A 72,089-nucleotide genomic window follows, 5' to 3' on the forward strand; every position below is an offset into this window, starting at 1 on the left:
TGGATTGAGCTTGACATTTATTTAATATCATTGACACATGGTTGCAAGAAATGAAAGATGGTAATTTAAACCTAGCAATTTTATTAAGATTTAAAAAAAAGTTTTTGATTTGGTAGAATATGACTTTCTTTGTTTAAAGCTCGACATGTATGGATTTAGTGAGACTACTGTTAGTTTTTTTAAGTCGTACCTGAATAACAAAAGGTATACAATTGTAATGTTAACTCTGAACAACAATGTTGATAGACGGTATATAGGAGAACTATATTGTATGTTAACTACCGACGGTATTCTAAATTCTAGATGCAGATCCGTTATCCCTTTTGGTATATATATATATAGGTATATATATATATACCTATATATATATATACCTATATATATATAGGTATATATATATATAGGAGCACTATATTCTATGTTAACCTTCGACAGTAGGTATAAACAAATACTGTTGATAGACGGTATATAGGAGCACTATATTCCATGTTAACCACCGACGGTAGGTATAGACAAATACTGGTGATAGACAGTATATAGGAGCACTATATTCTATGGTAACCACTGACGGTAGGTATAGCCAAATACTGTTGATGGACGGTATATAGGAGCACTATATTGTATGTTAACCACCAACGGAAGGTATAGACAAATACTGTTGATAGACGGTATATAGGAGCACTATATTGTATGTTAACTACCGACGGTAGGTATAGACAAATAATGTTGATAGACGGTATATAGGAGAACTATATTGTATGTTAACTACCGACGGTAGGTATAGACAAATACTGTTGATAGACGGTATATGGGAGCATTATATTGTATGTTAACCACCGACGGTAGGTATAGACATATACTGTTGATAGATGAATATATAGGAGCACTATATTGTATGTTAACTACTGACGGTAGGTATAGACATATACTGTTGATAGACGGTATATAGGAGCACTATATTGTATACATGTTAACTACCGACAGTAGGTATAGACAAATACTGTTGATAGATGGTATATAGGAGCACTATATTGTATGTTAACTACCGACGGTAGGTATAGACAAATACTGTTGATAGATGGTATATAGGAGCACTATATTGTATGTTAACCACCGACGGTAGGTATAGACAAATACTGTTGATAGACTGTATATGGGAGCATTATATTGTATGTTAACCACCGACGGTAGGTATAGACATATACTGTTGATAGATGGTATATAGGAGCACTATATTGTATGTTAACTACCGACAGTAGGTATAGACAAATACTGTTGATAGACTGTATATGGGAGCATTATATTGTATGTTAACCACCGACGGTAGGTATAGACATATACTGTTGATAGATGGTATATAGGAGCACTATATTGTATGTTAACTACCGACAGTAGGTATAGACAAATACTGTTGATAGACGGTATATAGGAGCACTATATTCCATGTTAACCACCGACGGTAGGTATAGACAAATACTGGTGATAGACAGTATATAGGAGCACTATATTCTATGTTAACTACCGACAGTAGGTATAGACAAATACTGTTGATAGACGGTATATGACAGCACTATATTGTATGTTAACCACCGACGGTAGGTATAGACAAATACTGTTGATAGACGGTATATAGAAACACTATATTGTATGTTAACTACCGACAGTAGGTATAGACAAATACTGTTGAAAAACGGTATATGGGAGCATTATATTGTATGTTAACCACCGACGGTAGCTATAGACATATACTGTTGATAGATGGTATATAGGAGCACTATATTGTATGTTAACTACCGACAGTAGGTATAGACAAATACTATTGATAGACGGTATATGGGAGCACTATATTGTATGTTAACCACCGACGGTAGGTATAGACAAATACTGGTGATAGATGGTATATAGGAGCACTATATTGTATGTTAACTACCGACGGTAGGTATAGACAAATACTGTTGATAGATGGTATATAGGAGCACTATATTGTATGTTAACCACCGACGGTAGGTATAGACAAATACTGTTGATAGACTGTATATAGGAGCACTATATTGTATGTTAACTACCGACGGTAGGTATAGACAAATACTGTTGATAGACAGTATATAGGAGCACTATATTGTATGTTAACTACCGACAGTAGGTATAGACAAATACTGTTGATAGACGGTGTATAGGAGCACTATATTGTATGTTAACCACCGATGGTAGGTATAGACAAATACTGTTGATAGACAGTATATAGGAGGACTATATTGCATGTTAACCACCGACGGTAGGTATAGACAAATACTGTTGATAGACGGTATATAGGAGCACTATATTGTATGTTAACTACCAACAGTAGGTATAGACTAATACTGTTGATAGACGGTATATAGGAGCTCTACATTGTACGTAAACTACCAACAGTAGGTATAGACTAAAACTCTTGATAGACGGTATATAGGAGCACTATATTGTATGTTAACCACCGACGGTAGGTATAAACAAATACTGTTGATAGACGGTATATAGAAGCAAGCACTATATTGTATGTTAACTACCGACAGTAGGTATAGACACATACTGTTGATAGACGGTATATAGGAGCACTATATTGTATGTTAACTACCGACAGTAGGTATAGACAAATACTGTTGATAAACGTTATATAGGAGCACTATATTGTATGTTAATTACCGACAGTAGGTATAGACAAATACTGTTGATAGACGGTTTATAGGAGCACTATATTGTATGTTAACCACCGACGGTAGGTATAGACAAATACTGTTGATAGATGGTATATAGGAGCACTATATTGTATGTTAACTACCGACGGTAGGTATAGAGAAATACTGTTGATAGACAGTATATAGGAGCACTATATTGTATGTTAACTACAGACAGTAGGTATAGACACATACTGTTGATACACGGTATATAGGAGCACTATATTGTATGTTAACTACTGACGGTAGGTATAGACAAATACTGTTGATAGACGGTGTATAGGAGCACTATATTGTATGTTAACCACCGATGGTAGGTATAGACAAATACTGTTGATAGACAGTATATAGGAGGACTATATTGCATGTTAACCACCGACGGTAGGTATAGACAAATACTGTTGATAGACGGTATATAGGAGCACTATATTGTATGTTAACTACCAACAGTAGGTATAGACTAATACTGTTGATAGACGGTATATAGGAGCTCTACATTGTACGTAAACTACCAACAGTAGGTATAGACTAAAACTCTTGATAGACGGTATATAGGAGCACTATATTGTATGTTAACCACCGACGGTAGGTATAAACAAATACTGTTGATAGACGGTATATAGAAGCAAGCACTATATTGTATGTTAACTACCGACAGTAGGTATAGACACATACTGTTGATAGACGGTATATAGGAGCACTATATTGTATGTTAACTACCGACAGTAGGTATAGACAAATACTGTTGATAAACGTTATATAGGAGCACTATATTGTATGTTAATTACCGACAGTAGGTATAGACAAATACTGTTGATAGACGGTTTATAGGAGCACTATATTGTATGTTAACCACCGACGGTAGGTATAGACAAATACTGTTGATAGATGGTATATAGGAGCACTATATTGTATGTTAACTACCGACGGTAGGTATAGAGAAATACTGTTGATAGACAGTATATAGGAGCACTATATTGTATGTTAACTACAGACAGTAGGTATAGACACATACTGTTGATACACGGTATATAGGAGCACTATATTGTATGTTAACTACTGACGGTAGGTATAGACAAATACTGTTGATAGACGGTATATGGGAGCACTATATTGTATGTTAACCACCGACGGTAGGTATAGACATATACTGTTGATAGATGGTATATAGGAGCACTATATTGTATGTTAACTACCGACAGTAGGTATAGACAAATACTGTTGATAGACGGTTTATGGGAGCACTATATTGTATGTTAACCACCGACGGTAGGTATAGACAAATACTGTTGATAGACGGTATATAGGAGCACTTTATTGCATGTTAACCACCGACGGTAGGTATAGACAAATACTGTTGATGGACGGTGCAAAGGAGTACTATATCGTATGTTAACCACTGACGGTAGGTATAGACAAATACTGTTGATAGACGGTATATAGGAGGACTGTATTGTATGTTAACCACCGACGGTAGGTATAGACAAATACTGTTGATATACGGTATATAGGAGTATTGTATTTTATGTCAAACATCGACGATAGGTATGGACAAAATCCAACAAATACTGTATACAGACAGTGTATAGAAGTACTGTATTGTATGGTAAACACTGACGGTTGGTATGGACAATTTCTGTATCATGCATCAATTGTAAATAAAAGTATCATGTGAGTGACACAGGCTCATTGAAGCCTCTAGTTTTGATATTATTAATGTGGAGATCTGGTCTAATTTATCATTTTCTCTATTACATGCATGATAACTGCAACAATTGAATTGAAATAAAAGTGATAATATTTCTGTTGTAGGTTATCAAGATTTAGTGTTTCCATACAAGTGACAAAGATTGAACAACAAAAACATCTCAAACTTTACAGGACAGAGTAGACTTTTTTCACTGTGCTTAGTTTTGTCTTTATGTCTAAATTATGATACCTTTAAAAAAAACCAATAAAATATGGAATAATATTTATTTCTATCTTATAAAGTGGAGTGAAGAAATAAGGGGTCATTGAAAACATAAGAATATATTGCTATCAAATATGCAGATCAGCAGCCCATACATTTGCTATAGCACATAAATATGGGACCAATAATTTCAAGTTGCCTTTTAAAAAAGACCTTATTAATGTTATGCGAGATACCACCAAAGACCACTAGGTGTTGATGAAATGATATTGTAAATAAGAGGGTTGTCCAAAATATTTCCAACAGCTGTTTGATATACACTACCTTAATCAAACCACAATGGTAAAAGAACAGTTTTAGTCAGTCTTAAAAGAAGCAAATATAATTTAGAAAAAGTGCAAGCTGTTGATAAAAACTACAAATAACTGCCAGTCCTAAATGTGGGTGGAGATTACCATTTAGCACAAATGAGTTTCTGGACTAAAGAAAGTAATTTCGGCACAAACCGATTATACCCTTTCAAAAACTATGTGTAGTCCCTTTTATAAAAGTGGCAGATTATCTTTCTATCTAGAGTATCTATGACAACTAACTACTGCTCCTAGTGACGTTAGTCTTTGGTTTTTGAAAAGATTGGATATATTGTCACAATTCTTTTCTAAGGTACCGGTCTGATAAACAGGAAGTAGCTACATTAGCTACTAAATATATGCACACTGAAATATAGTCCCTTAAAATTCCCATGGCTGTGTACATGTTCAGATACGAACTATGAAAATTTTGTTTAAATCTTTAGAGAAGTAAAATCAAGTATGTATGTCTTTAGTTTTGTCAAATTGCTGTCTTGTTTTGTCCTGTTATTAGGTAACAGTACTGATACAATACTGTAAAAATACGGAGATGTGGTATGATTGCCAATGAGACGCCTACATGTATCCACTCAAGTTCAAATAAAGTGGATGTAAGCAGTTATATGCAACCATACAGCCTTCAACAATGAGAAAAATCATATCAAATAGACCCTTGTAAATAGGTGTTGATCAAATGATATTGTAAATAAGAGGTTTGTATATTTCATGACGGTATAATACTAAACCCCTAACAGGAGGGATTGTGCCTGATATTGATATGATGAAGACATAATCTTCCAATCAGTTTAATTAAGGTCTGGTTCTGGCATGTCAATAACTGCTAGTAGTCTGTTGTTATTTATGTATTATTGTCATTTTGTTTATTTTCTTTTGTTTCATATTCTGACATCGGACTCGGACTTCTCTTAAACTGAGTTTTACTGTGCGTATTGTTTCGCGTATGTTTTTTCTACATTGGCTACAGGTATAGGGGAGGGTTGAGATTTCAAAAAACATGTTTAATCCCGCCGCAATTTTGCGCCTGTCCCAAATTAGGAGCCTCTGACATTTGTTAGTCTTGTATGATTTATAATTTTAGTTCCTTGTGTATAATTCGGAGCTTAGTATGACGTCTATTATCACTGAACTAGTATACATATTTGTTTAGGGGCCAGCTGACGGACACCTCCGTGTGCGGGAGTTTCTCGCTACATTGAAGATCTATCGGTGGCCTTCGGCTGTTGTCTGCTCTATGGTCGGGTTGTTGTCTCCTTGACACATTCCCCATTTCCATACTCAATTTTATAGTATGATTTACATCTGCAATAATCACGAAACAATCAGAGACTAGTTTGGGTCTAAATCTGTATGTCCCACATAATCGAATTGACCGAAAAGAGAGGCGAAAGATACTAAAGGCTTATTCAAACACATAGGTCAATAATAAACTGACAAAACCACGGAAAAAAAGAGAAAGATTAAAAAACAAACAACAGAATGCAAAACACAACAAAGAACATCACAGACTGAACAAAACGAACCTAGCCAAAAACTGGTGTGACCAAGTGACTAATTTATCTCAGCCTTACATTATTTAGCAGACCCTTTATTATACCAAACCAAACAAAGTTCTTTATGGTACAATGTTTTTGATCCATCGGTCTGTCAGTCCTGTTCTCGTTATTGCAACTCCTCTGAAAGCACATAACAGAGTTTTATAAATCTTTGTAGATAATGAGGAAATTATGAAATTATCAATTCATTGATTTTCTATATACTCCTACAACAGTTTGTCATAAAATCTGTCTAAAGACCACAACAGAGTTTCATGAATTTTTTAGATAGTTAGGACATGCTATGTAAATGTGCATATTGGCAGAAAATCATGATTAATTTTTTTATGCCCCACCTACGATAGTAAATGGGCATTAGTTTTCCGGTCTATGCGTCTGCTCCTTCGTCCGTTTTCTCGCTTCAGGTTAAATGTTTTGGTCAAGGTAGTTTTTGTTGAAGGTCAGGTCCAATAAACTTGAAACTTACTACATATGTTTCCAATAATATGTTTTTTTCTAAGCTTAATGCCAAAGAAGGTTTTTTTCCCTTATTTCACGGTCCACTGAACAAAGAAAATGATAGGGCAAGTGGGGAACGGTTTACGATGGACACATTCTTGTTTTTGTCGAGCCTGCGACTTTTGTCGCAGAAAGCTCGACATAGGAATGGTGATCCGGCGCCGGCGGCGACAGCGTTAGTTCACTTCTTAAAAGCTTTATATTTTAGACGGCGAACGACCTGGATGCTCCATACTTTAAATACAGATGCCTTAAGTTTGGAAGTTTCCGTCTGTCACATGTCCATTGTCCTTGAACTCATTTTCATGGTTCAGTGACTACTTGAAAAAAAGTTAAGAGTTTTTGTAATTTCTCTCATATTATGGGTAACTATGTTTAGTATTTGCGTACCTTGGTCAGCATGCCCATCAGACAGTTTTCACTTGACCTCGCCATCATTTCATGGATCAGTGAAAAGGGTTAAGTTTTTGGTGGTCAAGTCTATATCTCAGATACTATATGAAATATGTCTTGTATATTTGGTGTATGGAAGGATTGTTAGGTGTACATGTCCAACTGGCAGGTGTCATCTGATCTTGACCTCATTTCCTTGGTTCAATGGTCAAAGTTAAGCTTTTGAGTTTTGTTCGTTTTTTCTAATACTATATGCAATAGGTCAACTTTATTTGGTGTCTGGAAATATCTTATGATGTCAGCCTCGCAAGATTGATTTGACCTTGACCTCATTTTCGAGGTTCATTGTTCAGTGTTTAGTTTTTGTGCCAAGTGTCATTTGACCTTGACCTGATTTGCATTGAATGATTGTAAGGTGTAAATGTATTCCTCATTTTGGTCATATGACCTTGATCTCATTTTCTTTAGTCATGTTATTAATAAGTTTATGTGATAATTGTAGTAAAACTTTATATTTAGGTCTATCAACATAGATAAGGAGAGAAATTTCAACGTGTGTACTCTTGTTAGGAATTAAGAACTATGCCTTCTGAACTTAGAATTTCGGCCTAAATATACTTCTGCATATCTTCTGAAATTACACAGCAGAATTTCATGCGTGTTTGAACTAAATAATCTGTTGAAATTTTGTTTGCTTAGTGACAATGTCGGGCTGTGAAGTATGTGAGCGTGCTCACAAAGGTTCTTTGATTACACACAGTCAATGCATTGTCTGTGCTTCCCAGATACAGTCTTTATGCATTTTCTTTGTTGTAAATTAAATTAAGTTGATGTATTGTACGTCGTTCTTAGTCTTTATACATTGTTTATATGCTTTGACTATGAGTCTAAGATACTTCTATTGTCGGTATATCTTAGATTTAGTCGGTTAACACTGTCTATGGATCAGAGACACAGTATGTATGCATTGTAAGTTGTTCCAAGTTGAAATAAAAGTCTGTATGTTTTGCCTGTTACTGCAAGATAAAGTGTTTCACTGCCTGTGGCTCTTATATACAGTCTGTATGCATTTTCTGTATGCTTTATCTATGGGTCTAATTTTTAGATACAGTCTGTATACAAACTGTATCTCTGACCCATATACAGTGTCCAAAAAAACTCTGTTTTAAGATCTCTAACCCATATACAGTGTGAAAATGATCTTTGGTTCTAAGATGCATTTTGTTTGATTGGCTGAATGCTTAGTATATATTGGTTTCGATATATGGTCTGTATGTATTGTATGGATCTTTTATATTTGTATTTTTTTCCATCTGATGAGTAAGCCTTTTTCAACTGATTTTTATAGTTCGTTCTTATGTTGTACCATTACACCATAGTCCCAGATTATTGGAGGTTTGGGATCCCGCTAACATGTTTAACCCCGCCACATTCTCTATGTATGTCCCAAGTTAGGAGACTGTAATTCAGTGGTTGTCGTTTGTTTATATGTTACATATTTGTTTTTTGTTCATTTTTTGTATATAAATTAGGTCGTTAGTTTTTTCGTTTAAATTGTTTCACATTGTCATTTCGGGACTTGTTATAGGTGACTATGCGGTATGGGCTGTGCTCATTGTTGAAGGCCGTACGGTGATCTATAGTTGTTAATTTCTGTGCCATTTTGGTCTCTTGTGGAGAGTTGTCAGTAGTGTTTGTGGGACAGAATGAACCCATAAAGGTGGACGTCGGACGCTAACGCTATATTTGGACCGGGGTGTGAACGCCGACGCCATGGTCAACTATGAAATCGGGACGCGAATTTGAGGTTGGACCGTATGATTCGGACATCGAGACACCGACGCCATATTTGGGCTTTAAACTTGGACGCTATACCTTAATGTTGCATCAGACTACCCTTTAAAGTGACGTCATATCCTTAAAAGTGGACGGTATATTCTCGAAAATGGACGAGAATTTGTCTTTGATAAACGCTTACCCAACCCCTAGGTAATAAGTCTGTGATAATTCTGAAAAGAATCTTCTACCTCTTAAATAATTAACTGCTTATACTATTTATATTAATCAGAAAAACTGTCACTTAATGCAGTATGCGGAACTATTCCCGTGTAAAAAGAATTGGATTAAAATGTTTGATATCAATACATAAAATATTTGTCTTTGTCTTTATCTTTTTAATTTTTGGATTTCTTATCTTATTAGCATGACAATCGTGAAACATTCAGTAGTATTGCTTTCTACGGAAGCCCATTTAGGACCTCCCAAAAGTATAAAATTATTTGAATTCGAAATCACGAATTTAAATTGTTATCTCGAATTTTATAATTCGTTTTAACAGATTAAATTTGTGATAATGAATTGGTGAAAATCGTTATAACAGATCTTGTAATTCGTTATTAAGAATTAAATTCCTTATCACAATTTTTTGTAATTTGTGATAACGATAAATTCGTTATAACGATTTTATCGTTATAACGAATTGTAGAATTTGTTTAAACTGATTAAATTTGTGATAATGAATTTGTTGAATTCGTTATCACAGTTTTTATTGTAATTGGTAATTTCAGATTAAAATTCATTATCACAGATTTTTAGCTCACATGGCACACAGAATTAAGAAAGCTTTCTTCCTCACTCTGCACCCATCGCTGTTTATTACTTTTACAAAAATCATTAAAACCTTTTTGACAAAGTGAAACAAACTTGACCGCAATCAATTTAGTTTTAACGCATTTTACACTATACCTAGAAATTTTTGTCGTGTAAACGGGTGGGTTTATTAGCCAGCAACCCAGTTTACACACCGAAACTCTCCGGGGGAAAACTTGTATAATTCTCATATTTCTTGACCGAAATATTTTTATTTTTTATTTTCTACCAAAGTTTTTTTAAGCGGTGAATATCATTAGTGTGTGTACCTGGATACATTTTACACAGATGCAACGGAAATAGTTTATCGAAATGTAAACCTAGGGATGAAAATCTTAGGTTTTACACTTCGATTAACCATGTTGCCGAAACTAATTCTTTTGCTTCTATGTAAAATATATTAATTGGCGATACACACGAAGGAAATCGCCTGTCTAAGAAGACTTTAAATTAAGAAAAAGGAATACAAATGTTACTGTCACGAATTATGGGTATCAAACACATTTTTTATGCCCCCGCCGCTAGGCGTTGGAGAAGTTTAGTCTAGCCCTTGTCCGTCAGTCCAGTCCGTTTGTCGGGTACGTTCCCAGAAATGGTTTCCGTTTGCCTCAACCAAATGTTATAAATTCAACTTATACACTATGCCAATTACTAAAACACACAGATAATATTTGAAATTGAAGGGCGTCTCTTTTATAGTTCGTGAGTTATGCCCCTTTACAAATGGTCAAAGACGTAGTGCTTATTCTGTAATTTCCGCTCTCTACATTTAGTTTGCCTCAACCAAATGTTATTGAATTAATACACAATGTTTATTAACACAAAACACTGAGTCTGATGATCAAGTTTGAAATTGGGTGACGTCACTTTTACCGTTCTGAACTTGTGCCCATTCAGCGCTAATTTACAAAAACAAAACAAAACCAACAAACATCCAAATTAAGTGTCCAATCAATTTTGCTAATTTTTAAAATAGAAATCGTTAAAACTAAATTGCTCGTGGTCAAGTTTGTTTAACTCTGACCAAAAGGTTTTAGTAAAGAGAAAAAAGCTCACTTAACCCTGTGTGCCAGGTGAGGTAGTTCAAATTTAGGTGAAAATGTTTTTAATCTGGAATCACAAATTACATTAAAAAAAAATGTGATAACAAATTCCACAAATTCGTTATCACGAATTTAATCCGTAATAACCATTTATACAATTCGTTATAACGATTTTAATTCGGTATCACACATTACAAAAAATTGTGATAACGAATTTAATTCGTAATAATTCGTAACGAATTACAAAATCTGATATAACGATTTCCAACAATTCGTTCTCACAAATTTAAGATGTTATAACGAATTATAAAATTCGTAATAACGATTTAAATTCGTGATTTCGAATTCAAATTATATTTGTGGGAGGTCCTATGGGCGTCCGTAGCTTTCCGACTTATTTGAACCACTTAATTAATATCCTATGGTCCTGTTTAACATGACATCTCAAATAATTAGATTAAGAGATAAAGCACATCTGGTGATTAAAAATAAGTATCTTTATACACTTTCTTTCAATAACATGTTTACAGGTGTACACTTTTTTATTTGGTTCTAATTAACGGACACCAATTATAAAAATATAGTCTGTGACATTAAATAATTATCTTTATCTTTTAGATAAGCATGAGAACCGTAAACATTGAGTAGTATTGCATTCCAACTCATTTCAACCACATATAATTACTATCATATGATTAGGATTTCAACCCAAATGATTAACTAAAACCACGTCTGGTCATTTAAAATTGTTTCTCATTTAATATAATCTTAACTATATATTTGAAAATTCCACGGTCGTAGTTGGTTTTTACCTTCAAAAATACACGGATAATATATTTAATCAATCAATATTTATATACAAGGAGTTTGGATTGGGTTTACAGAATAGAGAATAATGGACGAAAAAATAAATAAAGAATGATATGGGCGAGTTTTGTTTATTTATTAATAGCGAAAACTCGTTTTCATCCATCGTTTGAAAATAACGTACGTGGCAATTTCAAAGTGCGCATTGCAAAACGCTATACGTTGGATGGATCGTGGGAATGTGCATTGAAGGTGTCGTTCATACCGGAATTAGAAGCCTAAACGAGACGTATGTACTTCTGTTTCGATTTCGTGCACCAGTCGTACGTTAGGGAAAATCTCTCCATATTCTCCAGTCGATACGATTAAATGAAGATATCACGGACGTGACGTTTGGGAAACCAGTCTATTTCACGGTAACCAGGAATGAATTGTATCACATCGAATTTGTTTTGAGATACGATCATCTTCAAATATGTCGTCTAAAAGATGACCATGTATTTCTCTTGCTATATTTTCGAAGGAAGTGAAGTAAATCTATAAGAGGAAACTACTAACTGTCATTTAGGAAATTACGAGTATGTTTAATTGCAATATTTGCTGTAAAGTGGCTAGTCCAGACAGGATCGTTTGGTTGTATAAAAGGTGGCAACCTCATTACGAGGAAATACAACAAACATGCAGTGCTTCCACGCGTTGAATTCATTCGTGGAATGCCTTTTGATCTCGAAAGGGACGATTTTTTCGATCCCAACATTCGAAACATGATTCTATTAGATGACCTCGTGTCGACATCGGACAAAGACACCAGAATAAATGATTTGTTTACGGAAGGGTGTCACCATAGGAATTTATCGGTCGTCGTTTTTAATCAGAATTTATACTTTGGCAAAGACCCCACCCAGAGACGAAACTGTCATTATCTCATTCTCTTTAATAACCGCATTGATCGACAGCCCATCGTGACTCTTGGCCGACAGATGTATCCTTCTCGAGGAGACTTCTTTCTCCGGAAATTTGAAGAGGCAAAGAGGACACCTTTCGGGTACTTTCTTGTTGACCTAAAAGCTAGAACCCCAGAAGCCTCCAGATTGCACACAGAGGTCTTGCAGGTCGGTCAAGGAGAGACACCAGACGGACAGAGGGATGACGACCGTCTCTCGAATACTTTTGAAGACGATAGTTCGGTCTCATCAGACGAAGATATTGCCGACGAGACAACACATAGTTCGTCAGAGGATGGTGAAACACGGAAAGATCTCATCGCCTGTCAGGATTGCGGAGTACTTAGTGTTTGCTCACCTACGTGGATTAGAAGCCCAACGTCAGCAAGGTTGTGGGAATAAAAACGGCATTGCCCTTAACGATGACCGGGAAAGATGTAGAGGATACTTTGAGTGGATTGCCCGTGACCGTTTGCTGTGCAGAAGACTTGCCTAGATATGTGAGCGACAGGCTTAGAAGGTTTGTGGTCAATACGGACAACTGTGATCAAAAGGGGAGTCATTGGGTTGCATTTCATTTCCCCGCATCGGGTCCATCAGAATTTTTCGACTCCTTAGGACGATTACCGGAAAAGTACCAACGCTATTTCAGAAATGTACTCATCGTCAATGGACCGAAATACTGTGTGGTTTGCAATCAAATCCAACCCGATGATTCAGATACATGTGGCCTGTATTGCATTTATAACGTCAAATTGAGATGTCGGGACTCGAGATGAAGGGCATTATCAACAACTTTTCATCCACTGAGACGATTCAGAATGACAGTAAACTCGTAGCTCTATTTGGTTAAATGAAAAATAATGATACAAAAAAAAATAATGAAAAAAGAAAGAAAAAAAAACTGAAGAAAAGAAAAAAAAATCTTAAAACACCTACATGGATGTATAGCAGGTCTCAAGTCTTGAAAAACTCTTTCTAGGGTCACTAAAAGTATCCACCCTGGAGGGTAGCCTGGTCAAACATTAAGATATAGCGTCCAGGATTTAAGCCCACATATGGCGTCGGCGTCTCGATGTCCGAGTAACATGGTCCAACCCGAAGTTTGCGTCTTGATTTCAGGGTCGACTATGGCGTCCGCTTTAAGGCCCAAATATGGCGTCAGCGTCTGCGCCAACTTTCGAATATGGCGTCAGCGTCCGACGTCCACCTTAATTGGGGTCATTCTGTCCCACAAACACTACTGTTGTCTCATTGGCAATCATACAACATCTAATTTTTTATATTATATATATATTATCTATACGTGTATATTTTCTATATACGAATTTTACATGTTTAGATAATGCAATGAAAATTCAGAAGATATGTGGTAATATTGCCAATGGGAAACTTATCCACCAAAGACAAACGAATGTTAATCAGCCATGAGTTACACATATGTATTCATGTAAAATGCTATTAAAACCCATTCCTGACTAGATGTGACGAAAAACGAAAACTAACAGCCCGATTAATGTTGAAACGATAAACGTAAAATCAATATCAAAGACAGCAACCAATAACAATACAGTGCTCCTATATATCGTTTACCAACAGTATTTATCTATACCTACCGTCGGTGGTTAACATGCAATACAGTACTCCTATTTACCGTATATCAATAGTATTTGTCTATACCTACCGTCGGTGGTTAACATACAATATAGTGCTCTTATATACCGTCTGTCAACAGTATTTGTCTATACCTTCTGTCGGTAGTTAACATACAGTATAGTGCTCCTATACACCGTATATCAACAGTATTTGTCTGAACCTACCGTCGGTGGTTAACATACAATATAGTGCTCCTATATACCGTCTATCACCAGTATTTGTCTATACCTACCGTCGGTGATTAACATACGATATAGTGCTATTATATATACCGTCTATCAAGAGTTTAAGTCTATACCTACTGTTGGTAGTTAACATACAATATAGTGCTCCTATATACCGTCTATCAACATTATTTGTCTATACCTACTGTCGGTAGTTAACATGCAATATAATGCTCCTATATACCGTCTATTATCAGTATTTTTCTAAACCTACCGTCGGTAGTTAACATGCGATATAGTGCTCCTATATACCGTCTACCAACAGTATTTATAATGAAATTCAAAACAGTGTGGCTGTGGCCATTGATTGACACATTAAATTCATCCATTGACTGGGACAATTAAGGTGAACGTTTGTATGTGACTACCACTGCTCACTATGTACTTTTTAAAGACACTTAAACTATGGGGTCACCAAAGGTTCTCAACAACTTAATAAAGTAATTCGAAAAACTAATCAGAAATAACACGATGTTTTGATTTATATCAATTATATAAATCAAAACATAAAGGTTATTCCTGATTAATTTTTTGAATTATTTTATAATTAAAGGCGTTAAGAAACCTTTGGTGACCCTACAGTTTAAATGTCTATCGTAGGTACGTCGTGAACAGTGGTCGTTACAGACACACGTTCATGTAAATTGTCCCAGTCAATGGATGAATTTAATGTGTCAATCAATGGCCACAGCCAAACTGTTTTGAATTTCATTCTATCTATACCTACCGTCGGTGGTTAACATGCAATACAGTACTCCTATTCACCGTATATCAACAGTATTTGTCTATACCTACCGTCGATGGTTAACATACGAATTAGTACTCCTTTACACCGTCTATCAACAGTATTTGTCTATACCTACCGTTGGTGGTTAACATGCAATATAATGCTTCTATATACCGTCTATTATCAGTATTTTTCTAAACCTACCGTCGGTAGTTTACATGCGATATAGTGCTCCTATATACCGTCTACCAACAGTATTTATCTATACCTACCGTCGGTGGTTAACATGCAATACAGTACTCCTATTTACCGTATATCAACAGTATTTGTCTATACCTACCGTCGGTGGTTAACATACAATATAGTGCTCCTATATACCGTCTATCAAAAGTATTTGTCTATACCTACTGTCGGTAGTTAACATACAATATAGTGCTCCTATATACCGTCTATCAACAGTATTTGTCTAATACCTACTGTCGGTAGTTAACATACAATATAGTGCTCCTATATACCGTCTATCAACAGTATGTGTCTATACCTACCGTCGGTAGTTAACATACAATATAGAGCTCCTGTATACCGTCTATCAACAGTATTTGTCTATACCTACTGTCGGTAGTTAACATACAGTATAGTGCTCCTATACACCGTATATCAACAGTATTTGTCTGTACCTACCGTCGGTGGTTAACATACAATACAGTGCTCCATTACACAGTCTATTGACAGTTGTCTATACCTACCGTCGGTGATTAACATGCAATATAGTGCTCCTATATACCGTCTATTATTGTTTTTCTTTTCTAAACCTACCGTCGGTAGTTAACATGCGATATAGTGCTCCTATATACCGTCTACCAACAGTATTTATCTATACCTACCGTCGGTAGTTAACATACAATATAGTGCTCCTATATACCGTCTATCACCAGTATTTGTCTATACCTACCGTCGGTAGTTAACATACAATATAGTGCTCCTATATACAGTCTATCAACAGTATTTGTCTATACCTACTGTCGGTAGTTAATTTACAATATAGTGCTCCTATATACTGTCTATCACCAGTATTTGTCTATACCTACTGTCGGTAGTTAACATACAATATAGTGCTCCTATATGGGGCAATATGCGCAATTGTTTCTACATAGGCGGTAATGGTAACGTTTTCTTCTGTTGATCAGCCCATATCATAAACTTGTATATGTATGATGGCTTGTTTCGAAGCTGAGACATTTTTACATATGTGGTTAAATTTTCGGGGTACGAAGTGTGATTCATTTTTCCGTAAATTAGCAAACCCCGAGTATTCTTTTGCGATGTGGCTCCTCATGGTAAAAAATCCCATTTTTTGACACAATAAGTTCTTTAAAAATTTAATACTTTGAACACATTTAATGGCTCCATAGTTTTTACACATTTATTCTGTGTTCCCTTACTTTCTAAATTAACACAAATGGTTCAGCTTAGTCATTTGTTTATCATAGAAATGTGTCAAATATCACTACACAGAGATTTTTTTTTTACACGTCACTTTTGAGTTCCTCATTTCAAGGCGCATTAGGGATATTGTCCCATATACCGTCTATCAACAGTATTTGTCTATACCTACCGTCGATGATTAACATACGATATAGTGCTATTATTACCGTCTATCAAGAGTTTTAGTCTATACCTACTGTTGGTAGTTAACATACAATATAGTGCTCCTTTATACCGTCTATCAACAGTATGTGTCTATACCTACTGTCGGTAGTTAACATACAATATAGTGCTCCTATATACCGTCTATCAACAGTATTTGTTTATACCTACCGTCGGTGGTTAACATACAATATAGTGCTCCTATATACCGTTTATCAAGAGTTTTAGTCTATACCTACTGTTGGTAGTTAACGTACAATGTAGTGCTCCTATATACCGTCTATCACCAGTATTTGTCTATACCTAATGTCGGTAGTTAACATACAATATAGTGTTCCTATATACCGTCTATCAACAGTATTTGTCTATACCTACTGTCGGAAGGTAACATACAATATAGTGCTCCTATATACAGTCTATCAACAGTATTTTTCTATACCTACTGTCGGTAGTTAACATACAATATAGTGCTCCTATATACAGTCTATCACCAGTATTTGTCTATACCTACTGTCGGTAGTTAACATACAGTATAGTGCTCCTATGTATACACCGTATATCAACAGTATTTGTCTGTACCTACCGTCGGTGGTTAACATACAACACAGTGCTCCATTACACATTCTATTGACAGTTGTCTATACCTACCGTCGGTGATTAACATGTAATATAGTGCTCCTATATACCGTCGTCTATCAACAGAATTTATCTATACCTACCGTCGGTGATTAACATGCAATAAAATGCTCCTATATACCGTCTATTATTAATTTTTTTTCTAAACCTACCGTCGGTAGTTAACATGCGATATAGTGCTCCTATATACCGTCTATTAACAGTATTTGTCCTTACCTACTGTCGGAAGGTAACATACAATATAGTGCACCTATATACCGTCTATCAACAGTATTTGTCTATACCTACCGTCGGTGGTTAACATACAATATAGTGCTCCTATATACCGTCTATCACCAGTATTTGTCTATACCTACTGTCGGTAGTTAACATACAGTATAGTGCTCCTATGTATACACCGTATATCAACAGTATTTGTCTGTACCTACCGTCGGTGGTTAACATACAACACAGTGCTCCATTACACATTCTATTGACAGTTGTCTATACCTACCGTCGGTGATTAACATGCAATATAGTGCTCCTATATACCGTCGTCTATCAACAGAATTTATCTATACCTACCGTCGGTGATTAACATGCAATAAAATGCTCCTATATACCGTCTATTATTATTTTTTTTTCTAAACCTACCGTCGGTAGTTAACATGCGATATAGTGCTCCTATATACCGTCTATTAACAGTATTTGTCCTTACCTACTGTCGGAAGGTAACATACAATATAGTGCACCTATATACCGTCTATCAACAGTATTTGTCTATACCTACCGTCGGTGGTTAACATACAATATAGTGCTCCTATATACCGTCTATCAGCAGTATTTGTCTATACCTACCGTCGGTGGTTAACATACAATATAGTGCTCCTATATACCGTCTATCACCAGTATTTGTCTATACCTACCGTCGGTAGTTAACATGCAATACAGTACTCCTATTCACCGTATATCAACAGTATTTGTCTATACCTACCGTCGGTAGTTAACATACAATATAGTGCTCCTATATAACGTCTATCAACAGTATTTGTCTATACCTACTGTCCGTAGTTAACATACAATATAGTGCTTCTATATACCGTCTATCAACAGTATTTGTGTATACCTACCGTCGGTGGTTAACATACAATATAGTGCTCCTATATACCGTCTATCAAGAGTTTTAGTCTATACCTACTGTTGGTAGTTAACGTACAATGTAGTGCTCCTATATACCGTCTATCAACAGTATTAGTCTATACCTACTGTCGATAGTAAACATACAATATAGTGCTCCTATATACAGTCTATCAACAGTATTTGTCTATACCTACTGTCGGTAGTTAACATACAATATAGTGCTCCTATATACCGTCTATCACCAGTATTTGTCTATACCTACTGTCGCTAGTTAACATACAATATAGTGCTCCTATATACCGTGTATCACCTGTATTTGTCTATACCTACCGTCGGTGATTAACATACGATATAGTGCTATTACATATACCGTCTATCAAGAGTTTTAGTCTTTACCTACTGTTGGTAGTTAACATACAATATAGTGCTCCTATATACCGTCTATCAACAGTATTTGTCTATACCTACTGTCGGTAGTTAACATACAATATAGTGCTCCTACATGTGTATATACCGTCTATCAACAGTATTTGTCTAAACCTACCGTCGGTGGTTAACATACAATACAGTGCTCCTATATACCGTCTATCAAGAGTTTTAGTCTATACCTACTGTTGGTAGTTTACCGTCTATCAACAGTTTTTGTCTATACCTACCGTCGGTGGTCGACATGCAATATAGTCCTCCTATATACTGTCTATCAACAGTATTTGTCTATACCTACCGTTGGTGGTTAACATGCCATACAGTACTCATATATACCGTATATCAACAGTACCTGTCTATACCTACCATCGGTGGTTAACAAGCATTACAGTACTCCTATATACCGTCTATCAATACTATTTTTCTCTACCTACCGTCGGTGGTTAACATATAATACAGTGCACCTATATACCGTCTATTATCAGTATTTTTCTAAACCTACCATCGGTGGTTAACATGCAATATAGTGCTCCTATATACCGTCTATCAACACTATGTTTCTAACCTGTTTCTATACCCACCGTCGGTGGTTAACATGCAATACAGTGCACTTATATACCGTATATCAACAGTATTTGTCTATACCTATCGTCGATGGTTAACATGCAATATAGTCCTCCTATATACTGTCTATCAACAATATGTAGTCTATACCTACCGTTGGTGGTTAACATGACATATAGTACTCCTATATACCGTATATCAACAGTACCTGTTCATACCTACCGTCGGTGGTTAACGTAAAATATAGTGCTGTCTATTAAAATTATGTGTCTATACATACTGTCGGTGGTTAACATACAATAAAGTGCTCCTATAAACCGTCTATCAACAGTTTTCATTTATACCTACCGTCGATTGTCAATATTACGTATTATATGGTCCGTATATAGTGCTCATATATACCGTCTGTCAGAAGTATCTGAATTTACCTACCGTCGGTGGTTAACATACAATATAGTGCTCCTATATACCGTCTATTAACAGTATTTCTTTATACCTACCGTCGGTGGTTAACGTAAAATATAGTGCTCCTTTATATACCGTCTTTCAATAGTATTTCTTTATATCTACTGTCGGTGGTTAACATAGAATTTAGTGCTCCTATATACCGTCTATCAACCGTATTTGTCTATACCTACCGGCGCTTGTTATCAAAACAAACTATTTTCAATCGACAGTCCAAAGTTTCGTATCTATACTTCACTCTGAATGACATTTATTTGACCAGTAACATTCCCTATTGTATTCATTATTTAGTTTTCTCCCTGAACTTGTCTGAAATATTTGCGGCTGTACTGATGGCAAACAACAATCAATTAATTTCTTAAAGTACTTCTTAATCTAAATCATATATTATTTTTTAATCTAACCAGTAATATGTGATCGGTGAATGTACGTATGACAATTACGCCAATTTTGAAAAAGCATATTTTTTTTCATTTGCGCACATTGACATTTTTTAATTTGCGCCAAATTGATTCGAAAGGTTAGGTCTGATAAATTTAGATGATAAAATTAAACTTGTTTAACCAAACGCAGCAATTCAATGAACACAAGCTACAATATAGATAAATGTGTGTATAGACTCATGTTGAGCTCATGGGTATCATCATTTAATCACACTTCTGGTACCCGAACATTTACTTTCATATATGGAACCGATGCCATAAAGAAAAAAACAGGCTTTAACTTATAAAAATTTTGATAAAAAAGGGGATGCTTTAGTGTAGGGAAGATATCACAAGGTTGTAGTTCAACAGAAGTGTTGCATGACAATACTCAGTTAAAAAAGATTTGTGCATATGCAAATGTGCTTTTTATGTCAAACAGTTACAATCTTATTTTATAAAGTGCTACTTCAAGTGTGATGTACACTTGCAATAAACTTATCCTGCTTTCAATCCCCCTCCTCCTCCCCGTCACGTGTGAGCAAGTGGCAGGTGGCAAAAGGCCAGAAGGAATATTTTTGTTATTATATAAATAAATACTATACATCTTATATGCCTCATGACTTGTGTTTACCTGTTAATTTGTGCAAATGAAGAAAATAAATTTGGCGCAAAGAAATAAAAAAAATAGGCGCTAATTAAGTGCAGATTGGCGCAAATGGAAAAAGCCGAATCAAATATAATCTTTTCTCGGATCAAGATTTCAAGATTTTATTCATAACCTCAGACACATACTTGTGACTGAAGTTGTGAACAAGAGGACAATGATATATACAACCATATTAAAATAATATATAGCGAGACAGGACAAACGAAACACAAATACATAGTATATTTTAAAAGACAATTGGTATAATTAGATTAAGTATTTTATGATTTTCTTCACGAAAATTTATAATTTCCTTTGAACTTGTACGTTACATATAGACAACAAGCCAGTGAATTTCTTCTTGCTTGGATTCATTACATAGTAATTTGGTACAAACTTTGATCTAAGATCAATATATGAAACTCGTCCCCTATTCCCTCATTACATAATGTACATATTCTATTTTCCCTCGCGATCCCCGCCCATCTACCCGTCTCAATAGGTAACTTCAAATTCGAGCATCGAAGTTTAGATATGTAATATCTGTCCTTGGGTAATAATCGCAATAGATACGGTTCCAAACCAAACTCCAGTTTGAATAAAGAATAGAATTCACCCCTATCAGATCAAATTGGTGTTTTCTTTCTTTTTAGCTCACCTGGCCCGAAGGGCCAAGTGAGCTTTTCTCATCACTTGGCGTCCGTCGTCCGTCGTCGTCCGTCGTCGTCCGTCGTCGTCCGTCGTCGTCCGTCGTCCGTCGTCGTCCGTCGTCGTCGTCGTCCGTCGTCGTTAACTTTTACAAAAATCTTCTCCTCTGAAACTACTGGCCCAAATCAAACCAAACTTGGCCACAATCATCATTGGGGTATCTAGTTTAACAAATGTGTGGCGTGACCCGGTCAACCAACCAAGATGGCCGCCACGGCTAAAAATAGAACATAGGGGTAAAATGCGGTTTTTGGCTTATAACTCAAAAACCAAAGCATTTAGAGCAAATCTGACATGGGGGTAAAAATGTTTATCAGGTCAAGATCTATCTGCCCTGAAATTTTCAGATGAATCGGTCAATCGGTTGTTGGGTTGCTGCCCCTGAATTGGTAATTTTGAAGACATTTTGCTGTTTTTGGTTATTATCTTGAATATTATTATAGTTAGAGATAAACTGTAAACAGCAATAATGTTCTGCAAAGTAAGATATACAAATAAGTCAACATGACCAAAATGGTCAGTTGACCCGTTTAGGAGTTATTGCCCTTTATAGTCAATTTTTAACCATTTTTCGTTAATTAAAGTAATCTTTTACAAAAATCTTCTCCTCTGAAACTACTTGGCCAAATTAATCCAAACTTGGCCACAATCATCTTTGGGGTATCTAGTTTAAAAAATGTGTGGCATGACCTGGTCAACCATCCAAGATGGCCGCCACGGCTAAAAATAGAACAAAGGGGTAAAATGCAGTTTTTGGCTTATAACTCACAAACCAAAGCATTTTGAGGAAATCTGACATGGGGATAAAAATGTTTATCAGGTCAAGATCTATCTGCCCTAAAATTTTCAGATGAATCGGTCAATCGGTTGTTGGGTTGCTGCCCCTGAATTGGTAATTTTGTGGAAATTTTGCTGTTTTTGGTTATTATCTTGAATATTATTATAGATAGAGATAAACTGTAAACAGCAATAATGTTCAGCAAAGTAAGATCTACAAATAAGTCAACATGACCAAAATGGTCAGTTGACCCGTTTAGGAGTTATTGCCCTTTATAGTCAATTTTTAACCATTTTTCGTAAATTTAAGTAATCATTTACAAAAATCTTCTCTTCTGAAACTACTTGGCCAAATTAATCCAATCTTGGCCACAATCATCTTTGGGGTATCTAGTTTAAAAAATGTGTGGCGTGACCTGGTCAACCAACCAAGATGGCCGCCACCGCTAAAAATAGAACATAGGGGTAAAATGCAGTTTTTGGCTTATAACTCAAAAACCAAAGCATTTTGAGGAAATCTGACATGGGATAAAAATGTTTATCAGGTCAAGAACTATCTGCCCTGAAATTTTCAGATGAATCGGTCAATCGGTTGTTGGGTTGCTGCCCCTGAATTGGTAATTTTGAGGAAATTTTGCTGTTTTTGGTTATTATCTTGAATATTATTATAGATAGAGATAAATTGTAAACAGCAATAATGTTCAGCAAAGTAAGATCTACAAATAAGTCAACATGACCAAAATGGTCAATTGACCCCTTCAGGAGTTATTGCCCTTTATAGTCAATCTTTAACCATTTTTCATAAATCTAAGTAATCTTTTACAAAATCTCCACTGAAACTACTAGGCCACAATCATCTTTGGGGTATCTAGTTTGAAAAATGTGTCCGATGACCTGGCCATTCAACCAAGATGGCCGCCACGGCTAAAAATAGAACATAGGGGTAAAATGCAGTTTTTTGCTTATAACTATGAAACCAAAGCATCTAGAGCAAATCTGACAAGAAGTTAAATTGTTAATCAAGTCAATATCTATCTGCCCTGAATTTTTCAGATGAATTGGACAACTGGTTGTTGGGTTGCTGCCCTCCAATTGGTAATTTTTAAAGAAATTTTGCCGTTTTTGGTTATCTTGAATACTATTATAGATAGCGATAAACTGTAAACAGCAATAATGTTCAGCAAAGTAAGATCTACAAATAAGTCAACATGACCTAAATGGTCAATTGACCCCTTAAGGAGTTATTGCCCTTTATAGTAAATTTTTAACAATTTTCATTAATTTGGTAAATTTATGTAAATTTTTACCAAATATAGTTCTCTGTTACTAATGGGCAAAGTTCATGATAGATATAATTGTAAGAAGCAAAATCGTTCAGTAAAGTAAGAACTTCAAACACATCACCATCACCAAAATACAATTTTGTCATGAATCCATTTGTGTCCTTTGTTTAATATGCACATAGACCAAGGTGAGCGACACAGGCTCTTTAGGGCCTCTAGTTTTCGTTCAGTTTCATCTAGTCCATTTGTTCATTTGACTCTGTCTCCATCACGACTAGGATGCATTTTAATTTATAATGTAAAGTCGTTCAGGTTTTTGTTTTATTATATAAAAAAAGAAGATATGACATGATTGCCAATGAGACAACTCTCTAAAAGAGACAAAGTGACACCGGAATTAACTATTAAAAAAACCTTTAACAGATCACGGTACGCTGACGGTACAGATGTCTGTAAATTCAGAAATTAATGCGAGGTTTTTATTATTGCGACAATAATTAAGACTCGCATTTTGAAGTATTGCGTTTGAATTAAACAAAAACCCTCAGGGGTTTACGCAATCAAAATCTCATTTCAGGCTATAATGACACTCATCGCATTAAATATTTAACAATTGCACGCAACAAATTAACATTCAAAAATTAACAATTGCACGCAACAAATTAACATTCAAAAATTAACAATTGCACGCAACAAATTAACATTCAAAAATTAACAATTGCACGCAACAAATTAACATTCAAAAATTTGATGTATATTTGACAATATTAGTTCGTTTAAATTGCCAAAAATTCTATAATTAGTGTATTATTCTCCCAAGTTTATTTGAAAAGGTATAATTCCTCTACACAAATGGCAAAATCTTTCATAAAATATCCAGTAAGTTGGATAAACGTTTACCAAATCATCCCAATACAGTTTGATTTATATATTCACTTTGCTATTCCGTTCTTGCACAGTGATATAGTTCATTTTGCGTCATCCCATATTCTAGCAAAGGGAGATTATCTAAGCATCACCGTTACATCAGTAATAGCTCTCGTACATAAAATAGTTAGCTCGAACTGTATGATCCTGTGTGAATCTGATCTTTATATTAAAAGTGCATAAATGGTTCACATATGGGTCTTATTTAAAAATTAAACAATATCAAAACAATTAGTGCATTATAATATAACCAAATAGGCATGCAAAAAAGAATCAATTATAGGCAAAATATGCTTGTTTACCGTCTAATTCTATCATCGTGTAATGTGTTTTCGTACTAATAACGATTTTCACTGCTTACGGTTTTTACTGTTGAGTTTTTATTTAGGTGTTTACTCAGATTTAAAAAGCATGTCCTGTAGATTGATTTTAGGTATCTAGTTTTTTTGTCAATGATTTCTACGATTTTTTACTGTTTCCGATTACTTTGCGATTTTTGTATGTCAAAAAAACGGCGTCATATGTTTTCGTATGAAATAAAAATTGGATCAGTACACGGACAGGAAATGACTACAAAATCCGGAAATAAATTTTTTCTAAAGTCGTGGTTCTGGTGATCGCTTGAATCATAAAAAAAGTTATTAAATACTTTTCAGTACTAAAAATTACTAGTAAATAGTGTAAGGTTGGTGTTTCATGTGATGAAATTTTTAGATTTTGATTAATTTTCAGATTGGCACCTGGTTTGTACAAAATACATTATTTTTTCTAAAATAAAATGCAGTTTTCAAAATTTATGATTAAATATAAAAAGTTAAGACTGTTTTCATCTTCATGTATCAAGGATGTATAAAAAAAAATTGTCAATGAAATATTGAATAGTTGGATTTTGAACAACCATTTTATATAAGAACCCTGCTAATTTTAACTCGATGGTTTGTAATTAAAACGGCCAAAAAAACACATGACAGTAATATGTCTTGAAGATCCGGTGTCTGACTTGCAAAAAACATATCTGGACTTTATTTTAACCCTTCAGAATTTTTTTCCACAACTATTCTAGTGAGGCGTATTTTTGACATTAAATAAAAATGGCTAAATAGGTCAGTTTTATTTAATTTGTTCTAACGTCTTTAAAAAGCGACGTTGAATATGTTTTAAATATATCAAGTTGTAGTGGTGTTGTTGTTCTAAATATAGAATATATTAGATTTAGTTGAGGACTAACTTTTTTGATTCTACTCGAATTTTCTATAAAAAACATATTATTCTTTTACTAAATCGTAAAATATTGCTGGCAAATTTAACCTTATTTTATACAGTCTATTTATTAGCTAAGTACACTATTTATGATGATTATCTTATATATTTTTGATTTTACTTTCTGAAGTGATAAAAGATTAATTGCGATTTACTCATTAAACACAATGTTATACTGACTATTCATCATAGTTCTTGAAAACATTTAAGAAGAATATCTTCTAATAGGAAAGATCTTTGTATATATTGTAAATATTTTAAAGCTAGTACAAATATCTTTGTGAATTTATTCATATTATAACAAACCGTTTCATTAAAAGCATTTTACCAAAATTATTTGCTCGAGGATGTTTCATTAATAAATATTTTTACTGATTCAGTATTCTTTATGCAAAAGACTTAACATATCAGATATTATCACAGTTCAACCATCTGTAAAAATGCAATCCCATGAAATGTTCGTCCAATTTTCCTCAGGAACTACAGATCTTGGCTGGCTCAATTTAGAATCAAGCTTAATATTATCACATTTTACAGTGTGATTTTATTTCAGATTAATGGTTCAGCAACTACCTGTTTACTAAATTCTTAAAATTACAACTTTTAATAACCATACAATAATGTTACTTAAATTTTTTAAGAGCTGCTAATCCAGACTTACTGAAATTTGGAATCAGTCTTCATTATACCACCAAAAAACAAAGTTTTTGGGGGTATATAGGAATCACCCGGTCTGTCTGTCCACCTCCGTCCATCTGTCTGTCTGTCTGTCTGTCAATCATAATTTTGTAAGCTCACCTCATCTTTAATGGATGGACCAATATTGATGAAACTTTACGCAGTTGTAGTAAAGTAGTACACAACCTGAAGATGTGGATGAAGAAAATATTTCTAGTCGGAATTATTTCAAGGGAGATAATTGAATTTACCTAGTTAATATAGCAATAAATGGCAACAAGTCTTGTAAAACCAACTACTCCTTACAAGTTAATCAATATTGATACAACTTTACACAGTTGGTGTACACAACCTGCAGATGTGCATGTGCAATTTATTCTGAATAACAAAATCATTATACCCAATGCAACCAAAATATCATATTAAGTTTTCTTCGCTTAATAATTAAGTATAATCTTACAAAAAAAAATCTGATATTGGGATTCATTTTGTGTGTCACTTCCTGCTAAGCAAAGTAAACATATTGGGATTACTATCTCTCTACGTAACACATTCATCATTTTCTTTCTGGAAAATTAGTTTACTTAGAGTCTATAAGTAAGCACTCATTTATATTTGCGTAACAGAGGCTAATGGAAAATAAAAATACTTACAATGTTCGACAAAGTGCAAATGTGCTCTAATACTGATGTAAAATATGCATGTCTCCCAGTAAATAACATTTTGTACAAAATGATAAAAAGTTAATATCTTGTAATCTAATTTTTACAGACTCTTCATGTCCAGTGTATAGAAGAACAAAAAAGGGTCTTACAGTTGAAGAAATTCTATCTTTGTGTGTGAATGATAATAACCAGCATGTATGCTGGAAGGTTCCATCACCAGTAGAAAATGCAATTTTTCTGGTTGATTTGAATAAAGTAAATCCTAAAGATTTAACATGCGATGATAGTGGGATATACGACAGGCATTCCTCTCCTTCAGTATTGGTTAAAGCGGCATATTCAAATGATAAAATTGTAGGGGCAAAAACAATTGCTCGCAAGACTAAAGATATGCAAGACCACATTATAAATGAAGACGGTAACTTCCTTGTGAAAAAATACTACAGCGATAAATTGGAGTCCGGACGGACCATAGGTACACGCATTATTTCCAAAGTTTACCAGTCAAATAAAATTTGTCATTACGCAGTCATTCAGTACATTGGTGACTGTAGGAATAGTTTGAGACCACACGGAAATAATTTGCGACACGAACTCTACATGAGAACAAAGCAGAGTATCTTGGATAGAGAGAAATCTTTGGTTACAAATTTACCACCAAAACAGGTTATTAATTCCATCGAAACAGAAAATGTTAGATTTTTAGACGACAGCTCTCCCAGTGATTCACCACGTGACAGACAGCAGATATATAATGTCAAGAAAAAAGAACAAAATACACAGAAATCAAGAAACACTGGTAAACTTAAAAATGCTGACTTTGAAAAATTAATATTATCAATGGACACGAGCGATTTTGTTAAAGGTGTAGACTTCTCAAGTAGCAAGAGCAAAGATAGAATTCATCCAAACACTTTTGCAGCAACGACTGGTCATTTAAATTGGATAAAAAAGTACTGTTCCGTCTCCTCAAGATATAAAGCGCAGCTTGCAATAGATATGACCTATAACGTTGGACCGTTCTACACTACCTGCCTAAGTCTAGCACATCCAGTATTTGTACACAAGGATGACCACCTCAAGCATCCTTCTCTTTTTGTAGGAATGATGACAACAACCAGTAGAACATCATCAGACTATCAGTATCTGTCTAATCAACTGAGGAAACATGGGGTTAATAGTCTTATATATGGAACAGATGGAGAGTATGCTTTAGAAATGGGATTTGAGGCTACATTCCCTATTGAAAAGGGTAAAAATATACACCTCAGATGTTTTAATCATCTGAAGGAAGATTTGGAGGTTGAATTGAAGAATGCGAAGGTAAGCAACTCAAAACAAATTGTTAAAGACATTTTAGGTTATGAAATTGGTAGTATAAGGTTTAATGGGCTTGTTGACTCACCTGAGAAGGACTATTATAAACAATATAATGAAATATCACATTCATGGACACCAGATTTTAAAGATTACTTACAATCAAAAGGATTTAGAGTTCGCCCTTTGATGGAAACCTTTATTAAATGCATGGGGAGAGAAGTTAGAGTTAATGCTGGTTTAGGTAATCCACCAAATAAATATGAAAACCAAAGAGCGGAGTCCATGAACTCCGTTTTAAAAGAATCTATTGGTGGAAAATTCACGGACCAGGCTTCCGTTCATGACCTTGTGTATAGAAAGGTGGTTTTACCACAAGAGAGAGAACTAATCAAGGCTATTTATAGCCATGGAGAGTATAGAATTGCCAAATCTTTCAAAAATTATGAGATTCATCCAAGTGTTTGGAAATCAATGACGCCTGAACAGAGACAAATTCATGTTAATAAGATAATAATGCCAAGTAATATTAGCGATGAAGAAGCTATATTTGTAAAGCTATCAAAGGAACCAGAAGAGCTGGCTGATCTTTTGACAAACATCCCAGTTTACTTAACCATGGAAATATGGGAGTCTGCAGAAAAAATCTTATCACACGGTAAAATAACAGATGTTGATAAAGAAAGTTAGTGTGTTGTGTACACAAAGGAAGCATTTATGGTAACAATCAAAGCTGATCAGTTTGCCTGTTCTTGTAAATTGTTTGACAAGATGAAACTGTGTGGCCATGTTCTGGCTGCAGCAGATGGTAAATCTTTACTTGAAGAATTGTTAAAGAAAAGAAAATACAGCCCAGTGTTGGCTATAAATAGAAACACAAGCCCATCTGCGGGAGAGAAGAGAGTAAAAAAACCACGAAAAGGTTCACAGAATGTGGTTAAACAACCTATTCAACATGAAGTTCATTTACCGACGGAAATAAATCTAAACATAAGAAGACCTTTCCAGATGAATGAAATTTTTCACAATGATGAACCATTTTGCATTGAATATCTGAACAATATAACAAAGGAAGTTAACTGTGCTTCATGTTCATGTCTTTTATCAAAAAAGGCTCTTTCCCCATACAATATTGCATTCAGTCATAATGAAAGATATGTTTATCCAAGTGTCGAGAAGAATGGCAAAACAGTTTGGAAACCAACTTTAAAAAAAATGGGAAAAAGATACTGCTGTGTTAAAAGAGAATGTATAATAAAACGATATCCATATTTTTGGAATGAATTGATCAGGACTGGTGATATTCAGCTACAGGAATGTCACAGGCAGTTACTGAAAGATATGTTTGATTTCGTGGTTTTATAATGGTATAACATTGTGGTGTCCTTCAACCTAATGTGTGTAGACACTAAAAGAGTCTGATATTAAAAATTGAATTATGCTGCTAACAATTCTAAATAGGAGAGACAACAGTGTATTAGTATTTACTTAAAATGTGTTTGAATGTTTTTATTCTTTAGTTGTAGTTTTTATATGGTATACAGGTAATGATTGAACCTCTTTAGTTGTAGTTTTTATATGGTATACAAGTAATGATTGATATTTTGAGCATGCAAACATCTAGGTTCAATTTATGATATTTACCTAAGGTATTTTAGACCAGACTGTCTGTTCCTATACAATTTTGCCGTTCAAATGTGTTTACAAGTGTATTATATTTGAGCATATTTGCTTAACTTTTTTTTGAGTATGTATGTATGCATGACATTCAGCCTTTTATGTGAAAAATGTTTTGATTACAACTCCGACAGAATAACTGTTTTTCAGTTTAGACCGACTTTCACTTAAACAAACCTTGTCCTCTATGTTAAATTGACTTAGACGATGAAATATCTTCTATATAAAAACGTTATTCGAGGAAAATGCATAATATATATCTTACATTGGGTACCAACCAGTCTTGTAAATCATTTTCAATTTCCGGTGCATGTGTCAAAACATGGATGGCAAAAAATAATCCAGTTTTTCCTGATTTGTATTCCGAAAATGCTATCTAAAACACATACCACTCATGCAAAAAGAGGTGTCAGACAATTTTTTTTTTATCATACTGCTTTAATTACATTAAAGATGTCTGTTTCCGTTTTTTCCGTTAAATACCAATTCCTCAGAGCAATTGGTACTTTGCGGAACGGAACGGAACGGAAAAATAAATTAAAAAGTTTACATCAGATTCAACTGGATCACTGTCTCTAATCAAGGACGACGTGAGGTCAGTCTAGATATCATAATGCATGACTTGCAAATGCGTTAATTTCATGATAATTTATCAGTACAATCCGACATATTCATCTACAGAATATTTCCCGATGTTATACATTATTACACATTTCACCTGTGAAGATGAGATTAAGTATACATTTGTGTTATTTGTATATGGAAAACCGTAAAACACAAAAATTTTAAAGTTTGTTTTGTTTTAAAGATTTTTCGAAATTTTGATAAATGCCCCCTTTGGATACCTTAAATGAAATTCCGTTCCGTTCCGTTCCGTTCCGTAAAGTACCAATAGCCTAATTTTGGACCCTTTGGAACTTAATGTAGACCAATTCAAAATTGGGACCCAAAATCAAAAATCTAAATACTCAGTTTGATTGAGCGTATCAAAGAACCCCAGGAATTCAATTTTTGATGAAATCAAACAAAGTTTAATTATGGAACCTTTAGACCTCAATATGGACAAATTTGATAACAGGGCCCAAAAATCACAATACATGCTTAGATTCAGCATGTAAAAGAACCCCTTAAATTATTTTTTTGTAAAATTCAAACTAAGTTTAATTTTGGAAATACACAGTTAAATTGGGCTTATTGATGAACCTCAAGAATTACATTTTTGATAAAATCAAACTAAGTTTAATTTTGGACCCTTGGGACCTTATTAATGTAGATCAATTTGAAAACGGGATCCATAATTAAAAATCTTAATAGACAGTTATCTTTGACATATCAAAGAACCCCAATAATTCTATTTTTGATAAAATCAAACAAAGCTTAATTTTGGACCCTCAATGGACCAATTTAAAAATGGGACCCAAAATTCCAAAACTTAATTCATGTTTAGATTCAGCACATTAAAAAAAAAAAAAATTCAAGAATAAAATCGCATTGAAAAGGGTCAAGAAATAAGCAATTCATACAAAGTAATTGAAAAGTATTTTTTCTGAGTCATGTTTCTCCCTATTGCATAGATATTTCTGATTAAAAGAAATATTTTGCTCTAATTTTGGCCAATTAATGCTATAATCACTTGTAACCATTAAAATTGGTATTAAGTATAGATTCCCAAATGATTTTGACTGGAACTGAACAAAAGATTGTTTATTAGATAAATACCCCCTCCCCACCCCCCTTTTGCCAAAAGAAGGGCAATCCTATATATAGCTAGTTTGTGGGGGTTGAGTAAAATGTTTAAACACATTTTTAAAATATTGATTTAAAAAACTGTTGTTGTTGATTTAAAAGGCAAAACACTTTTCAATCTGTCTGTCTAAATAATACCTGTGATAAAAATTCCATGCTACTTTTAGAAGTGATGCTGTTTCATTCACTTAAATTCTTGCCTGTGTTACATCTGACACTCTGAAAATAAAAGGTTCCTGCATGATGACTTCATGCTAAATTGCTATTTCCCCTGTTTATTCTGAGGAATATGTCAAATAAATCTGGTTTTGAAAAGTTTAAAAAAAAAACAGAGGAACATTTGTAGCTACAATAAAACTCAGTTATGGGCACATACAATATTGACTCTAAGTGATCATAGCTGACCTACATGTATACTGTTTACTTCTATGTTCTTTGATCTCTAGTAGAGATATTTTTCATTGGCAATTATACAGCAAAAAAATATTTTATTTTTGCAAGTAATAGTTTCTGGGGGTTCAATTCTATGCAATCACTTTATGATATAACATTTGCTTTCTGAACACCTTTCCATTAAAAGTTTGCATTGATAAAATTTCTTTAAAGGAATAAAATTGAGAGTGGAAGATTTATTACAATGATTTCACAACCTTAGGAATAATGGATGTCAGCACTTCTGATTGTGACAAATTTTACCTTTGAACTGATGAGTTATGGAACTTTGTTAAATGGAAAATATCCCTTATGTTAGATGTCTTGGTACTTGTATTTTATATTTGTATATTGGCTGTCTTATATTGTGTATATACTTTGTATGTACTGTATATTTATGTATTTCAAGTAGTGAGACTATAATAAAATAGTGAATCTGAATCTGTCCTGATGTTAGATAACATTGCTCAGCAATTGCATAAAATATAAAGTTAATTATAGTTCATAGTACATGTATAAATAGAATTTTCTTAAATGGATTGTTTTTGGGAAATACAGGGATAAATTATTTTGGAAGAATAAAAAAAATACTAAAGTGGGTTGATGTGGTCTGATAACATACATCTTCTGTTGTTTCCATCTTTTCTTGATATGTTGGCAGATTCCCTTTTCTTCTTGTTGATTTAACCTTTAAAATAAAATTTTAATTAATACTAACAGGATCTAAATACTAACAGATGATCTATAATAAGCTGAAATATTTGCTTGTAATAAAAATTAAATAGCAAAATATAAATTTAAACAGCAATTAATTCCCTTCATATTCAATCACTGTATCTTACTAAATATATAAGGCATAAGCAGTTTAACAAAATATTTTCTATAGTGGAAGTAAATTTATATTTTTGATTATGTGAGAATAATAATTATTTACACAACAATTAAATTGATTCAGCTTATTTAAATGGATATAAAAATAAAAATCAGCAATATAAACAGCAAATAAGTTTTGTAATTTTTGTTAAAATGCTTATTTTTTCATAGACAAAAAATATACAGTTTTAGTATCATTTGTTAAATAAATTAGGTGCAATTTGTGAAAAGGATAGGACTCTCCAATATAAATTTTTTTCTAGCCTTCCTGCGCGACTCAGCGAATGTAGCAATGAGTCTCTATCCTGGTATGTGAAGACTTTGTATGACATATATCATAATATTATTACTAAACACATGCTGAACCTTTTGTGAAGATACAAGGATTACTTTTAAACAATATATTATTATTACCTCATTTCCCCTTCAAGTACTGCATCATTGACATCTATTCTTATTTTCTTTAGAAACAAAGCACAACATGCTGGAAAAAATGATAGCAATTATTTATAAAACTACAGTAAAACATTGAAACAAGTTCTGTGTTAATCTATACATGTATTGCTGTTCAAGATTTATTAATATTGCATACCAATTATACATTTGTTTAAGTGAAAGGTACTTAACCATACATAGATGTTCAACAGAGTACTCATCTATTTTCTATCATTATACAATTTTTTCTAGAATATTTTTTTTTCAATTTAACATTTTTGGGGAAGCTGGTTATTTACAGCTTCAAAACATTGTTAAAAGATACTCCTTATCTAGGATGTTTTAAAAACCCTATCAAATCTCAGGGTGGGGAGGAGGGATATTGAATACACATCTAATCTTGGGTCTGGGGGTGGGAAGGGTGATATTGAATGGAAATCAAATATTTATATTCACAACCATGGTGTTATGTAAATAGGAGTTTTAAAGTTTTGACAATTTTACAGCTAAAGTACTGTTTTGAAATAAATATCAAATAATTCATAAATTGTAAAAATAATAGATTAAACCATGCACTCATCCTTAAATTCAGGCTACTGAGTGGGGAATGTTAATACGGTAGTCAATTTTAAAAATAGTATCAATGATTGTTTCACAGGTGACATAAAATATAGGGGCTTAATAGGGTTTACCAAACAAAGAATAATTAATATAATGCCCAATTATTGAATTAAAAAATAATTATGAACATTATGATTGGAGATAAATAAGCACACATAATTAAAATAGTTAATAATGGGATGCAAAAGTAAGAAGAGTAACTGTGGAAAACAAAATAATAAGGTAATACAATATAGACAAGAAGTAATTGTAACAGGATGCTGTTACGAAGTCTCCCAAACAAAGCTCCCATGGTCCCATTTTCATTTGATTTGATTTTTTTGTCCCATACAAGAATATATATGGCTTACGAGTAGGGATCTCCACCATTTACAAGTATTCAAACAAGAGGGGGTGGTGGTGACCCCCAGGGAATTTACCTACATTTCATTTGTTTTATTGTCCCCTACAAGAATGTATATGGTTTAAGGGTGGAATCTGTACCGTTTACAAGATTATAGCACATTCTCAAATTGAACGGGGTAGGGCAACCCCCAGGAACTTCCCTTTAATTTCATTTGATTAGCTTTATTGTCCCATACAAGAATATATATGGTTTAGGGGTGGGGATGTTGACCGTTTACAAGTTTTCAAACCAGAGGGGGTGGGGTGACCCCCTAGGGACTTCCCTCTTATTTCATTTCATTTGTTTTATTGTCCCCTACAAAAATATATATGGTTTAAGGGTGGGGATGTTGACCGTTTACAAGTTTTCAAACAAGAGGGGGTGGGGTGACCCCCTACGGAATTCCCTTTTATTTCATTTTATTTGTTTTATTGTCCCCTACAAGAATATATATGGTTTAGGGGTGGGGATGTTGACCGTTTACAAGTTTTCAAATAAGAGGGGGTGGGGTGACCCCCTAGGAACTTCCCTTCAATTTCATTTCATTTGTTTTATTGTCCCCTACAAGAATATATATGGTTTAGGGGTGGGGATGTTGACCGTTTACAAGTTTTCAAACAAGAGGGGGTAGGGATGACCCCCTAGGGACTTCCCTTTAATTTAATTTAATTTCATTTGTTTTATTGTCTCCTACAAGAATATATGTAGTTTAGGGGTGGGAATCTGGACCGTTTTCAAGATAATATCACATTCTCAAATTGACTGGGGTGGGGATGACCCCCTGGGACCTCCCATTAATTTCATTTGATTTGTTTTATCGTCCCATTCAAGAATATATATGGTTTAGGGGTGGGGATCTGGACAGTTTACAAAATATAAGCTTATTCTAAAATTGAAGGGGGTGGGGATGAACTCCCAGGGACTCCCCCTATATTTCATGTGATTTGTTTTATTGTCCTTTAATCAATTCTGAAGACTGCATGTATCTATTACTTACAGTTTTCAAGTTATATTCATTTGAAAATTTTAGAAAATAAAATCCCATAGGGTTCTATAGTAAACCCCTTCCTCCTTTCTACCCCCCAAAATACCCCTTAATTGACCCCAATGCACAAACGAAAGATTGATGGCTCACCTAGACATGTTAGTCTACCATTTTATGAAATTCTAAGTCAATCTGACAAGCGGTTTTGGAGAAACGCTGCGGACAAGTTCATTTTTTAAAGTGGCGGAAGAGGAAGAAGAAGAAGAATAATAAAAATAATAAGAACTGAGCAAAAACAATAAGTCTCCAAACTTTGTTTGGGAGACTTAATTATTAATCACAGAATGAAGGACAAACATTAAAAAGAAATCAAATTATTACAGAAATCTAAATTTTAATATAAAATCATTTTCCTTAGAATTGTACAGAATAAGTATTTGTTTTAAAAATATAGAAAATGTGTAAAAAGTAGATGATACATAACAAATTAGCGGACCCCAAGTCTTACACTTATAAAACTGAAAGGAGGTAAATTAAATATCTGTTTTGAAACTAATTTAATACATTGTACATAGAAAGTGCTCCATTTTTTCATTAAAAGACATGTTTACATTGTCTTAGTAATTGAGAATATGTTTAACAAATAATCAATGATGAATGATGATAATGAAAATTTAAATATTACATAAACTAATCAAAACTATAAAAGGGGGAAAAGGGGGAGGTCATGTCAAGTTCTTTTTATTTCCCACATTCTGTCTAGTTAATAAGATGAATAAATCCTTTTCCTTTGGTCCACTACTTGCTAGTTTAAGGCTAGTTCTGTAAGGTAACGACTTGAGTCCAGAATCCTTGATGTGGTCAATATCTGGATGAAAACTTTTTGTTCAAATGTTGGCATAACATGCGACGTGCACATTTTGAATTGGTTTTTTTCTTCATTTAATTGAAAGGGCTGGTAAAATATACAATATTGATGTGAAGATCTGGAGCTACTGGTGGTTTAGACCATTCTCAGACAAAATAGCAAATATTTGGAATGTACTGCCTGTGTTTCACTGTTTCAGTGTTTGGCAAGAGGTTTATAAATGAGTTCATCACAATCCACAAACTTTGGAGAGAAACTGCACTCCATAGTATCTACCTTGATATATCTTGTTTTTACCAACATTATGATGGTTTTATCAGTGTCTGCATTTCGTCTGCACTTTATTGTGGGCATTAAACCTTGTACTTCCTGTTGTTCCTTTATGTTTTCAATGAAGAAGAACCATAAGGGGAGATAATTCATAGAAACATAGTTGATTTTTTTCAATTTTTAATCCACATTTTTTTTCTTAAATAAAAAAAAACACATACCTGAATTCTTTTTTATTTTTAAATGGGGGGTTTATCTTCATGATTTCGGCAATATTTTCTATAAACTATCTCGGAAATTTTGTCAAAGCTTCAATGAATTTTGCAAACTCCATACAGCGTTATCGTTCGGGTCATACTTCCCTTTCTCTGTGTAAAGAAGCGTAGCCAGATGTCACCAGATGTCACCACTGTTTCGGAGTTTGTGAATTTTGGTGAAATTTGGTTTTCATTTAGATGTCAGAATCACCCCCTTCTCCAATAGAAAAAAAGCACATGTACACAATTGTCAGCCAAATGTATGATATATTTTTAGAAAGGCAAAGATAACCGGTACCTCGAATGACCGAATAACAGCTTTTAGATGTGATACTGATTGTTTGCATCATTTATTGTCAGGATTAAGGGGAAATAAGCATTGATTTTAAGGAAATTTTTTAGAATTTCCATTGAAAAAAAAGCCCGAAATCAAAATGGCCACCATTTCCATAGTAACAAAGCCCAAAATCAATTTCTAAAGTGTTATTTGTTAAGTATATTAGTTATGTAGTATGTGTACAAAGAATGGTAAAAATCTGTGACATAGGTGTGAACACTAATTTTGGTCCTTACAGAGAATGGCTCTTAATACTTTACCACGCATATACGCTTTTTACGCTTACCCCCAATCCTTACACCGCGTATACGCTTTTTACGCTTATCCCCTTCCCCCGCAACTACGCTTTCCTACGCTTTTCATGTATCTTGTCTTCAAAACGTTAATGTAAAAATTTAACGTACAAATAAATGTTGTGACATTTAAAAATCAATAAATGAGACAAGTGCCAGTGCTTATCGTAGGAAATGGGCGGTCATTATACACTTAATCGATGAATATTCATGAGATTCTCACATGCACACAAATGTATTAATAACAGACAACAATAACAAATATGGCGGCCTCCGGCAGGCCGAGTGTATGGGATGTTTAGGAACAAATTGCGTCTGGACCAGCCCTTCAAAATATATCAGACGACGAAAGTATTGAAGGTGAGGATAACGGGAATGTATCTGATATAGATGAACCGTTGGTTAGCGAGGAGGAAGATGATATTGATGATGAAATCTTGTAGGATCAGGAGGATGGAAATGATGATACTGACATGCTGACATGAATGAGATGCTTTCGGGTCGATCCGGCCCCACGTCGATCCGGCCCATATGTAAAGTCGATCCGGCCCCAATAAATAATACATTTATAAGGAATAGAGATAAAGATATATATTAATTGTAATTCATAAATGTTTATGATTTTTATTATAATAATGTAAAAGGTGTACGTTAAAAAAAATGAAAAAAGGCCTTTGAAAAATATTTTTTAGATGAGTATAAAACAACTAGGTTGATTATGTTTTTATTACAAGTTTTCAAGATTATTGTATAATTATATTAAAACGTATATAACAAATAGTTACATATACACAACGGAACAAGCCGATCCCCAAGCTGATACATACAAACTTGTTTTTCTTTTAATTTCTGTTGTTTGATTTGCCGAATCCTTGTGCATTCAATGTCATGTTATTTTCTTGCAAAAGCATAATGGACACTCCTATAACTTGTTTTTATTTATCTACACACAAATATTCAAAATATTGTCAACTTTAAGAAAAATATATCGACTATATTCGATATTACAAAAAAAAACAAGTGTTATAGAAGCATCTGATGTTACCTGAAAAAAAAAATATACAATTAATACTTATGATTTATACCAAACAAAAGATCAAACTATAAAGACCTTGTTGATTACGTTCCTTTAATTAATCAGGCTTTGATTGAATAAGTGATTACCAGTGGCATTACCTTAGTTCACAATCATCAGACAATTGTTGAATAAACAAACCAATTATAGACTAATGATTTGGTTAAACAACGTCAAGACATTATGATGAGTTAAATTTTAACGGTTCCATTGGACTGTAAATATTTATTTAGCTACTCTGTGTGAGAAGTAAATAAAATAAAAATCGCCATGACATTCAAAGTCAACATGGAAAATATCTTCACATTTTAGAATATGTTGGAGCTGCTATACACACAGACACAATACCACTCAGTTTCGTACCGATTTAAAATAGTTCTTTAACTGGTACTCCAATACTTCACTTTACCTGTTGTCATCCATCATCGACACCTTTTGCAAATTCCGTTTATATTGTTCAAATTTGTGACAAATTCGTCCACATAGTGAATATAGTTTATTCATATTTTATTATGGGGCCGGATCGACTTGGGGCCGGATCGACGTGGGCCGGATCGACTTGGGCCGGATCGACTTTGGGCCGGATTGAATGACTTGGGGCCGGATCGGTTTCGGGCCGGAACGACCGGATACCGAATGAGATAATATGGAGCGAGGCCAATCAAGATATAAATGTTCGACAGTTTAACGAACGTACCGGACCTCAAGTATTATTGAATGCTGATGTTAGTGAACTGGCACAGACATGATTAGTAAACATGCCCAAGAGACCAACCTTGCAACACGCAAACAGCAGCTAGCCGGACGAAATGATACAAACTGGACGGAGACAGATTTTGCTGAAATGTCTGCATATTTAGGTAAGTGAAAACAATATCTGTACAAACTAACAATGGTTAAACGTGTACGATTTATTGTAAGCTTGGTTGATAGTAAGAAAATTAAATTGAAATGCATAGTAAATTTCCTTTATTAAACTGATATACATTTGTATATACATGTACATGCGATGTATGCATTTTTATGCACTGTTTATGTACAGGCCTGTTATTCAGTGGTTGTCGTTTGTTGATGTGGTTCATAGGTGTTTCTCCTTTCTCATGTTGTAGATGAGACTTTTGTTTTTTACATTTTTGGTTCCTTTAAATAGCTTGCTGTTTGGTGTACAAAATGTAAGCCTTGGCTCTATGTTGAAGGCTGTATGTTGACCTATATTTGTTTATTTTTTTTTATTCATTGTGACTTGGATTGAGAGTTGTTTCATTGGCGATCAAACCACATGCATTTATTTAAAATATTTATTGGTTTGTACATGCCTTTATACATGTCTGATATTTTAAAATTGTGTTTGCTCGTTACATGGGTCATTTTCAAAAAATGTGGATATTTCAGTTGTGAAATAACAATACAAAAAAATATTCAATTTTCAACTTTAATATATGAAATTGAATAGTTTAACAACAATACAACCTGAAATAAAAATATGCAATCTTAAAGGAGAAGGAAACCCAAATTTTTTTTTTAGCTCAGTTGAAAGAATTATTGTTAATAATAAGGTTTACTGTTTAAAGTTATTCAAAATTATGCTCAGAAATGTCAAACCCGTTAGTTTAAATATAAAATTTTTAAATTTCCCGCCAATTACTGGATATCGACATTTTGAGGAGCTCAGTACAGAAGTTAAAATTTGCCACGTCATCCCTACTGTTCCGGTCTAACCAGAACCAACCATATTCATCAAATTTTTCTTTCAACAATACGATATTATGCCGTCTTGTCAAGCTATCAATTGTGTAAATGAAAGAGGAAAGTGTGGGAAGAGCTTTTTTGAAATACCAGATCCGTTAAAATCTAGCGAGAAACGTAAACTCTGCAAACTTTGGATAGATCATTTGCGCAATGATAAACTGAAAATCGAAACTTTTGTGTGGAGTAAAGGCAGAGTTGTTTGTGAAGAACATTTTGAACAAGATTGTTTTGAAAGGAATCTGATGGCTGAATCCCTGGGGTTTAAATCTGGAAGACCCACACTGAAGCCTGGAGCAGTTCCAACCTTAATATTAGTAAAACCTGGCCCTGGTGTAGCTGATCGTCAAAAGGAAAGGACTTCTACCAAAATATTTCAGGAGAAGAGACGGAAGGCACAGGCAATTATGAGAATTTACTTGTTTTTCTGTCAGTCTTGTTTCTTCACATGCTTATGGTCCTACAGATAAAATATAGCATTATATATAGGAGAAGGACTATAGTGCACACAGGACACATGAACACATATGTGGAGGATACAAAAAAGGGGGAGGCTGAGTACTGAATTTCTACACTCGGGATGTTGTACTTTAGGGGATATTTGTAAGCATATCACATAACTTTGTAACTGTACATGATATATACACCAATTATGAATTATTTTTTATCACCCAATGATGTCACCTGAAAGTTAAAGAGGGGCGAAAGATACCAAAGGGACATTCAAACTCATAAGTAAAAATAAGGCAGTGGCTATTTGAATGGCACCGGCTAAATAGCAAATTTGCTATTTGACCGGCACCGGCAAAATAGCAAATTTGCTATTTAGCCGGCACTGAATAAAACTGTTGATTGGTGTGATTAATGGAGAATAAAAAAGCTTAATAATAATTTAAAATCAGATTAAATTATATCTCACTGGAATTAAAATGTAAAAATAATAATTAAATATCAAAATGTTATATTTAAAAACTTTTGTTACTGTTACTCATATAAAAAACACTTAAACTTCTAACTATCAAATTAGATATATTTTAACCAGATGCTCCGCAGGGCGTAGCTTTATACGACCGCAGAGGTTGAACCCTGAACGGTTGGGGCAAGTATGGACACAACATTCAAGCTGGATTCAGCTCTAAACATGGATTGTGATTAAATAGTTGACACAGCATAGGTTTCTGACACAGAATGAATGTGTTCTAATGAACTTAAAATTTTTGTTTTCTCTTAGAGCAATTCACTATGCTGTTGAATATTAATCCTCTCAAAAAAATGTTTGAAGAAATTTTCTTTTTTATTTATGAAATTTCAAATGAGAAAAATTGAACCCAATTTTTTTAATCACATCCCCCTTTCCCTTATTCCAAAACTAATCTCAATTAAAATTTCTAATGGAGTTTGCAACAATAACTACTCATTTAAATACATCATAAAATATTAAGATGTAAAAAAACTGCTTGTTATCACTGAATGGTAAAGATTATTTTAATTTATCAGTTGGTAGTAAAAAGTGAATATACATTGTATATTGTATATAACAAAGATTTAAGTTGATTCTGGACAAAGAAAGATAACTCAAATTAAAAAAAAATCTTGCTATTGCACAATATTTTGCAATTAGATATTTCTTGCTTACTATTCTGGACAAAGAAAGATAACTCTAATTAAAAAAAACATTGCTATTTCACAATATTGTGCAATTATATATTTCTTGCCATTGAGCAATACTGTGCAATTGAAAAGACTTGCTATTGCACAATACTTAATATAATAATTTTAGATCCTGATTTGGACCAACTTGAAAACTGGGCCCATAATAAAAAATCTAAGTACATTTTTGGATTCAGCATATCAAAGAACCCCAAGATATCAATTTTTTTTAAATCAGACTAAGTTTAATTTTGGACCCTTTGGACTTTAGTGTAGACCAATTTGAAAACAGGACCAAAAATGAAGAATCTACATACACAGTTAGATTTGGTATATCAAAGAACCCCATTTATTCAATTTTTGATGAAATCAAACAAAGTTTAATTTTGGACCCCGATTTGGACCAACTTGAAAACTGGGCCAATAATCAAGAATCTAAGTACATTTTTAGATTCAGCATATCAAAGAACCTAACTGATTCATTTTTTGTCAAAATCAAACTAAATTTAATTTTGGACCCTTTGGACCTTAATGTAGACCAATTTGAAAACGGGACCAAAAGTTAAGAATCTACATACACAGTCATGACAGTTAGATTCGGCATATCAAAGAACCCCAATTATTCAATTTTGATGAAATCAAACAAAGTTTAATTTTGGACCCTTTGGGCCCCTTATTCTGTTGGGACCAAAACTCCCAAAATCAATACCAACCTTCCTTTTATGGTCATAAACCTTGTGTTTAAATTTCATAGATTTCTATTTACTTATACTAACGTTATGGTGCGAAAACCAAGAAAAATGCTTATTTGGGTCCCTTTTTGGCCCCTAATTCCTAAACTGTTGGGACCTAAACTCCCAAAATCAATACCACCTTCCTTTTGTAGTCATGAACATTGTGTTTAAATTTCATTGATTTCTATTTACTTATACTAAAGTTATTGTGCGAAAACCGAGAATAATGCTTATTTGGGCCCTTTTTTGGCCCCTAATTCCTAAACTGTTGAAACCAAAACTCCCAAAATCAATCCCAACCGTTCTTTTGTGGTCATAAACCTTGTGTCAAAATTTCATAGATTTCTATTAACTTAAACTAAAGTTATAGTGCGAAAACCAAGAAAATGCTTATTTGGGCCCTTTTTGGCCCCTAATTCCTAAAATGTTGGGACCAAAACTCCCAAAATTAATACCAACCTTCCTTTTGTGGTCATAAACCTTGTGTTAAAATTTCATAGATTTCCATTCACTTTTACTAAAGTTAGAGTGCGAAAACTAAAAGTATTCGGACGACGACGACGACGCCAACGTGATAGCAATATACGACGAAAATTTTTTCAAATTTTGCGGTCGTATAAAAATCAAAATACATCAATGATGATATAAATGAAACAGACAATAAAGAAAATAATACTGATAATGTTCATATATATTCGAAAATTCACGAAAACTAGTTTCCCATATAACGAGATACCGCTCAACATAAAGAACACCTACTGGATTCCATCTGTTGTGGATCGCGTGTTTCGGATATGTTACTTCAACCAAATATGAAGAAACGTGGAAGGTTAAAAGGTTTGACCAAAACTGTCATCGGTCTTCCAAAAAAGAGTACCCGAAAAAGCAATTGTGTACCTTTTCATAAGAAAAGTTCCAAAGAAATCGGATTCCTTTTATTAGACTGGTTTGTTGGAAGCGATTTGGCAACAGATGCTGTTAATAACAACATTTTAATAACCGAGTAACAAGTTGAAGCAAGACTTGAACTTTTAACTGCCTCTTGCTTGGACTCAATTGTACACATTGATTTAATCAAAAAGTATTGCCAAAAAGATGCATGGGAAGCTATTAAGAGCGTCAAACTATATAAAGAGAAGAAAAAGAACCCTATTTACATATATGCATCATATGCACACATGATGCAGATTCAAATGAAGCCAGTGAAATGTGCAGTTCCTGTTTGAAGTGGCAACATTAACTTGTGCTAGGTTAAAATGACTTCCAAAGGCAAAGAATTGGTTTTGTAACACTTGCAAATGTTAAATCATCTGTCCTATTTAAATTCGTATCAAACAACTTTTAATATTGTCTTTTTTTATGATGTAAATGTACTTACTTTTACATAATACTATTTTTATTGCATGGCAGGATATTTAAACCATAGATTTTACACAGATTTAAACATCAACTTTTTTTATAAATATTTTAGAAAAAAATATATTTAGTGATGTATATATACAAATGTGTTTTCATGCTTTTAATTACTACAAAAATATTTTAAAAAATAACATAGAAACAAGTATGGGACATATGTCAACTACATAACGAATTTAGTTTCGGTCCCTAATTTCTTTTTAATAATATTTACATTTTGCTTGATATATTTTTCCATAAAAATCATCACACTTTTTTCAAAACAGTTAACATGGTTAAAATAACACTTTTTAGAAACATATTTTAAAGTGAATTTAATTCAGCATTTTCAACTACATAACGCTTTTTGTCAACTACATAACGTTTCACTGCGTTATGTAGTTGACCGTTATGTAGTGGACCTATTTGTGGTTTTTGGATGTTTTTCTATACCCTAATACTACCAGATAAATGGTTTTTATTGAATTAGAGTCAGTATTATAGACTTTGAATGATTAATTTATATAAAAAAAAATATTTATGCCAAAATTTATCAATGTTTTTGCCGTTACAAAGTTGACATAGAATAAAATTACGGAGTAATTTGTACTCACCAAAACTAATCTATAATGAAATGAATCAATGATGTCATCCTGTAACTTTAAACACGTCATCAGAGGATGAAGAGTAAGTAGAGAGCACTTCCTTAGTTACAAGGGATATAATCAGTTGTGTATTGGCAACATTATTTCATTTGTGTTATGTAGTTGACATTTTTTTAAGTACGAAATGAAAAGTTAAAAAAAAATGTTGATAAAATCTAATAATTCCCTGTATTTATGTATATTATTAATTCATATATTTCAACAAATTTGATTCGTTTAGGGATAGTCACATGTTAAACTATATATTCTAAGGTAGAGAGAAAACGGCGGATAGCAAAAAGCATATTGACCGGCAAAAAGCATATCGCACGGTTATTTTTAGAATATCTAAAAACCGATATAGTTTGTGACGTCATGTAATGAATTTCAGGATATTGTTTAACGTTTTGAAACACATGATATCTGTAATCGATTATTTGACGAGAAAAAATCATCATAAGATATAAAAAAAAAGTAAATGAAATAACAACTAATATGTTATTATTGTCAAGGAGACAATGTAATATCTATAAAATTCCAACAAAACCTAAATGACGATTTTAATACAAATATGGTCAGAAATTAAAAATATAACAAATATAGCCTTTGTATGAGGTCAATACAGGATATATCGACCCAAAGAAGTATATCGACCTCGGACTTCGTCCTCAGTCAATATACTTCTTTCAGGTCAATATATCCTTGTATCGACCTCATACAAAGGCTATATTTGTATAATACATACCTCCAGTGATACCTATATATTTATAATAACAAAAGAAAAATAATAATTTCCGCTGGGTATTAAAACCAGCATTTAAAAAAGACTAGTTTTTATACGACCGCAAAATTTGAAAATTTTCGTCGTATATTGCTATCACGTTGGCGTCGTCGTCGTCGTCGTCGTCGTCGTCGTCCGAATACTTTTAGTTTTCGCACTCTAACTTTAGTAAAAGTGAATGGAAATCTATGAAATTTTAACACAAGGTTTATGACCACAAAAGGAAGGTTGGTATTGATTTTGGGAGTTTTGGTCCTAACATTTTAGGAATTAGGGGCCAAAAAGGGCCCAAATAAGCATTTTCTTGGTTTTCGCACTATAACTTTAGTTTAAGTTAATAGAAATCTATGAAATTTTGACACAAGGTTTATGACCACAAAAGAACGGTTGGGATTGATTTTGGGAGTTTTGTTTCAACAGTTTAGGAATGAGGGGCCAAAAAAGGACCCAAATAAGCATTATCCTTGGTTTTCGCACAATAACTTTAGTTTAAGTAAATAGAAATCAATGAAATTTAAACACAATGTTAATGACTACAAAAGGAAGGTTGGGATTGATTTTGGGAGTTTAGGTCCCAACAGTTTAGGAATTAGGGGCCAAAAAGGGACCCAAATAAGCATTTTTCTTGGTTTTCGCACCATAACGTTAGTATAAGTAAATAGAAATCTATGAAATTTAAACACAAGGTTTATGACCATAAAAGGAAGGTTGGTATTGATTTTGGGAGTTTTGGTCCCAACAGAATAAGGGGCCCAAAGGGTCCAAAATTAAACTTTGTTTGATTTCATCAAAATTGAATAATTGGGGTTCTTTGATATGCCGAATCTAACTGTCATGACTGTGTATGTAGATTCTTAACTTTTGGTCCCGTTTTCAAATTGGTCTACATTAAGGTCCAAAGGGTCCAAAATTAAACTTAGTTTGATTTTGACAAAAAATGAATCAGTTAGGTTCTTTGATATGCTGAATCTAAAAATGTACTTAGATTCTTGATTATTGGTCCAGTTTTCAAGTTGGTCCAAATCGGGGTCCTAAATTAAACTTTGTTTGATTTCATCAAAAATTGAATAAATGGGGTTCTTTGATATACCAAATCTAACTGTGTATGAAGATTCTTCATTTTTGGTCCTGTTTTCAAATTGGTCTACACTAAAGTCCAAAGGGTCCAAAATTAAACTTAGTCTGATTTTAACAAAAATTGAAATCTTGGGGTTCTTTGATATGCTGAATCCAAAAATGTACTTAGATTTTTTATTATGGGCCCAGTTTTCAAGTTGGTCCAAATCAGGATCTAAAATTATTATATTAAGTATTGTGCAATAGCAAGTCTTTTCAATTGCACAGTATTGCGCAATGGCAAGAAATATCTAATTGCACAATATTGTGAAATAGCAAATATTTTTTTTAATTAGAGTTATCTTTCTTTGTCCAGAATAGTAAGCAAGAAATATCTAATTGCAAAATATTGTGCAATAGCAAGATTTTTTTTTAATTGGAGTTATCTTTCTTTGTCCAGAATCAACTTAAATCTTTGTTATATACAATATACAATGTATATTTACTTTTTACTACCAACTGATAAATTAAAATAATCTTTACCATTCAGTGATAACAAGCAGTTTTTTTTACATCTTAATATTTTATGATGTATTTAAATGAGTAGTTATTGTTGCAAACTCCATTAGAAATTTTAATTGAGATTACTTTTGGAATAAGGGAAAGGGGGATGTGATTAAAAAAATTGGGTTCAATTTTTCTCAATTGAAATTTCATAAATAAAAAAGAAAATTTCTTCAAACATTTTTTTGAGAGGATTAATATTCAACAGCATAGTGAATTGCTCTAAGAGAAAACAAAAATTTTAAGTTCATTAGAACACATTCATTCTGTGTCAGAAACCTATGCTGTGTCAACTATTTAATCACAATTCAAATTTAGAGCTGAATCCAGCTTTAATGTTGTGTCCATACTTGCCCCAACCGTTCAGGGTTCAACCTCTGCGGTCGTATAAAGCTGTGCCCTGCGGAGCATCTTTTTGAGGTTGTTATACCACATTCATTCTGTGTCAGAAACCTATGCTGTGTCAAATATTTAATTACAATCTAATTCAGAGCTGTATCAAGCTAGATTGTTGTGTTTATACAGGCCTCAATTGTTCACGGTGCAATTTATTTTAATGATAGATCAAAAACAATGTACACAACAAAAATGTTATTCAATACATAAAAAACAGGAGAACAAAGTATGAACATCTTTATAGAAGATGTTTCATATGCAAAACTATAATTATGACAATTGATTACTTAAAATAGACAATGATGACATCATTCAACATGTTCAACTTAAATATATATAATGAATTAACAACCATTCAACTATGAAGGGGTATTTTCAATGTTTTGAAAGCATCAACTTATGGGTGTTTCTTTTTTTTTTGCTGTGTGAATCAAATTATTTTTCTCAGCACTCACTTACATGTAACACTTTAATCAAAAATATTTTTTCAATCTGCTGCATCAAAAGATTTCTTTCTTCAAAGGCAAAGGTTAGGAATAACAGAATAACAATATATTTTTAGAGAAAAAAACGGAACCTACTTACAGTCGAATGGTTGTTCTTATAAACAAAGTACAGTTTATGAAATAAAAAAGATTTTAATTTAAGTTAAATATCGGTAATCATAAAATTAACTCCAGAACCCCCCCCCCCCCAATATTAATAATACCGCAAGTATACATATACATGTATGGGCGTGTCACTGTGCTTAGTATTTTTTTTAATCAAAATCAATTTATAAATTTCAGTTGGAAGATGTATAAAATATGTATTTACGAATGATTTATTTGATCAAATTTCAGAAGAACAAGACAAGAATATTCATCTTGAGGGCACCAATGATGATGATGGAGATAATAATGATGTTAATAATGATGCTGCCTATGATGTTAATGATGTTGATAATGATGCTGCCGATGATGTTAATGACCAAAATTTGGCTGGTAAAGAATGTCAGGGATTAAAAGATTGTCAGAGTAAAAAAAGTGATTCGAGTCAGAACTGGAACTTAGGCTGTGCTTCTTACTGTAGAGACCACAAGGCACCTATATATTCCACAATTAAAGGAGAACTTATTGCATGTGACGCAAATATAGCATGTTCCTCCAATACATGGTACCATTTTTTCTGTGAAGGTTTTCGGAGGTTAAATATTGAACTTCACAGGGGCAAGAAGTATGTTTGTCAAAAATGTAGACCTTTGCATGATCAGAGAGAGAATTTGAAAATGACAAATGGGTTTTTTTAATTGATAATTGTGACAATTTAAATTCACTTTTCATACCATTTTAGAGTATGAAAGATATGAATACATGTATTTGGTGCTTTTCAAAATCTGTTTACTTTTTGAATCTTCATGTAACTTAAAACACTATTTCAGGACACAAGCTCTAACAACTGATAGAATCTGAAATTCAAAATCTTTAAAAATTGCCTGATGTTCATTAAAAATTAGAACCTGTTTATCATGTTTATTGAATTATGGTTTTCAAGAGAGAGCATCATCTTGTTTCTTAATTTTATATAATAAATAAAAAAAAAAGACAAAAATTTCAAGACAATACAAACAATAACAAAACATGTAGATCTATCTGCAACTTAATTGAAATAAATAAATATTGAATGAATACAAAACATCTACATGTACAGGTATGAAATGGTCTTGAAATACACACACGACCAAGAAATCCAACTACTTCTTCAAAATTGGGGTTTGAAAATTCACCAAGAAAGCACATACGTTAAATATTTGTTCTGCCAAATCTTTCATTGATAGTTTTACCTCGCCATCTAGAATGTGGAAAGTTTTCACTCTCTGAATGGCACGTTCGACATGAATTCTAACCTTTGAGATATCTTCAGACGTTCTGGCTTCTGAGCTTTTCAGTTGTGCTCTTTCTGTTCCCTTGAAAGACGGCATGTGCAGCTTAACACCCATGTCATTTAATATACCACTTATCAAAAATCCCCTATCAGCCATTACAGAACCTTTATTGACTTCTAAATTATGAAGGAGATCAACTGAGTCGCATGTTATAAATTTATCTGATGCTCGACCACCATACATCCTGCTTACATAAGTTATCCCCATCTGTGGGCTAACACCAATCAATCAAAGAGCTGAATAGCTCTGAAGGGAAAGACGGCCCTTGTTTCTATTTAATTAATTTTTTTTGGAAGAAGGGGGTATCTTTTGATAGTCTTCATATAAAGAATGAAAAAGAGAACAGCTAGAACATGTAAAAAGGTTGACAATATTGAAATCAATTGTTGTTAATGTAATTTTGTTTCCTTAGTTTAGGATTCAATTTTGACCAATGAAAGAGATCTGCATCTTCTAAATCTAAACATTTGATTAAAGTTGATAGTTAATTATCTCTAAAATTCAACTGAATTCTGTCATTTCACAACAACAACAATATTTTTGCAATCGTGTAATTGTGTACCACTGAACTGCAGGCTAGGGCCATTTTCCATTTTTTGTGATAGTATTCTCGGATTTTAAAGTTTTTTTCTTAAGAAAGTGTGGACTGAAAAATTTCTTCAGTTTTAAATTTCCATTGATAAAGTTCCCAGTTACAACTCTCAACACAGGGAAACAGGTACTAATAAAAAACAACATGATTGATGTAAACTGTGTGAAGCTTGTTTCCAAATCCTAAACTTGAAATATTTGTAAATTTCATGAATAAATAGGTTTGAACTACAAAATACAACATTCTTATTTTTTTTTTTTTACCATTACAATGATTATGTTGGTACACAAAAATTTAGTTTTAATGGAAGACTACTAATCCAATGAAATGTCTAATTTTAAGTGTTTAAATACATTAACTTTTATTTTAGTGGATAATATTCATCAATTGAGGTACTCCTGAATTGGAGGAAGATTCTCAAAACAGAATTTTTACAGAAAAAATGAATAAAATCGTTTCTCTCCCCTATCACATTTAACCCCACGATCTTTGTTTACTTTGAAAGTTGATGACCTAAAAATTAAAGTATTACATGTTGATGTTTCAATCATCTACAGCAAACATTATTATATTTAAATTTTATAACAAATACCAATTTGTAATTAGTGCACGATCTCTGAGAATGATTTAAATAACCAGTGAAGGATATCCCTGCTTTAGTGTGGCATTCCAAGAATGACGTCACTATTTAAATACAATGTAGGTTGGATATATTTAGATTATCTCGTCATACTGATTTTTCCGGCTTGTAAAAGAAACGTAAATAGTGTAAAGTAGAGCTCAAGATACGATCATTTCATGAGAAACAGAAGGGAAATGTGTAAAAAAGTGTTTAAAGTCAAACTATTCATTTCTGGGTCTCCTTCTCTTCAATCTAAGTAAGATTTGTTGGGGGGTTTTCCACACTATAAAAACAAAATGAATGATGTGAGGGAATGTCACTCTGGTCAACCCCATAGGGGATTGACGGCTTGAAGCCGTCTTTCCCCAAAAACTTGAATGTGTTGTGGTGCTTATAATTTGAGAAAACCTGTTTTCTTGCATCAAGTTTGCTTGGATTTTGAACAAATATTTCAGTGCAATCAATAATAACCCTTACATCTTCAAAATCCTTCATAGCGTGTGATTGATTTTCATTCAATACCTCTTTTGAAGGTAGTTCACATAACTCCTTGAGATCAACATACATTAGATTTATCCAAGAGCTGAAAATTTGTGAAACCAAACCAACACTGATTGAAAACCTGATTGCTAAATCTTCAACCAATAAGCCAACTTTCAGACGCACCATAGTTAAAAAGAATTCATCAATTAACGAAAGCTTCCTCTCTGGACCTCTTTTCCTATCAGAAAATGTATCAGGCATGCCTGCATCACCTTTCCAATATCTCATGTTTGTAGCCCTTGGTTCAAAATATTGAAATAAAGCATAGAAATTCTCATAATTTGAAAAGCCTGTCCAAAAAACCATGCGTTTAGGATTGTCAATCATGTTTTGTAAGCTTAAAATCTGCTTAGCTTGGCTTTCATTAATTTGTTTCAGACGTTCAAGTTCATTCATTTTTTCTTTAATTTCAGGTAGATATTCTTTGATTAACCAATAATTTCCTTTTTCTGTTTCTGTATTTATGTAATCATGATTATTAATCTGAGGTATTATTGGTTCATATGGCTTCTTATCTAATGGACGCCCTACTTGATTATTGGCGACAGTGATATCTTGAAATAATCTTTTTTTTCTCTGTCTGGTCTTGTTTTCTAACTGCCCTGTAGGACGAGATGTATGTGTATTTGTTAAAGGTATATTATAGTATAGAATAGATATATGTAGATTATCAGGTTTTCTGCACCTCTTTATTTGAAATATCATCTATTATCCAAAATGTGAACTTTTGTAACGATAAAGTACCAAAAAAAGAAGCCTGCTTTATCACCATTATTTATGACTGTTTTTAAATTTTGCCTAAGTATTACATTGTATCTGGAAAAAATACTTTATCTTAATTTTCAAAGAACTGGTTTAAAATCAGAGTTTTTGTTATTTAACCTCAAATATTGTATTATTTTCTTTATATCGGAGATCAACTATGGAAATATTTGATTTTTTCGACTATAACTTAATATTATTAAGTGCCAAATATTTGCTCACTTGACCAAAGGGCCAGTTGAATTTTTACTACATGTATCACTTGGTGTCAATAATTGATGTTTATGTTGTTTTAAACTTGATAATTTGATAGGATGTATGTCATATAATTTCATTTCATCAGTGTTTTTTGTTGTAAAGATATAGAATGTCTAATAAGGACTCTGATGCATTCATGTCAGTTTGCACATCTTTTTTTATGAAATAATTATGCATATTTAAGCCTCAGGGACACAAAAGTGTGTGAGGGATGTACATGTGTATGAGTAACTAGTGAAATAATTACTGTCTGTCTATTTTTATTTGTTCTTCCATCACATTATTTTTATTGTAAAATATCAATAAAACTTGTCTATTGACAATTGTTATTTTGACAGTTTTGACTATTTTAACAGCACAGCTGATCATGATCAATAATTTGCTATTAGCGTCATTTAATTTAAAATTTTAAAAGAAGTTTGATTTTTTGCAATGATGAATTGACCCGTTTGACAAAATTTTCTGGGATTTAAGCAAATTGATTGTAAACCAAATAATATAGGTCAAGGTTTCAGCATTTTAAATGCAAGAAATAATTTGCTGATGGTGATATTAATTGTGTATCACTAGATAATATTGTTGTACTTTTTACTGTGTTGTAGTTAATATATTTGGCAAAATATTGTATTTTTACATGTATTAAATTGTACTAACCATCAATTACTTGTATTTCTTGTTTAGTTGAATTACTTGTTTTTCTAGCTGGTGTTTTCTTTTGATATGGGAACAGAGTAGGTATGTTACCTTTTTCTGTTGATGATGTCTGTTTCGTGCCTATAAGATATGCAACAATCAGTACTTTAGAAACAAATAAATAACCTCCGGTCAGACTTGAACTGACATCCCTTGATGAAATGGTATCCCCAAGTGAACTTCCTTGTACTAAGAAGGTTTCTTAAAAACAAGTACTTCACTGATGCAATCTCTAGCATGTCTAGTTATGAGCAAAATATATGGTACATTTGTATATGGCCTCCACAAGTTACAATCTGGTATGGAATTGCACTGATCTATATTACTGTTTAAAGATATCAAGACTTTCTATACTAACGGGACTGATTACTTATACATTGTAACAATGTCTATACAAATTATCAAACTGATCTCGGCTGTAGCGGATACATGTAGTATAGAAAGTCCCTGTTTAAATCTATGAAAGGTTAAAGTCCCTGTTTAAAGCTATGAAAGGTTAACAAGCTGGCTGTGGTCCTATATTTTTGTTATTATTATATTGATATGTGCACTTAAAAACAAACAATGAACATGATAAACCAAAAAATTGACAAATTATCATTGTGAAAATGATTCACCATTTAGTTGTATCACTCAGATCTTATCTGGTTTACCCTTTATAACTTCCCATACAATCATAAAATTATCAAGTGGTCAAGACTATTTGTAAGTATTCAATCACTCATCAGCTATTTAACACTGTCTGAAAAAAATTATGTGTCGCTGCAATTAATTCAATACCTATGGTTAGTATACAAACGTAACTTGCCTCCTTCAAAATGATCGGAACATATCCGATCAAAGGGTCTTGGTTCCCAATGATCTCTCCTTATCATTTTGGTCCAGGTACTTTTCTGTTTCTCGTCTTTGGGAAACCTGTAGTACGACCTTTTAACTTCACTGCCCTTGTCTTTCCTTCTTTGATTGCTGCATCCAGGGACACAACAATAATCTCCATAACTAGTCTTTTTCTTTCCACATAATTTGGGTTGCAAATTCTCAGACTCGGATAACTGGGCGTTTTCCATCAGTTATCTGTAAACCGGAACTCCGCCACGACGCTGAGGATTATGGGTAACGATGAAAGACAGTATCTAAAAATTGGTACGCACTGAAACACGGACCGGACCGGACTCCGGACCCGGACTTTGGTATGAAACCCGGACCCGGACTGGCCGCCGGACCCGGACTGAATGCCGGACCCGGACTGTGGGTTTTTTACCATTTTGATTTTTTTAAAGATTACTGTCATATAATAAGTTACAGTATATATAAATTTAAAAAAAAATCAACATTCCGAGCGCAAAATTGAACAAAAAAGAGTAAAGTAAAGTAAGGAAGAGATATATAATAATTCCTTTGTCGTTATTGTTTTATGAAAATTAATAAAATCTTTTTATTATCAATGAAAGCAAATTAAATTCTTTTCATAGGAAGAGTAAAGCGCAATAGTTTGAAACATTCGAGGTTATATTTTTTTTGTGTATTGTTTTCTTTTTCTAGACGTTAAGGGAAAAATAGAATTCCTACTTTTCTAAATAATTCGCCGGTGTGTTTATGTTTCTCTAAGAAACTGTATATATTGTAAATATGTATTTCTCTATACCTTGTCAAAATGATGGTTTATTGAGAATAAAGATATATATATATACATACGAAAGCAAATTTACAGATCTAACATTGTTGGGTTGATGTTTAGACGAGTTGTATATACATTATGTACACAGCCATGTATCACCATCATTGATGGCGATCCGATGGATACATCTGTTGTAGGGTTGTCACTGACTCAGACGTACTTATAAATATAATTATTTTCTGTGACTGTATCTTACATTAATTTGTAGGATCCTTTACTATAGATAATTTAGCTGATCTGTAACAATAACATCTTCATGCCTTATATATCATGTACTGCAGTACGCCGCTAGATTAAAACTGACGTGGAAAGGTAACACACGGCCAGCGAAAGCTCTTTTTTTGAGAGCCCAGGTGGTCGTGTGGTCTAGCGGGACGGCTGCAGTGCAGGCGATTTGGTGTCACGATATCACAGTAGCATGGGTTCGAATCCCGGCGAGGGAAGAACCAAAAATTTGCGAAAGCAAATTTACAGATCTAACATTGTTGGGTTGATGTTTAGACGAGTTGTATATACATTATGTACACAGCCATGTATCACCATCATTGATGGCGATCCGATGGATACATCTGTTGTAGGGTTGTCACTGACTCAGACGTACTTATATATATATATATATATACATGTATATATATATATATATATATATAACTCGTCTAAACATCAACCCAACAATGTTAGTTCTGTAAATTTGATTTCGCAAATTTTTGGTTCTTCCCTCGCCGGGATTCGAACCCATGCTACTGTGATATCGTGACACCAAATCGCCTGCACTGCAGCCGTCCCGCTAGACCACACGACCACCTGGGCTCTCACTAAAAGAGCTTTCGGTGGGCATGTGTTACCTTTCCACGTCAGTTTTAATCTAGCGGCGTACTACAGTACATGATATATATTCTCAATAAACCATCATTTTGACAAGGTATAGAGAAATACATATTTACAATATAATATATATATATTTTGAATATATTTTTTAAACTGACGTGGAAAGGTAACACATGCCCACCGAAAGCTCTTTTTTTGAGAGCCCAGGTGGTCGTGTGGTCTAGCGGGACGGCTGCAGTGCAGGCGATTTGGTGTCACGATATCACAGTAGCATGGATTCGAATCACGGCGAGGGAAGAACCAAAAATTTGCGAAAGCAAATTTACAGATCTAACATTGTTGGGTTGATGTTTAGACGAGTTGTATATACATTATGTACACAGCCATGTATCACCATCATTGATGGCGATCCGATGGATACATCTGTTGTAGGGTTGTCACTGACTCAGACGTACTTATGAATATAATTATTTTCTGTGACTGTATCTTACATTAATTTGTAGGATCCTTTACTATAGATAATTTAGCTGATCTGTAACAATAACATCTTCATGCCTTATATATCATGTACTGTAGTACGCCGCTAGATTAAAACTGACGTGGAAAGGTAACACATGCCCACCGAAAGCTCTTTTTTTGAGAGCCCAGGTGGTCGTGTGGTCTAGCGGGACGGCTGCAGTGCAGGCGATTTGGTGTCACGATATCACAGTAGCATGGGTTCGAATCCCCTCGATGGAAGAACCAAAAATTTTCGAAAGCAAATTTACAGATCTAACATTGTTGGGTTGATGTTTAGACGAGTTGTATATATATATATATATATATATATATATATACAGGCAATTGGACAAGAAATTTGATCTATTGTTTTGGCAGTCTTAATTAATCACTTTTAATATTGGTTTCCTGTTATGAGAACATCAATTACGCGTTATGTCACTGTGTAATGAAAGTCTCGTGTTTTATTGGGTGTTTGACATTTGCGCCGATTTTTAAAAGTTTCGATCTTACATTTGCGCCAATTGTGCACAGGTAAATTGCAGGTGAATGTCACTTTCTATTCATCAATATAAACTTCTTTCGTTAGCCAATTGTACATTTGTTATGAATTGTCAACTAGTATCATAAGAATTCCTATGATCTCTTATTGTTCTTCCGAATTCTTGTGATATCTTATTGGGTCTTATTGTTCCTCCGAACTCTCATGATATCTTATTGTTCCTCCAAATTCCTTTATCTTATTGTTCCTCAGAATTCTTATGACTTTTCATTGTTCCTCCGAATTTTTATGCCTTTTGATTGTTCATCCGAATTCTTATGATCTCTTGCTGTTCCTCAGAAGCCTTGAGACTTTTTATTTGTTCCTCCGAGTTTTTATAATCTCTAAGACTTATATTGTTCCTCCGAATTCTTATGACTTTTAATTGTTTCTCTAAATTCTTATGACCTCTAATACTGTTCCTCAGAATGAATTATTGACAAAGGTTTACACTCGCTTTAGGATATTGGTTTATAGAAAGAAAAAGAAACCAGGTGCTCCGCAGGGCGCAGCTTTATACGACCGCAGAGGTCGAACCCTGAACAGTTGGGGCAAGTATGGACAAAACATTCAAGCGTGATACAGCTCTGAATTTGGATTGTGATCAAATTTTTGACATTACATGTTTTTTTTTTACACAAAACAAATGTCAAGATTTTACAAATCAATTAAAGATTTCTTCTTCAAACTTTTTAAATCTAAAATTAAATAGTTGACACAGCATAGGTTTCTGACACAGAATGAATGTGGTCTAATGAACTTAAAAGGGTTTATTTTTGCCTTTGAGCATTTCACTATGCTGTTGAATATTAATCCTCTCAAAAAAATGTTATGAAATCTGAAATGAGAAAAATTTAACCCCCCCCCCTTTTTTCACATCCCTGTTTCCCTTTTTCCAAAACTGATATCAATTCAAATTTCTAATGGAGTTTGCAACAATAACTACTCTTTTAAATACATCATAAAATATTAAAATGTAAAATAAAGTGCTTGTTATCACTGAATGGTAAAGATTGGTTGGTAGTAAAAGTGAATATACATTGTTTATTGTATAAAACAATAAAAAAAAAATCATCAGCAACATTTTATATTGGCAAATTTCCAATGAAGTTATTTAAATAAAGTTATTGGCAAATAAAAATAGAAAATGACATCATAGTCATGTCTGGCAAATGTCCAACATACATTATCTAAAAACATTTTAGATAAGATAAGGAAAAAAAGCTTCATCAGCAACATTTTATATTGGCAAATTTCCAATGAAGTTATTTACATAAAGTTATTGGCAAATAAAAATAGAAAATGACATCATAGTCATGTCTGGCAAATTTCCAACATATATTATCCACTACTATTCTATACAAAGAAAGATAACTCCAATTGAAAATTTAATTGCTATTGCACAATATTGTGCAATTAGATATTTCTTGCTATTGTGCAATACTGTGCAATTGAAAATTTCTTGCTATTGCACAATACTTGATATGGAATCCTGATTTAGACCAACTTGAAAACTGGGCCCATAATCAAAAATCAAAGTACATATTTAGATAAAGCATATCAAATAAGCCCAAGAATTTAATTTTTGTTAAAATCAAACTTAGTTTAATTTTGGACCCTTTGGACCTTAATGTAGACCAATTTGAAAACTGGACCAAAAATTAAGAATCTACATACACAGTTAGATTTGGCATATCAAAGAACCCATTTATTCAATTTTTGATGAAATCAAACAAAGTTTAATTTTGGACCCCCATTTGGACCAACTTGAAAACTAGGCCAATAATTAAAAATCTAAGTACATTTTTAAATTCAGCATATCAAAGAACCCCAAGGATTCAATTTTTGTTAAAATCAAACTAAGTTTAATTTAGGACCCTTTGGACCTTAATGTAGACCAATTTGAAAACGGGACCAAAAATTAAGAATCTACATACACAGTTAGATTCGGCATATCAAAGAACCCCAATTATTCAATTTTTGATGAAATCACACAAAGTTCAATTTTGGACATTTTGGGCCCCTTAATCCTAAACTGTTAGGACCAAAACTCCCAAAATCAAACCCAACCTTCCTTTTATGGTCATAAACCTTGTGTTTAAATTTCATAGATTTCTATTTACTTATAAACCAAAAATAATGCTTATTTGGGCCCCTTTTTGGCCCCTAATTCATAAACTGTTGTGACCTCAACTCCAAAAATCAAGCCCAACCTTCCTTTTGTGGTCATAAACCTTGTGTTAAAATTTCATTGATTTCTATTTACTTGTACTAAAGTTATTGTGCAAAAACCAAGAATAATGCTTATTTGGGCCCTTTTTTGGCCCTTAATTCCTAAACTGTTGGAACCAAAACTCCCAAAATCAATCCCAACCTTCCTTTTGTGGTCATAAACCTTGTGTCAAAATTTCATAGATTTCTATTCACTTAAACTAAAGTTATAGTGCGAAAACCAAGAAAATGCTTATTTGGGCCCTTTTTGGCCCCTAATTCCTAAAATGTTGGAACCAAAACTCCCAAAATCAATCCCAACCTTTCTTTGTGGTCATAAACCTTGTGTTAAAATTTCATTGATTTCTATTCACTTTTACTAAAGTTAGAGTGCGAAAACTAAAAGTATTCGGACGACGACGACGACGACGACGCAGACGACGACGCCAACGTGATAGCAATATACGACCAAAAAATTAAAATTTTTGCGGTCGTATAAAAAGAAGACACAACCAGGAATTACTTACAAAATACATTACATTAAGGCTATTGGTAATTCAGTGTTTAAATAAGGGAGCTACCATTTGATTTGTTTTTTTTTGGGGGGGGGGGCTAGGATGAAAAATATTGTCCTGCCTTTTTTTTTAGTTGTAATCTCTGTCCTGCCTTTTTATTTTCACTCTTTTCGGTCTTGCACCTTATTTTTCTTAGTTTATCCTAACTTTTTTTTTACATAAATTGTCATCCTAACTTTTCTTTTGCCAAGTTGCTCATCCTGCCTTTTTTTTACTCAAAACTCCTGTCCTGCCTTTTTTTCAAATTTCATCCTAGTATGAACTATGATGGATTGCTTTTTTGTACTAGCTGTGATCAGTAATTGCGAGTATTCTCGTATATGTAGTTGGTGTCGTTCTGTGGTGTCGCTGTATCAGTTGTATTTTAAAGTACCCATCCAAGTATAAGTACCAACCCAAGTATACTTTTTTTGTGTAAATCTATTTGTATCCATCTGATGAGTTAATAGTTTTTCAACTGATTTTTATAGTTTGTTCTTATTTTAGATCACTGTTCCAGGTTCGGGGAGGGTTGGCGCCTTCAAAAGAGTTAAAACTGGCAACATTAAGTATGTGCCTGTGCAAGTCAGGAGCCTGCAATTTAGTGGTTGTCGTTTGTTGATGTGTAATACATTTGTTTATCTTTCATTATTGCTTTCCGGTATGGAATTTTCTCATTTTTGAAGGTCGTACGGTGAACTATTATAGTTGTAAATGTCTGTGTCATTTGGTCTTCTTTGTCAGCTGTCTCATTGGCAATCACATTACATCACATCATTCTTATTATTATATCAACATCGCAAATAACGCTTCACTTGTCAATAACATGTTATTTTAATTACTCCATTTTTTTCTGCCGTAAAATAATAAAAAAAGATTTACTTGCTCATTTGATTGTCATCACAAAGTCTATTAAAATAATTCAACAACCCAATGTTTCACGCAAAAGGTGTCAAAGACTACACTATCAATCATAATCTAGCATGTATATAAGTTAGATTTAAAGGGGCATTAGCTCCGAGATATAATGAAATAATAAATAAAAATGTTCAATATAGTGAAATAATTTTATTTCAGCAGCCATTGTCAAAATAATATTAGTTATCTTGGTGAAATCAGGGGTGTACAGAATTTTACACCGTTGTTGAAAATTCATACACCCTGAGGCGCAGCCGAATGGGTGTATGAATTTTCAACAACGGTGTAAAATTCCGTACACCCCTGATTACACCAAGATAACGAATTTATTTCTTATGAACATTTCCTTAACTCATTTTGAAACCAGGATGTAAAATTGAAAAAATGGTAATGAAAAATTTACAGTGTAACGTTTTTTTCAATGTCTATGTTGCTGCGCATTGTAAAATACTTTTTACTTAATTTTTGGAAAAGAAAAATTTTGTGTTCTTTGAGTTTTCCGGAAAAAAAAAATTTTTATTTAAAATTTTTTGAATTTTTTTTTTTTTTTTTTTAATTTTTAATTTAACATTTTATTTTGTTTATTTATTTATTTTTTTTTTTTTTATTTTTTTTAATTTTTTTTTCTTGGCAAAAAAAATAAAAAAATTCTGAAATTTTTGGCAAAATTTTATTTATCCCGGGGTGAACCAGGGTGGGGTGTTATTTACACCGGGGTAATTAACCAATCAGATTGCAGTATTTTTGCTGCATAAGAAATAAACTAAGATACATCGCTTATGAATTATTCACGTAATCTCCGTATCATTAGTATTCCTGTGACCTGACATGACCCCGGACTAGCTTGAAGTTTACTATACCTGCGTGTATTGCATTACAACGACTAACTGTATGTAAACTGTTTATTGTCGTAAAGTATATTGACGGGACATTTGATCAAGCATGTAATACATAAGAAAGTTATAAGATATTTATCCGACATTTAACGAAAAAATTAAATGTAATAGGCGAGTCCGGATGGTGACCTGAAGTAACCCCGGACTAGGTGTATTCGCAAACTATAGACATCGATAGAGATATAAAACTTCACAAATGATTTGATGAGACGAACTTATTCATTTTTATTCATTCAACTTTTTCCTTATTGGATTGTCGTCGGAAACATTAATAAAAGACGTTTACCCGAGAATCAACAAGTTAATATTAGGCGAGTCCGGACTGTGACCTGATATAACCCCGGATCAGGAGTATACGGATTGTATATAAATATACTAAATTATTTGTTTAATTGAAAGATTTTTTTCCCCCTTTTTGCTTTTAACTTTTCCTTTATTCATTTCTCTATTTCTTTAGTTATTCGATTGTCATCGGAAAAATTAATAAACGACACTTAAGCGGCGTTCAACAATGTAATACACAACCTTGAACAGGTGAGTCCGGACTGTGACCTGACATGACACCGGACTAGCTTGAAGTTTACTATACCTGCGTGTATTGCATTACGACGACTAACTGTATGTAAACTGTTTATTGTCGTAAAGTATATTGACGGGACATTTGATCAAGCATGTAATACATAAGAAAGTTATAAAATATTTATCCGACATTTAACGAAAAAATTAAATGTAATAGGCGAGTCCGGATGGTGACCTGAAGTAACCCCGGACTAGGTGTATTCGCAAACTATAGACATCGATAGAGATATAAAACTTCACAAATTATTTGATGAGACGAACTTATTCATTTTTATTCATTCAACTTTTTCCTTATTGGATTGTCGTCGGAAACATTAATAAAAGACGTTTACCCGAGAATCAACAAATTAATATTAGGGGAGTCCGGACTGTGACCTGATATAACCCCGGACCAGGAGTATACGGATTGTATATAAATATACTAAATCATTTGTTTAATTGAAAGATTTTTTTCCCCCTTTTTGCTTTTAACTTTTCCTTTATTCATTTCTCTATTTCTGTAGTTATTCGATTGTCATCGGAAAAATTAATAAACGACACTTAAGCGGCGTTCAACAATGTAATACACAACCTTGAACAGGTGAGTCCGGACTGTGACCTGACATGACCCCGGACTAGCTTGAAGTTTACTATACCTGCGTGTATTGCATTACAACGACTAACTGTATGTAAACTGTTTATTGTCGTAAAGTATATTGACGGGACATTTGATCAAGCATGTAATACATAAGAAAGTTATAAGATATTTATCCGACATTTAACGAAAAAATTAAATGTAATAGGCGAGTCCGGATGGTGACCTGAAGTAACCCCGGACTAGGTGTATTCGCAAACTATAGACATCGATAGAGATATAAAACTTCACAAATTATTTGATGAGACGAACTTATTCATTTTTATTCATTCAACTTTTTCCTTATTGGATTGTCGTCGGAAACATTAATAAAAGACGTTTACCCGAGAATCAACAAGTTAATATTAGGCGAGTCCGGACTGTGACCTGATATAACCCCGGACCAGGAGTATACGGATTGTATATAAATATACTAAATTATTTGTTTAATTGAAAGATTTTTTTCCCCCTTTTTGCTTTTAACTTTTCCTTTATTCATTTCTCTATTTCTTTAGTTATTCGATTGTCATCGGAAAAATTAATAAACGACACTTAAGCGGCGTTCAACAATGTAATACACAACCTTGAACAGGTGAGTCCGGACTGTGACCTGACATGACACCGGACTAGCTTGAAGTTTACTATACCTGCGTGTATTGCATTACGACGACTAATTGTATGTAAACTGTTTATTGTCGTAAAGTATATTGACGGGACATTTGATCAAGCATGTAATACATAAGAAAGTTAAAAGATGTTTATCCGACATTTAACGAAAAAATTAAATGTAATAGGCGAGTCCGGATGGTGACCCGAAGTAACCCCGGACTAGGTGTATTCGCAAACTATAGACATCGATAGAGATATAAAACTTCACAAATTATTTGATGAGACGAACTTATTCATTTTTATTCATTCAACTTTTTCCTTATTGGATTGTCGTCGGAAACATTAATAAAAGACGTTTACCCGAGAATCAACAAGTTAATATTAGGCGAGTCCGGACTGTGACCTGATATAACCCCGGACCAGGAGTATACGGATTGTTTATAAATATACTAAATTATTTGTTTAATTGAAAGATTTTTTTCCCCCATTTTTGCTTTTTACTTTTCCTTTATTCATTTCTCTATTTCTTTAGTTATTCGATTGTCATCGGAAAAATTAATAAACGACACTTAAGCGGCGTTCAACAATGTAATACACAACCTTGAACAGGTGAGTCCGGACTGTGACCTGACATGACCCCGGACTAGCTTGAAGTTTACTATACCTGCGTGTATTGCATTACGACGACTAACTGTATGTAAACTGTTTGTTGTCGTAAAGTATATTGACGGGACATTTGATCAAGCATGTAATACATAAGAAAGTTATAAGATATTTATCCGACATTTAACGAAAAAATTAAATGTAATAGGCGAGTCCGGATGGTGACCTGAAGTAACCCCGGACTAGGTGTATTCGCAAACTATAGACATCGATAGAGATATAAAACTTCACAAATTATTTGATGAGACGAACTTATTCATTTTTATTCATTCAACTTTTTCCTTATTGGAGTGTCGTCGGAAACATTAATAAAAGACGTTTACCCGAGAATCAACAAATTAATATTAGGCGAGTCCGGACTGTGACCTGATATAACCCCGGACCAGGAGTATACGGATTGTATATAAATATACTAAATTATTTGTTTAATTGAAAGATCTTTTTCCCCTTTTTGCTTTTAACTTTTCCTTTATTCATTTCTCTATTTCTTTAGTTATTCGATTGTCATCGGAAAAATTAATAAACGACACTTAAGCGGCGTTCAACAATGTAATACACAACCTTGAACCTGTTTATTGTCGTAAAGTATATTGACGGAACATTTGATTAAACCTGTAATACATAGGAAATGTAAAAGACATTTATCCGAGATTTAACGAAATAATCAAATGTTGGTCGTAGTAGTCGAGTCCGGATGGTGACCTGAAGTAACCCCGGACTCGGTGTATTCTATTATATATTAGTAGACATCGATAGAGATATAAAACTTCACACATTATTTGATTGAAATATGTTTTTTTATTTTTATTGATTTAACTTTTTGCTTATCAAATTGTCATCGGAAAAATTAACAAAAGACTTTTATCCGAGAATCAACGAAATAATACTAGGCGAGTCCGGACCGTGACCTGAAATAACCCCGGACTGGGAGTATACGAGTTATATATACATATATAGAATTAAGTGTTTAATTGAAAGATTACATTTCCATTTTTCCTTTTTCTTTTTTCTTCATTTATTTGTCTATTTCTGTAATTATTTGATTATGATCGGAATGATCAATAAAAGACACTAAAGCAGCAATCAACCATGCAATACACAATCTTGAACAGGTGAGTCCGGCCTGTGACCTGACATGACCCCGCACTAGCTTGAAGTTTTCTATATCTGTGTGTAATAAATTAATTTTCATTTCAAACACCATAGATGGATATTATAGTACAGACAAGGAACAACCAATGAAATGCATATGCTATGTTTTTAATAAAACTTTGGTCAATCGATTGTGTATGAAAGCTCCAAGTGATTGTACAGTAGATTTGCAAGCGATTGTACAGTCAATAAAAATATCTGACATAGAGAAAAGGAATATATTTAGAATTCTTCCGGGACAATGGCTTTGAAACTTTCAGACAGATGAGACTATATATCAGAAAAGGTACACGTGAAAATTCTGGTAGAAACGATTGGTTTTACGATGTTTATTTGACATTTTTGATCGCTGTTGTGAGACAGTTTCAATCGTTTTACTCGGAGCTCCACCATAAGAAGAAAAACGTTTGGATGAAAATATCTTTTTTATTATCTAATTGTTTCATATTTACATAGAGATTAGAATGATTTAGCTACCAAAATTTGAAGCAGAAACGTCATTAAGTAATATTAGAGATCATCAAAGTTTCCATCAAGCAACTTATTTTTCAAATGTCGGAGCCATGCTTGACAGTCTCCCAAATGACAAAAATATTAGAAAACTGTCAACACTTAGATGTTATACATTGTATATTCATAGAACATATTTTATTTTGAACAGACGAAATTACTGTTGAACAAAACACAATCCTTTTCAGAAATGTACATAGTTATATTCGCCATACAAAAAAGATTCTTTGCTTAATATTACTGTATTTTAAAGTGTACTCGTATCCAGCCGTTATCGTTTAAACATAATATATTTTATATTGTATATATTTTTCAAACTATACTGAAATATATAATTGCTGTCATCTTGAAACTTTGTAGATTGTACTTATTTGGAGAGGATTATCTTAAGTTGTTATAACTGGAATCCAATACTATTGTATATCTAGACAATAAAATATGTTTAAACTAATGAGAAAACCGTACAGTTTCGTTCCCACACTGTGTATACACAATGCTGGTGACCACAAAAAACAGATCAAGTTTAAATTTTGTAGGTGTCATTTAAACCATTCTAGAGTTATGTTCTTTTACAAATGGAAAAAATGCTGAAATTTTCGTTTCCGTTCTCTTACGTACATGAAGGTTTGACTTTACCAAATGTTAGGAAATTTATACACAATGCTTAGAACCACAACACAGAGATAAGTTCGAATTTTGGTAGCGTCACTGAAACCGTTCTGGATCCCGGAGTTGTTATACTCCGTTACAAATGAATAATGAAAATGATATATGATATGCAAGCGGGTGCATCGTCTGTGTCCCATGGCCACATTCCCCATTTACTCTGAAACATGTTTACTTCTTACTGCTGCTGCATTAGTATTTCGCAATTTAATATATGTAGTAGCTTGTCGCTTGCCTATTTTGTCAAACAACACAAATATTGACGGATGGGATCCATAAACAGTTCATTGTAATTATTGTAGAATGCCTCTGCTCCATTAGTTGTACGTCTTTCGGTAGATGGGATTTTAGCACTTACAGGTGGTGAAACCAACGCACTATCATCAAATATTTGTTTATCGTTATTATCTATGATACAAATGTGTCACAAGTAAACTGGTGCAAATAATTTCCGAATATTGGCGCAATTGATATATTTGAAAGAAAAAATTGCGCAAATGGTACCCTTGAAAAACATTAACTGTCACAAAAGGACTACTGCCAACTATATATAGTCAGTCGTTTTTAAACTGTTTTTTTTCTAAGTTTATGATTCAAATACATGTATGGGATTATAAATAAGATTATTTTTTTTAAATCATTTCATAGTTCAACAGTTTTCAAAATATCATTTTGTTCATAACACTTTTATGTAATACATTTGTTTATGATTCGGTTCTTCCCTAATTTGGTTATCAGTATGACTAACGGAATTATTGCCAGAGTTTTCCTGTTGGACTTTAAAGCACATATAGTACACAATTACGTAATGCGTGTTCATGCATCGCGTCACTGCTGCCCATATAAACTACTGTCACGGTATAAAGCAGTATATGGGGCCGGTTACATGTATACATGTAATGCATCTTGTTTATTTCTGCCAAAGTTAACTTCCTTCTGAATAGTTTTAATAAAAAAAGGAAAAAATATTTCTAAGAAAATCCACTTTCTCCCTATAATTTATAAAAAAGTATTTCCATGTTTTTTAAAGTCATTTGTAAACATTCATACTGTATGTATGATTTTTTTTAAAAAGTAATTGCACAACTGTAAATTGAAGATACAGAATCATTGCAAGGCTAACTTGCATGCTTGTCTTCTCTTCTAGACTATACAAGAGTAAGAGCAAAATTTTATTATCTTATCATTATTATAATGTACTGTGTTACAGTTCTCAAAAAATTATCTTCCTTCTCCTGAATAAAAAAAAAGGTGATTCTAAGAAAATTCATAATATAAAAATATTTACACTTTTTTAGAAATATTGATTGTACAAGAAAATCCACATTTTTTGAAAAAGGCCCACATGTATTTTTATAATTCTCAAAAGTAGAAGTAGGTTTATCACAGAAATTTTACATGTCAAGATATGTATGCACAGCCTAGTATATCCACATGTATATGATGTATATTTAAAAGTGATATTAAAAGTAACATTTTTATGACAAAAAGTAAAAAGTGTATATTTTATCTTTTCTAGGAATCCTAATTCTAATAGGGATTATACAAGTTCCGGACTACAAGTTGTTATGGTCGACAAATAAATTCCTTGCAAATGGAGGTGTAGAAAAGGTCATGCCTGTAAAAAGATATGAAAAGCTGACACAGTATTTACATGTGAATGAGGTGGATTCTACTCACAAACTTGCCAGAATTAGGCCTCTATTAGACTCTGTTCTTGAAAGATGTTGAGTAGCTAATGAACGTTTACTCTTCCTTATAATCCATGTCATGATGATGTATGCGTGACTGGACATTAAGCAGCAAACAAACAATCAACTATGTTTTAATACGATTATTTTAGTTTAAATTAAAAATGTGTTATCCTTGCAATTGATCCTTTATAAATCAAAACATTTACTTAATATATATAGAATACATGTATAAATGAGATACCTTTAGCACATAAAACATGTACTCACAGAATATACTTACTTGTTGTATACCAGTTATTTTAGAGTGATATTACTGAAAGGAGGCAAACAGATGGTACTGTTAAACAAATCACAAGTCCACGGATCATTACTAATTACCAGGCAAACTTTCATGGTGTTGATATTAATATTTGTGACCAACTTCGGTCAAAATATCCTGTTGGAAGAAGCTCCAAAAAGTGGTGGAAATTTCATTTCTTCTTTCTCACTAATTTGTGTGTAATAAATGGCTTTGTATTGTATGACCATTTCAACCAAGTAAAAAAAAAAGGAAAAAAAGATACACCCAACTTGATTTAAGGATTAATTTGGTGGCACATTTAATCAATGGCTACTCTTTCACTAAAGGGAGAGCCCCTGCTCTAGTTGTTCACCCAATGAACATGAGCAATCCCAATTTACACAGACCTACTCGATTAAAAGGAAAAAATCAACATGTAAATTTTTATGCAGTTTTGAATGTCATAGGAGGTTCCATGCTGTCATTGGTGTTGTTGTTATGGAAGAGTGAAGCTATTAAATGATTAATAAAAGTGAGAATGGAAATGGGGAATGTGTCAAAGAGACAACAACTCGACCAAAGATAAAAACAACAGCAGAAGGTCACCAACAGGTCCTCAATGTAGCGAGAAATTCCCGCACCCGGAGGCGTCCTTCAGCTGGCCCCTGAACAAAATTGAGAATCATTTGTATATAAAATATAAATCAGATTATAATATATGTAAACTTCTCTTTCTTTCTGTATTAATCAAAATTGAAGTTTCAGAGCTTCAAACTTAGATCAGTTCAATTTCTGCTTGAATTTCAAAAAGTTTCTGTGGAAGATGCAGGACTTTCACCTGTAAGAAAATACAATCCACAAAGAATCACCGGGCTGAAGTACGTTCACTATTCACTTTTCACTTTTCACTATTCAAAATTCATGAATAGTGAATTGTGTTTTTGTGCACTATTCACTATTCAAGTTTATTCTTATTGAATAACTTTAATATCTTCTTGTATGTCCTGGATATATAAAAAGAAGATGTTGTACGATTGCCAATGAGACAAAACTTCACAAGAGACTAAATTACACAGCAATTAACAGCTACATGTCATTGTACAACCTTCAACTATGAGAAAAGCTCATACACCATAGTTAGTCACCGAATAATAACGGCTTAATTAATGTACAAAAAATGAACGAAAAACAATAAAGTATTTAACACAGCAAAAAACGACAACCACTTGATTACACACTCCTTACATGGGACAGGTACGTACATGTGTACAGAATGAGGCGGGGTTAAACATATTTAAACATATTAGCGTGGACTAACCCCCACCCCCTAACCTAGGACAGTGGTGAAACAGTGCAACATAAGAACGACCTTATAAAAATGATTTGTGTAAGGCTAAACTAAACTCATCGAATGAATACAAATAGAAATACATTTAACAAAAAACATAGAGTAATCGTGGACAGCTATACATGTACATCTCAACAACAAAAGACACTAAGTACAGTTCTGAGAGTACTCGCAGCTACTGATACATGTATAATACATGCTATGCATATCTACAAGCTTACGGTACAATAGTCGCACTTAAGTTGTATCATATATTTCGTAAAGGGGGAAAAGGGGTGTCCACTTTTATTCATCAAGCATTAATCTTATCATTCGTTTCCCCCATCTTTACTCTATCGGGTTGTTCCCACCAAATGAAACCCACCGGCTGAATGTTACACCTTGCCTTGTGAAACGGGAGGACAAACTAATTATAATGTCTCAAAGTGCCAATAATTCTTTTCTAAATCTCATTATCCAATTTAATATAAATACCCTAATCTCATTTTTTCACATTTATGCATATGGGCCTTTTTCAAAAAATGTGGATTTTCTTGTACAATCAATATTTCTAAAAAAGTATAAATATTCTTATCCAATTTTTAGATACACCATTTAGTTTTTGGTGTGTGTAACAAGTTCCAGCAAATTTAATATGAAATTTAGCTACAGAAATTGCTTCCAGTGGGTTTCAAAGGGTCCAAAAACCCCAAAATTGCTTGTACGAAATTGAAAAACTTGTCTTTTTTAAATGCTGGTTTTAATACCCAGCGGAAATTATTATTTTTCTTTTGTTATTATAAATATATAGGTATCACTGCAGGTATGTATACACAAATACAGGGAATTATTAGATTTTATTAGCATTTTTTTTTACTTTTCATTTCGTACTTAAAAAAATGTCAACTACATAACACAAATGAAATAATGTTGCCAATAAACAACTGATTATATCCCTTGTAACTAAGGAAGTGCTCTCTACTTACTCTTCATCCTTTGATGACGTGCTTAAAGTTACAGGATGACATCATTGATTCATTTCATTATAGATTAGTTTTGGTGAGTACAAATTACTCCGTAATTTTATTCTATGTCAACTTTGTAACGGCAAAAACATTGACAAATTTTGGCATAAATATTTTTTTTTACATAAATCATTCAAAGTCTATAATACTGACTCTAATTCAATAAAAACCATTTATCTGGTAGTATTAGGGTCAAGAAAAACATCCAAAAACCACAAATAGGTCAACTACATAACGGTCAACTACATAACGTTATGTAGTTGACAAAAAGCGTTATGTAGTTGACAATGCTGAATTAAATTCACTTTAAAATATGTTTCTAAAAAGTGTTATTTTAACCATGTTAACTGTTTTGAAAAAAAGTGTGATGATTTTTATGGAAATATATATCAAGCAAAATGTAAATATTATTAAAAAAAAATTAGGGACCGAAACTAAATCCGTTATGTAGTTGACATATGTCCCATACTTGCTTCTATGTTATTTTTTAAAATATTTTTGTAGTAGCATTTAAGATTGCATATTTTTATTTCAGGTTGTATTGTTGTTAAACTATTCAATTTCATGTATTAAAGTTGAAAATTGAATATTTTATTTTTTTGTTATTTCACAACTGAAATATCCACATTTTTTGAAAATGACCCATAAAACATGGAAAAATATGAAAACTCTAAATAAACTCTAAATATATATATATACAGGTAACAAAGTTTCGTATAAAAAACAAGGGGTATTTTCTCAGAGAAAAATCTAATAGTCGCACTAAAAATGAGGAGATCTACCGAATACCGTAAACCGTTGAATCATAAAACAAGAAAAAATACTTCCAAAGGACGTTACGATCGAGTTTTGAACCCTCGAATCCCCTAATTACAGGTATATCCTATATACCATAAGAAAGCTTATATAATAAGGAACACAAGCTATATAGTGAATATAGTGCACAGATTCGGTTTAAGGGGTATTGAGGTGCCCGAAAATAAAAAAGGCACTGGCTACGGTTACATGGAAATGTAACAATAAAAAAAATATTATTGTTACATCGGAGACTAATTGCCGGAATGCAAAGTTGGGTAAGGAACCGATTAATTACGAATGTAACAATAATTATTGAGGCTACGGTTACATTGTGTTATTGTTACATGAAAAACAGCAATGTACGCTAGATTTATTAAATTTAAATTTTCTATAGTTATGTT

The 72,089-nt window shown here is 33.2% G+C and overlaps 2 protein-coding genes and 2 long non-coding RNA genes across 4 annotated transcripts in view; 2 read left to right on the top strand and 2 right to left on the bottom strand.

The window, feature by feature from the left end:
* LOC139527743 (uncharacterized) overlaps positions 1-4,675 on the top strand; it is a 6,322-nt gene extending 1,647 nt beyond the window's left edge. Inside the window, exon 3 of the long non-coding RNA XR_011665426.1 lies at positions 4,527-4,675. This is a non-coding gene — a long non-coding RNA (uncharacterized lncRNA). The remainder of the gene's footprint in view (positions 1-4,526) is intronic.
* A 22,647-nt stretch (positions 4,676-27,322) lies between these two features.
* On the top strand, positions 27,323-30,561 carry LOC139526416 (uncharacterized). Its single transcript, XM_071321563.1, has 2 exons — positions 27,323-27,389; positions 27,824-30,561. Exons 1-2 carry the CDS (start codon positions 27,323-27,325, stop codon positions 29,722-29,724), a joined length of 1,968 nt encoding a protein of 655 aa, XP_071177664.1. The 3' UTR covers positions 29,725-30,561.
* Positions 30,562-32,595: 2,034 nt separating this feature from the next.
* Positions 32,596-37,070, bottom strand: LOC139526101 (uncharacterized). The gene is made up of 4 exons (XR_011665128.1): positions 36,941-37,070; positions 34,177-34,246; positions 33,512-33,577; positions 32,596-32,676 (listed from the first exon to the last, which is right to left on the bottom strand). It is a non-coding gene; the product is annotated as an uncharacterized lncRNA (long non-coding RNA).
* A 14,174-nt stretch (positions 37,071-51,244) lies between these two features.
* LOC139526417 (uncharacterized) lies at positions 51,245-54,715 on the bottom strand. The gene is made up of 4 exons (XM_071321564.1): positions 54,457-54,715; positions 53,610-53,849; positions 51,870-52,537; positions 51,245-51,283 (listed from the first exon to the last, which is right to left on the bottom strand). The coding sequence occupies exons 1-4, from the start codon at positions 54,713-54,715 to the stop codon at positions 51,245-51,247; spliced, it is 1,206 nt and encodes a 401-aa protein (XP_071177665.1).
* Positions 54,716-72,089: the final 17,374 nt, after the last annotated feature.

This window comes from Mytilus edulis, chromosome 6 (assembly GCF_963676685.1).
Source record: "Mytilus edulis chromosome 6, xbMytEdul2.2, whole genome shotgun sequence".
Lineage (NCBI taxonomy): Eukaryota > Metazoa > Mollusca > Bivalvia > Mytilida > Mytilidae > Mytilus > Mytilus edulis.

What these genes read in the sequence shown, in the direction of transcription:
- LOC139526416 (XM_071321563.1), top strand. Translation starts at nt 27,323, where the DNA reads ATGGCAACAAGTCTTGTAAAACCAACTACTCCTTACAAGTTAATCAAT. An exon ending in TATTGATACAACTTTACACA is followed by an intron (nt 27,390 to 27,823) that starts GTTGGTGTACAC and finishes TAATTTTTACAG; the next exon opens with ACTCTTCATGTCCAGTGTAT.
- LOC139526417 (XM_071321564.1), bottom strand. Translation starts at nt 54,715, where the DNA reads ATGGAAAACGCCCAGTTATCCGAGTCTGAGAATTTGCAACCCAAATTA. An exon ending in AGAAATACAAGTAATTGATG is followed by an intron (nt 52,538 to 53,609) that starts GTTAGTACAATT and finishes CTCGTCCTACAG; the next exon opens with GGCAGTTAGAAAACAAGACC. An exon ending in CTATGAAGGATTTTGAAGAT is followed by an intron (nt 51,284 to 51,869) that starts GTAAGGGTTATT and finishes TTTAATTTTTAG; the next exon opens with GTCATCAACTTTCAAAGTAA.